This window comes from Schistocerca gregaria, chromosome 7 (assembly GCF_023897955.1).
Source record: "Schistocerca gregaria isolate iqSchGreg1 chromosome 7, iqSchGreg1.2, whole genome shotgun sequence".
NCBI lineage: Eukaryota > Metazoa > Arthropoda > Insecta > Orthoptera > Acrididae > Schistocerca > Schistocerca gregaria.
In genome coordinates, this window is record NC_064926.1 from 223,647,871 (window position 1) to 223,715,186 (window position 67,316).

General features: G+C 43.6%; 1 protein-coding gene across 1 annotated transcript; it reads left to right on the forward strand.

Annotated features, from left to right (window-relative positions):
• Nucleotides 1-716: 716 nt before the first annotated feature.
• Nucleotides 717-59,184, forward strand: LOC126281861 (uncharacterized). The gene is made up of 8 exons (XM_049981125.1): nucleotides 717-1,061; nucleotides 7,291-7,498; nucleotides 14,592-14,865; nucleotides 23,328-23,496; nucleotides 30,029-30,307; nucleotides 44,686-44,883; nucleotides 48,733-48,898; nucleotides 58,751-59,184. The coding sequence occupies exons 1-8, from the start codon at nucleotides 915-917 to the stop codon at nucleotides 58,888-58,890; spliced, it is 1,581 nt and encodes a 526-aa protein (XP_049837082.1). The 5' UTR covers nucleotides 717-914; the 3' UTR covers nucleotides 58,891-59,184.
• Nucleotides 59,185-67,316: the final 8,132 nt, after the last annotated feature.

Below are 67,316 nucleotides of genomic sequence, written 5' to 3' on the forward strand. Positions count from 1 at the left end.
AATGGACGCAGGGCGAGGAGAAGATGGACAGAGAGAGGAGGGAACAGGAGATCAACTTAGAGGGGGAGGAACAGATGTACAAAAGGGAAAGGAGCGGATGGCAGAGGGGGGAGGACCAGACGTACAGAGAAAGGAAAGAGGAAGTGATGGAGGGTATGGACAGAGAGATGGGAGAGAAGGATTTGTACAGGTAAAGAAAAGGGAAGTTGGTCTGAGAGAGCAGGAAGAGGAGACGAATAAAGAGATGGCAAGCAGGAGACGGACTAATAGAGGACTGGAATAAATACATACCCGAGCAACACCGGGCCGTCAGCTAGTTACGAATAAATAAAACGTTTTCTGTCTGTCATCAGTTTTCATTTTTGATGTGTCTTCTCATTACTTATATGTGTAGATTTTCTTAATTGACCGAGCATTATTTCTAGTTCAATAATAACTATCTCGCATCCGGGAGCTTTTGACACCTACTTCAGAGCAGTTTTTTTTTATCGTTTACTATAGATTGGGCTTATTCACTAATGTATTTTTGGGTCTTTTATCGAAACATACTTATTTAGATGAGTCTGTGGCCGACACATATCGAAACAGAGTTTTTCTACTCTTTTCCGTCCGTAATATTTTGTCATGCCTGATCTCCATGGTGACTGTGAAGACAAAGTCAAATCACACATGTACTATCAGATGAGTTCTGTGCTTTGGGCAAGGGTGAGGTCAGCAGCATACTGGGTGCTTGTGTCCAGTCTCACTGCTGGAAACGCGGCTTCAAAATGTCACAGAAGGGCACTGGTGACAGTGCGAAGCAGCAGAATGTGACCTCTGCGGCGGTCAATCTAAGGTCGCTTGCGCTATCAGCTGCTCGAGATAAGATGATGGCTGCAGGAGAAGACCGCCTCCGGCGCTGCCAGTAGTCCATCATGGCCACGGCCGGGAGCGGCGAGGACCAGAGACGGCTCGTGCTGAGAGGCCCGCCGCTGACGGAGGCGGAGGTGGCGGGGGCGGAGCAGCCCCTGGCGGCCTACCTCGTCCAGAAGCTGGCCGCCCACGGGGACCGCCTTCTGCAGGTCTGTCCACTGAACAGTATACGCGCTCACGTATCCCCAGCATTTACAGTGTACGTGTTACAGCAAACTGCTAGGTGTTATAAGAAACCTTCAGGACCATCCCAAGCCCTTTTACGGGGCGTGAGGTTAATAGCTACTACCATGGAGCGGACAAGTAGTCTCCGCAAGGGCTAAAGCACTGGATTCATTTTTAGGGGGAGACTATTTCCCATTACAGTCCATGACACCTTTAAAAGGTATTAGATGAATGCTGCGGTGTTTCCCACAAAATCGGCTTTCATATTTCCTGATGCTGGTGACCCGGTGCTCTGTTACTAGCCTCGTGTGCATAGTTTCCTTTTCTTCTTTCTTTTCTGCCTCATTACGCCACTGACGAGCCTTTCTTCTTTCTGGTTGCGTGAAGCTCAACCAGAGTAACTTTAAACCCAATGAGATTTTCTTCTTTGATATCGACATGATCAAACTGAGTTCAAAGCAAAATGCAACAAGTGTAAATCGTATACTTAGTTTCCACTGATTGAGGCACTTTATCACCATGGGTACAGTTTGAGTCAGCTATTGGTTTCCCCCGTTCCCTGCAAACTCCGTACATGCTCAGCCAATATTCGGAGAACTAGAAACTGTGGTACTGAATCTTAGGGCTCTAACTGGGAGGAAGTTTCTTTACTCCAGGTCATTAGTTTGACCGAGTATGTGGAATTTATTCGCGGCATATTAATTCATCTGAATAACTTCTCATACTGAAGACACAGTAACCTATTGATTACACCTGTTGAGAATTAGGTCCCCTGCAGTTAATCAGATGTGTACGAGCGAATGCCTCGATCTTTTGTCAGAGTAATTCAAGTACTTTTTATCACTCTAGACTTAATCAAGTCGATTTCGTGCTCCATCTATTATATCTTCACAGATAGGATACGATACCCAAAACCTACTACTTTTTATTAGTTATACTCATAACAAACAATTTAATTGTTATTATTGTATAAGGTACAAATAATTAAAGCTAAAGTACACAATATTTCAAGTTATTTTGAAACGCTGATCTGATGACGCTTCATTAATCCATTGTACATGGCATTTACACTGAAAACACGGCTACATAGATCTTGAATTTAATTTATTAAAATATTACCATTTAAAGCACGACGAGAAAGAATATTAAAACGAAAATGTTGTTGTTCATTGCGGTACAGGAAATAATTCATTTGTGGCCAATTCTACAAGTCACTTTAATGTGAATTCACAGTTTTTGAAAACAGTCACCACACCTATCTGTATCTTTTAAACAGAATATCTAGCTATCATAATTATACCCCTCACAGCTCCTTTAAGATTCACGTATGCAGGAAACCATATTTTTATTTCTAAATTCCTTTTATGTCGTTTCATATACTTTAAATACCATTTTGATAGCAGGACTGATGCTTTGTCATACCAGGTTTTCCTTCAGTTCGTTTCTTTATTCTTGTTTGGGATACTTTGCTTGGGAAACCTCCAACGTTAAGGAATAAGTGAAGATTACTCGGTATATCTTATCCTAATTTATGGAAATGCCCTATGTTTCTCTTCCATTTGCGATAAACTACATTCAAAAGCAGGTCAAAGAAAATTATCATGAAAATCCCTGTAGAAGCTGATCAGAAGCGTTTAATTAATAGTGAAAGGTGATTTAACAGCTCAGGTTGAGGTTTGTGTACAGGTTGCTATCAAGTTCTCAAATTTCGTTGTTTGAATAAGCTACAGTTGGAGCGTGCCGTAAGAACTCATCTGGTAGTATGTAATCGTAATCAGTTAAATACTGAGTGAATGAAGTAATATCAGTTAAGCAGTCAATTCTGGATTACATTACCTTCTCATAAATATCAATAAACATTGCAATCATTGAAATAGTTCAGTAGATACTGACATTCCCATATGTCTTGCTAAACAAATAGTTGATGATTCTTTTTTTAGGAAGGAGGGGTGGAGGGGTGGGTACTGCAATCATGTAGAGTTTTCGAAATGATATTACCGCCATTTGACTGTATGAAGTATGTCTATATCACGGTTCAGATATATCTGCCGTAAATCATTTTCAGGTGTCGCGCTATGTTGCTCATTTTGATGCTTTTAAAGCGAATTTGATCTTGAGGTGGGAATAACTGGGGATACCTTTGTTTGCCCTACGCGTTTTGTTGTATTTCATACATTCTGTTGCTTTGGCTATCCCCAGTTACCTTCACCTCAAGACCAAATTCACTATAAAAGCAGGAAAATAAGCAGTGCAGTGCGACACTTGAAAGTAGCTCGAGGCCGAAATCTAGATCGTCATATAAACATAATATGTGTGTGTAATATGGTTCGCAGATAAGTGAATGTATATATAAGTGTGTCTTTATGGTACAATTAACTCCCCTGTGTGCAACAAAAGCTGCTCGTAACAAATTAATAACAAAGAGTAGCCCAGATTACAATAAATTACTTATTTTTATTTCCTGAATTATTTATTTACTGGCAACAACTCTGGAATTGATTAAAACTGTGTGCCCGACCGAGACTCGAACTCGGGACGTTTGCCTTTCACGGGCAACTGCTCTACCATCGGAGCTACCGAAGCACGATTCACGCCCGGTACGTCACCAGTTTATTGTATATAAATATTTTATGTGCATATATATTTTCGAGAAAAGTAGTCTAGACGTGGAAATACCGTAAATTACGCTACTGTTGTCAACATTTTACATATTTAAGATAAATGTACATGTTCTTAGGATATTTTTGAACGTGATGCAAAATTCAAAATTCAGATAGTTTTGACATGGACCATATGGCGGCTCTGAGGCTACAGTCTGATTGGTTGTTTTGTGGTTGTTTTGTGTTAATGGCAGGCGTAATGTTAGTGTGTGACTGGGTGCCTTTTTTTCCTCTCTCTTCTGCGCCAGCCTTTTCATCACAGAGTAGCACTTGCAACGTACGTCCTTAGTTATTTGCAGGATGTGTTCTAATCTCTACCTTCGTCTACGGTTTTTTTCCTTCCACAACTCCCTCTAGTACCATGGATGTTATTTCCTGATGCCTTAACAGATTTGAGATAATTCACTGCCTTCTCCTTGTCAGTGTTTCCCACATATTTCTTTCCTCACGGATTCTGTAGAGCAGCTCATTATTCTTTATCTTATCAGTCCATCTAATTTTCAATATTCTTCTGTAGCACCACATCTCAAATGCTTCTATTCTCTTCCCTTCCGGTTTTCCCTGTCCATGTATCACTACCACACAACGCTGTGCTCCAAACGTTTCTTTTAGTGGTTGGCAAAATACGGTGTTGTGACAGGGAGATATAAATATGTGTGTTAACTTAGAACCTGTCCTATTGGTCAAGGACAGCTTCTTAGGGGAGGGGCGTGATGACATCATTGAAAGTGGTGGGTATTAGGAATGGGGCATGGAATCCTCCTGACACAGTCTGAGGACCGGATGAAGTGCATATATGGTCCAAAGTCGGGACTGCACTCCTAAACATCGAAAATAAATTTATGTGCTAAGAAGCCTTTACTGAAGGCAATTTTCAGGCGTGTAGCCTGGTGGGGAAGTGAAATAAGGACGTTGAGGTTCAGACAAGAAGAGGGAAGATTTTTAACTACGGTGCTGTAGTTGAATACTGAAGATTAGATAGTAGCTAGATCGGATTACTATTGAAGAGGTAACGAATCGGATTGTGGTGACAAGAAATTCTCAGCACCACACGAATAACAGAAATGACTGGTTGAAAGCGGACATTCTGAAGCGTCAAGGAGTAGTTAATTTGGTAAAGGAGGAAAGTGTGGTGAGCAAAAAGTTTGTAGAAGGACCAAGCCTTCGGTTCGGCAAGCAAGTTCAAATAGACGGAGTTTGCTGAAGTTGTAGCAGTTACGCAGAAACGAAGAGACTATCATGAAGCTATGTTGGACTCAGATCAACCTTTTCCGCTAGTAAACTCACAAAACTGATTGTCCCCTGCCATCTAATAACATTCAGGACATGTCTTGGTCTGACGACTCATTTCGAAACTGAGCTACCCTCATTTAGACTCTTAAAACAGAGGGTCTTCTCTCCCTCTATATCACACTAATATCTTTGAAATCAGAAATGCTAAACTATAGTCACCTGCTTCCCTTGTATCACCGGAACTGCAGCGCTACTGACTGCCTCAGCTTAGGTCCACGCCGCATTACTTTAATTCTCGAGGAGTCGCAAACGGCTTGTGGGAATTATTCATAATTCATGTTTCTCCACAACTCAGCAATGCATTTATGTATGGACTGCTTGTCGCTTGGCACAGTAACAAAGAATTCATTGGTGCTTCCCCCTCTTACTCTGATTACACTCATCTGCATAGTGTTATTTCCTTGACACGATCTTTTTGTTAGTATTATTTCCATTCTAATAGCCAGAGTAGCTTCCATTGAGTTTATTGTATACCCTGTGGTGTTCATAACAATCCAATAATTTTGCACAAACCGCTTTCCGAAGCGAAATATACTTTGGAAAATCCACCTTCCGTTACTGATGACCGACTAGGGAACTCCGTTTCTGATGAACGATTAAGGAATTGATTATCCATAAAGTGGCCCAGAAACGTTCTCGCTTTCCGACCGCCATAGCATCGAGTGGTACTAGTAATTGAGTTCCTTCTGCACAGTCGGCGTTACTTTTGCTGGACCTGACGTATGTAAAATAATCCCAGATAATTAGCCTATGAGGAAGACACTTCGCTTATGCAAGGAATTTCTGAGTTTTAATTACTATTTGTTGAAACGTCACTGACTTCATAGGATCCATTTAATTGTCTCTCAGAATTTTATGAATAATAATACTGTCACGTTAGATTATTAAAATAACAAATATAGAGGATGTGAAAATGCTGAAGATAATTAAGATCTCAAGTGCCGACATTTAATCGCATTTGAGAGGAGTAGACTATTTATCAGCACCTCGGCTCTTCCAAGTTTCTTTTCATTCTTTTTCCTTCTTCTGCTTCTTTGCAGTAAACCATATAAACTAGGCACTAAATTTTACACGAATTCATCACAAAATTAAACATTTTCTTAAATACGAAGGATACATATAACGAAATAATAAGCAAACAGCTGCATAAATGAAATTTAACTTGAATAAGTGGTATGACAATGGCCAAGGAGTGCTTGGCCAAAAGCTCGTGTAGTTTTAAGCAATTGACGCGGTTGGAAACCCGAGAACATTTTATTCAATGTTATCGCGCGAGACTCTGCATTCATACGAAATTTAACTTGATCAGTTTCGGACACTTATGCCCTTCTTCAGAAAGTTATACCTACCGCATCATTTGCGAGTGTCAACAAAGCAGTAAGATCTCATTGGTGACACTCGCAAACAATACGTCAAATATAACTTTCTGAAGAGGGGCAGTAAGTTCCCGAAACCAGTAAGGAAATGAAATTTATTTTATGCAGCGGGTTGCTTATTATTTCGTTATATACGACTACAGTTTCTGAGGATGGATAACATCCTACATACAATATACCACCCTGCAAGACAAAATAAATCATTTCACTTTAGTCAGAGGAACATACGCTCTGGTTCAACATCTTATCGCTGATGGAGAAATTGGGAACAGTCCTGGAAGGCGCAAGCATTGCTGTACAGGCACACTCTTGCCAGACTAGGAGAAACGGACGGGGCGCCTGGCACGAGAGAGTGACTGTTTATCCTTTCCTCGTTTGATTCTTCAAGAATCTTTGAGAATGACGACATTGTCCATGGGTGCACTTCAGTTTATCCTATTAGCAGAGTCCACCTTACATGGCCTGATCGATTACATGTGCACTTTCGGAGTATTTAGTTTGAAGTGATTGATAAATTTCTTATGGAAAGGAAGATTAAGGTGCAAAATGCCGTCGATGACGAGGTCATCAGAGACTGCACAAGTTGGAATTGGGTGAAGGCTACATATTTGACAAAGCCATCCCTGCATCTGTCCTAAGCGATTAAGGGAATGACGCAGGACGTATTGCGGATGGTTTTTAAGGGCCTTTTAACAGCCATATTCCTGAATGTGAGAGTCCAATGTGTTTAGTACCACCTTGCTTGGTCCTCAATAGAAACTTATCATTAACCCTGTTGGGTCTCCCAGACGATAATGCCTTGCAGCATTAGCTATGTGTGCCCTGCTGTTGGTTGGTGACTGGGTGGGGCAGCTGATGATACTGTGTGTGTTATTGTGGTGCAGGTGGTGGTGGACGAGGAGTCGCGGGCGGACTGGGTGCTGCGGCAGGCGGCGGCGGAGCTGTCGGCTCTCCAGGCGGCGGTCCCCGGCCTGCGGGAGGGCGACACCGTGGCCGTCTGCGTCGGCAGGTCGGCGCTCTTCGCCCCAGCCCTGCTGGCCACGCTCTGCTCTGGAGCCGTCTGCGCCGTCGTCAACGCGGCACTGCCTCACGGTATGGATCTCTCTAGCGCTGCCTCTCTCTTACCCCTCTCATCGACTCTGCTACACGATTCTCAGGCAAAAAATCACCCCCAAGGAAAGTCACATTCATGCCGTGAGAGCCGGCCGTTGTCGACGAGCGGTTCTGGGCGCTTCAGTCCGGAACCACGCCGCTGCTACTGGCGCAGGTTCGAATCCTGCAACGCGCATGGATATGTGTGATGTCCTTAGGTTACTTAGGTTTAAGTAGTTCTAAGTGTAGGGGACTGATGACCTCAGATGTTAAGTCCCATAGCGCTTAGAGCCATTTGAACCATGCCATGAGAAACCGCCTATAGTGTTAACAATGATTCTGGTTCTGTGAGGTATAGGGTGCACCAGTTTCTCGCGGTATGCCATATCGACATGTTGATCACAGCCCATACAGCTTCCAAAATTGATGCGATTGCTATTTACTGAGTTTCCCCGCTGTTCCCAATAGTCCCAGACGGTTCTAATGGGTCAGATTCGGGTGATTTTGTGGGCCAGTCGAAGTGCAACAGATTGCTCACCAAACACGCATCGAATTCGTGCAGCCCCATGAACACGGACGCAAAGACCTCGGTTGACATGAGTGTCCACAGCGTACTCGCCATGAAGATCTAGTAGCAAGATCAGTGACTGGTCATCGAGAATAATGAAATAGACACCCTAGTTCAGGTTAACAGTAAGCGGAGTGGTTCATGACAGGGAAAACACCCCAAAAACATCTTACACACACCCTGGCTGGGCACCCGACGCCTTGCATCGTTTGTCAAAGAGGCCAAACGGCATCTCGTCGGTCAACTACAGCCCACTTTCTGTCTACTTTGGGCCATTGAAGATGTAGCCTTATGTGGCTCTGTGAGCAACGGTCTTTTGCTGTGCCAACTCCAGATGTCCCTGCATGACTCTCGCTTCGAAATGGGTGAGATGGAACTGCATTAACTGATCTGAGAAGTTCCTGTCGGATGCGAAAGAACTTGTCTTTGACAGGATGTGACACTCGTTTCCATTCCCTGTTGATTAGGATCTTTTTATGATAATTGCTTGTAGACATGTTGGACAGCCACCGGTTATTCACCAACAATCAGGCAACTTCATTTATGGTATCGTCATGGGCACTTTCAAACAACACAACTGTATCGGCCCTTTTACCACGTCGACACATCGATCTGTCTTGCTGCACTCAAACCATACAACGAGTGACACATACACACCACGTCACTGCCATGATCTCGTACGTAGCGGTAGAATGTCAGATGAGCGTTTAGTAACACGTCCACTCCATCTGCAGCGCTCTGAAGGAACCAATGTGCTATTTTAAGGGGGTGCCTAACAACTGTTCTAGTGACCTAAACTAATTGTTTGCTTATTTTTTAATTATTTCCTTTCATGTAATTCATACAAATTACAAATATGGATGTACATACATACAGGACGAACATTAATAAAACGGACAACTGTAGGGATAGATTCCTGCCTGGTAATGGAGGAAAAAAGCTCCTATGAACATGTGTCCAGAAATACAGAGCTGCCACGGTATATCGCCCTGACGAATGAAAGTTCCTATGGGCATGTGTCATGTGTTCCTCGCCTTTTGCACGCTGTGTAATGACGGAGTGTACTGTAAGCAGTAGAATGGCCCGGTGTTCATGTCGGGAACAAGCTGAGATGGTGTTTGTGTAGGACCGAGCAGATGGAAAGGATCTAGAGGCAGCACGTCATACACCAACCACATCACACAACATTCTTGGGCATCTGTGTGATCATGGGTGCCTTCAGGCAGACGAACGTGCAGGGAGGTGGCGGACTGTGCATACACATATTTGGAGCAGAAGATGATATTGAGATGAACTATAGCACAAGCTCTTGGCACGTGACCCACCAACATGGTGCATGTAAGTACGATTATGTCTATCCTGCATGACAGGTATGTGTGAACGCATTGCATCCAATGGAGACCACTTCGAGCATATGTTGCTATGTGGATACGATGCAGCTCTGTACTGTGTTCTGGGACGATTTGTTGTCGTTGCCCGAACACCGTCCATTTACAGACACATGTTCATAGGAAATAAAGGGACGATGCAAAACTTTTGTTGAAGTTTACATATGAGCTGCACATAAAAATCAAAACTGGAACATCAAATAGACCTATTTAGTACACTATCCCTACCCCCCAATATATAGACAACAGATAACAGATCGAGTAATACAAGTTAAGCATGTACGCCAACATCGTCTTTTAAACTGGAGGGTAGGTATATTTTCAACTATAATCCTAGAGATAATTTATTTTTACACTCAGATGCATTACTTGTTCTGACGGATATCCTACATAAGTCCGAATGACAAGATTCCAGTTCTCAGACCTGTCACAGCCTTGACTTGTCCAGGGTGTCGTCCCATTGAGGTAACGTAGGCGGTCTTCCTTTTCACTTGGTACAAGATCCGTTGTTTTCTAGCCTTTGCTTAGTTTTATACATTGGCTGTTAGACAGAGACATAAATTGGATTGATATCAAGGATCAGACAGTTCAAGTTCACTGAATCCTCTTCAGACCACTAGCTTACGTTAACTATAGGAAAATTACAATTTAATGCCCCTGCCAAGTAGAAATTTGAGCTCCCATCCCCCAACAAGGATTTAGTTGGACTCTTGTCATTATCGACATCTCATAAGCTGCGTGTTAAACGTTGTACATATAACTTTCCCATTAATCTGTGCCTTTGTATGTCTGTAAATGTTACATTTTGACAGAAGTTTAAATATATTTCATAGTTGTGTTTTCACTTAGATTTAATTGTTTTTGCCGTGCTCATTTAACACAAACTTCCTGTCAATTTGTGCTATTATTCATGTTCTCTTCGTACAGTGACTCTCCCTTAATTATGTAATTTTTGTATTGTTAATTCTCATAATTTGCCAGCTTCTCTTGATATCTTCGATTTTGTGTAAAAATTCTCACAACATATTATAAGAAAATATCTGAGTACCTGGCCTATTACTCCATTTCCTCCTTCGATGTTTGTCTGCCAATCTCCACCACCCCCTTTCTGTCCATCTCCTCTTGTCCCTCTCTCGGCCACCTACTCGTCCTCTCTTTGTCAATCTGCTCCCCCCCACCCCCCTCTGTCCATCTGCTCCTTCCCCCCTCGGTCAATATCCTCCTTAACCCCCTATTTCTCTCTCCTCCTCCACCTCTCTTTGTCAGTCTCATCCCCCCCCCCCTCTCTCTGTCCGTTTACTGCTTGCCCTCTTCCTGTCTGCCTCCTCGTCTCCTGCCGCCCTCTTATCTCCTCCACTTTCGTTTGTTTTCCCGCCATCTCTATCTATTCCCTCCTCTTCCTCTCTCTCTCTCTCTCTCTATCTCGTCCTGTTTTGTCTCTGTCCAGCTCCTCCTCACCCTCGCTCGGTCCACTTCCCCTTCCCCTATCCTTGTCCATCTCGTCCTCGTCCTGTCAGACGCTATCTCCTCCTTTCCACTCTCTGTATATTCATATTCTCGTCCTCCTTCTCTCTCCTCGTTATCACACACATTGCAATACGAGGCTGATAGTTCTTACCCCTATAGTATTTCTTAAAAGATTGTAACAAATATGTGCACCAAATCTGACTGGAAGCGTTCCAGAGGTTTCCCATATGCACATGTCAGTTATATTTCACACATATTTAACATATTTTACATGTTTTTGTACACATATTTCGCCTCTATGTCTAGCGAATTTCACCCTGCAGTTTCCTAGTCGCACCACTCAAGGTTTACGACGTCGTGTCCTGATGTGTGTGGTGTACAATGATATAATTGTGCAGGTACATCTGGTGGCATTTGCGCCTGCTATCTGCGAAATGTGCTTTGAGCAAAGTTAGCAGCAAAGAAGTAATAAACCAAAACGTCATGTATGATGCGACAGTTGCTCACGCATCTCAGTGTTCATGACATCGTATCTTCACACGATTTTTTATCCATCAAGGTTAAACAGTTACCGTAATACTGGCGATACGTTCCCACTGTTCGTTGCAGAATCTCGTCCCTGTACCGTACAGGAGTGAGACTATCCTCAAGAAACACAAGAAGTGTTCTGTAGTCTCTTGTAATGCCACGCCAGAGCATCACTCCAGCACAACTTTGATACTTATGCGGCACTCTGTGTTCCAGGCGTTCGATAATACAGGGTTGTCTCCAAACACTTTGTCTGCAATTATTGTGATACGAACAGATCCGAGTTTCGTCCGTAAACAATATTCGATGCCAATTACCGAGTGTCATTTCTGCATGATTTCTTCCGCACCGGTAACACAAAACACGGTGTTTTGGTGTAAGACGTGATGCTCGTCATGAAGATTCGCATCATGCAATCGTCTTCTAGCATTTGTTACGATACATGACGTCCTGTAGACTCTTCGAACGCCTAATTCAGTTCTGGCGCACTCAGCCCACGGTTTCTTTGACTCAAAAGTGGTAGATATCGCACAGTTTTCAGCTAGGCTGTCTCTCAGCAGCCGTTTATAAGTTTCAATGGAGAAATGCCACAATAAACTGGTTGGAAATAGTTCTTAATACATTGACCTAGGTTTCGGCACCTCTGTAGATGTCTTCATCGCAATGAATTTTTAACAACCGTAATGTTACTTTGCGAGCAGGCAGTAGTCAAAATAAAGAGCAGACACGCTCAAGTTAAAAATTAATAATTAAAAATGTTCCAGCGTTTGATACGTATACCTTGTGAACAACATCAGACGGTTGTTAAAATTTCATTCTGATGTAGGCATTCTTAGAGCTATCGAAACCTAGGTCAATGTATTAAAAATTATTTGTAATCGGTTGGCAGTAAAATTTCTCCGCTCAACTCACAGATATCGATCATCCTGTGTATATGTCGAGCGTGGAGGGGTTGTGTGGTCTTAGACATCAATAGCACCTGTCAATTGGAACCATTTCCATGTCCACACCATTACCTTTGACCTTAGTGCCCACTTCGAGGAGCAGCTAGCCTGGTTGACGAGCCTCCTGCATGTAAAGCGATGGTGTGGACTGGATTGTTGGTCACGATTGTCCTTCGCGGTATGATGGATATTCACTCAACTTTTCCACAGAAGTCTGAAGTGCGTCTCTACAGCTGCTTTATTTTCAGTCGAAATGCTGCAGTCCATTCGAGTGCCTCCTTCCACCCTTAGGAGGCGCTCGTGGTAAATGCATGCTTGTATGCATAAATTGTCAGGGGTGACCCTCTGAACGACACAGGAACAATCAGAATAGTGACACACTTGCATGATACGAGGATCGTTTGAAAAGTCCGTGCAAAGTCCGAGAGATGGCACCACCAACGTGTATCGAGATCATTTTTAGTTAGTAGCATCTTTGGAAAGAACGCACACCAAGTTTCAGCCATATTAGTCTATTTCTTTATGTTTGGCATTCGTGTGAATCAAGGAAGTCGAGTGATTGTCAAAAGATGGACGAAAAAGAATTTCGTGTGGCGATTAAACATTACTTTATGAAAAGCAAAACGCCTCAGGAGGCTAAAGAGAAGCTTGATAAATATTACGGTGACTCTGCACCTTCGATTAGAACAGTTTACAAGTGATTTCAGTTTTCGGGGTGACCATATGGGTACAAGTAATGCTGAACGTTCTGGACGCCCTGTGGAGGTTACAACTCCAGAAATCATGGATAATGATATGGTGATGGATGACAAAAGAGTTAAGGTGAGTGAGATTGCTAGTGCTGTGGGCATCTCGAATGAATAGGTACATAATACTTTGTATAAACATTTGGACATGAGAAAGCTATCCGCAAGATGGGTTCCGCGACAGCTCACGCTTGACCAAAACTGGAATCGTGTGATGTGTTGCAAGGATGGTTTCCAGTTGCTCAGGAAGAATCTGCAGGACTTTAAGCATCGTTTCGTCACTGTGGATGAAACATGGATACATTACTATACTCCTGACACCACAGAACAATCTAAACAATAGGTTACCAAGGGAGCATCTGCACCAAAAAAGGCAAAGACCATTCCTTCGCCCGGAACGGTTATGGCAACTGTCATTTGGGATTCGCAAGGGATAATACTCATCGACTATCTGGAAAAGGGTAAAACTATTACAGGTGCATATTATTCAACACTATTGAACAGTGTGCAAACCGAGCTGTAAGAAAAACGCCGGCGATTAGACCGCAAAAAAGTCATTTTCCATCACGACAATGCACCAGCACACACCTCAGCAATCGTGGTCCCAAAATTAATGGCAATAGGATTCCAAGTCGTTTCACATCCCCTCCATTCTCCTGACTTGGCTCCCTCGGACTACTATTTGCTCCCCAATTTGAAGAAATTGCTGGCGGGACAAAGATTTTATTCAAATGAGGAGTTGATTGCAGCAGCTAATAGCTATTTTGCAGACCTGGATAATTCCTATTATTCGGAAAGGATCAACAAATTAGAAGAGCTTTGGACGAAGTGTATAAGTCTAAAAGGAGACTGTTGTTGTTGTGGTCTTGAGTCCTGAAACTGGTTTGATGCAGCTCTCCTTGCTACTCTATCCTGTGCAAGCTTCTTCATCTCCCAGTACCTACTGCAACCTACATCCTTCTGAATCTGCTTAGTGTAGTCATCTCTTGGTCTCCCTCTACGATTTTTACCCTCCACGCTGCCCTCCAATACTAAATTGGTGATCCCTTGATGCCTCAGAACATGTCCTACCAACCGATCCCTTCTTCTGGTCAAGTTGTGCCACAAACTTCTCTTCTCCCCAATCCGATTCAATACCATGTCGAAAAATAAGAAAGGTTTACCCCAAACACGTAAGTAGTTTTTATTTTTGCACGGACTTTTCAAACGCCCCTCGTATATCTGACTGATCCAAAACGCTCCGGAGCAATAATCAGCTGTTATAGTTTCTCCTTATTCAGCAATGAATATTTGTGACCTTTCTGACTGAAATATGTCAATTTTGATTTTTAAGAAGCTGGTTTTGGTACTGAAGATAGGGAAGGTTTTCCTCACTCTTGTAGATTCTTGAAGCCGCTTGAAATAATTACACAGGTAAATAAAAAAAGCTTTGCGGTTATCTTTTCATTGCAGAGAGCCTGCGCCAAGCGCTACAGGAGCTGAAACCAGTAGCGGTGCTATGCGAACCACAGGCCAGCAAGTCCGTTTCCGACGCCAGGCCGACTGGCTGCCCTCTCCTGGTGTTGGGGACTGCCGAGGCAGTGCCTGATGCCCAACGCCTGCTGATGAGCAGCGCCCAGGGGCTGCAGGGGACCAACACGGCCCCCGCCGTCGCACTCCTCACGTCCGGGACCACAGGACAGCCCAAGGTCATCCGCATACCTCGCCGCAACATGCTCATACTAACGTAAGGTGGACACCTGCATGTATTTAGCATTTTCATAATTGATGATATGTTAATAACCTTAGCGTAGAGAATTCTGAATATTGCAGTATTCAAATATATTAGGATTAGGCGATGTATCACATGTTATTTAAAAATAAACTTTAAATTTATTTTTGTAGCCTAATGTACATTGAGGTGACAATAGTCATGCGATACCTCCTAATATCGTGTCGAACCACCTTTCGCACGGCACAGTGCAGCAACTCACGTTGCATCGACTTAGCAAGTCATTGGAAGTGCCTCGCAGAAATATTGAGCCAAGCTGCCTCTACAGACGTTCGTAACCTCGAAAGTGTTGCCGGTGCATGATTTTATGCACAAACTGAACTGATCCCCCGTGGTACACAAAACAGGTCCAAACGCTGTTGCAGAGGCAACGGAAAAATATGCGAAGTTCAGAAGAACGCGAAATCCCGAAGATTGGCTAAAATTTACAGACGCGCGAAATTTGACACGGACTTCAATGCGAGATGACTTTAATAGGTTCTACAACGGAACATTGTCTCGAAATTTGGTAGAAAATCCGAAGAAATTCTGGTCGTATGTAAAGTACACAAGCAGCAAGACGCAGTCAATACCTTCGCTGCGCAGTGCCGATGGTACTGTTACCGACGACTGTGCCGCTAAAGCGGAGTTATTGAACGCAGTTTCCCGAAATTCCTTCACCAGGGAAGACGAATGGAATATTCCAGAATTTCAAACACGAACAGCTGCTAGCATGAGTTTCTTAGAAGTAGATCCTTAGGGGTTGCGAAACAACTCAAATTGCTTGATACGGGCAAGTCTTCAGGTCCAGATTGTATACCGATTAGGTTCCTTTCAGATTACGCTGATACAGTAGCTCCCTACTTAGCAATCATATACAACCGCTCTCTCACCGATAACTCTTTACCTACAGATTGGAAAATTGCGCAGGTCGCACCTGTGTTTAAGAAGGGTAGTAGGAGCAATCCATCGAACTACAGACCTATATCATTGACGTCGGTTTGCAGTAGGGTTTTGGAGCATATACTGTATTCAAACATTATGAATCACCTCGAAGAGAACGATCTATTGACACGTTATCAGCGTGGTTTCAGAAAACATCGTTCTTGTGCAACGCAGCTAGCTCTTTATTCGCAAGAAGTAATGGCCGCTATCGACAGGGGATCTCAAGTTGATTCCGTATTTCTAGATTTCCGGAAAGCTTTTGACACCGTTCCTCACAAGCGACTTTTAATCAAGCTGCAGGCCTATGGGGTATCGTATCAGTTGTGCGACTGGATTCGTGATTTCCTGTCAGGAAGGTCGCAGTTTGTAGTAATAGACGGCAAATCATCGAGTAAAACTGAAGTGATATCAGGTGTTCCCCAGGGAAGCGTCCTGGGACCTCTGCTATTCCTGATTTATATAAATGACCTGGGTGACAATCTGAGCAGTTCTCTTAGGTTGTTCGCAGATGATGCTGTAATTTACCGTCTACTAAGGTCATCCGAAGACCAGTATCAGTAGCAAAGCGATTTAGAAAAGATTGCTGTATGGTGTGGCAGGTGGCAGTTGACGCTAAATAACGAAAAGTGTGAGGTGATCCACATGAGTTCCAAACGAAATCCGTTGGAATTCGATTACTCGATAAATAGTACAATTCTCAAAGCTGTCAATTCAACTAAGTACCTGGATGTTAAAATTACGAACAACTTCAGTTGGAAAGACCACATAGATAATATTGTGGGGAAGGTGAGCCAAAGGTTGCGTTTCATTGGCAGGACACTTAGAAAATGCAACAAGGCCACTAAAGAGACAGTTTACACTACACTCGTTCGTCGTTAGAATATTGCTGCGCGGTGTGGGATCCTTACCAGGTGGGATTGAAGGAGGACCTCGAAAGGGTGCAAAAAAGGGCAGCTCGCTTTGTATTATCACGTAATAGGGGAGAGAGTGTGGCAGATATGATACGCGAGTTGGGATGGTTGTTATTAAAGCAAAGACGTTTTTCGTCGCGGCGAGATCTATTTACGAAATTTCAGTCACCTACTTTCTCTTCCGAATGCGAAAATATTTTGTTGATCCCAACCTACATAGGTAGGAATGATCATCAAAATAAAATAAGAGAAATCAGAGCTCGAACAGAAAGGTTTAGGTGTTCGTTTTTCCCGCTCGCTGTTCGGGAGTGGAATGGTAGAGAGATAGTATGTTTGTGGTTCGATGAACCCTCTGCCAAGCACTTAAACGTGAATTGCAGAGTAATCATGTAGACGTAGATGTAGATGAAACTGATTTCTCGATTGTGTCCCATAAATGTTCGGTGGGATTCATGTCCCGTTATCTGGGTGGCCAAGTCATTCGCTCGAATTATCTGAGGGGGAATGTCCTTCAAAGCAATTGCGAACAATCGTGGGCTGGTGACTTCGCGCATTGTCATCCATAAAAATTCCACCATTGTTTGGGAGCATGAAGTACATGAAAGGCAGCAAATGGTCTCCAAGTAGCTTAACCATTCCACATCAATGATCGGTTCAGTTGGACTAGAAGACCCAGTCCACTCCACGTAAAACACAGCCCACGCAATTGCGGAGCTACCACTAGCTTGCACTCTTGCTTGTTGAAAACTTGGGTCCACGGCTTCAGGTTATCAGCGCCACACTCGTACCATTAGCTGTTATCAACTGAAATCCAGACTCATCTGACCAGGCCACGGTTTTACAGTCGTTTAGGGTCCATCTGATATGATTACGAGCCCAGGAGAGGCGCTGCAGGCGATGTTGTGCTGTTAGAAAAAGCACGGCGTTGTTCTTCTGTTGCCATAGCCTATTAACGCCAAACTTCGCCACACTGACTAACAGACATATTTATCGTACCTTCCACACTGATTTCTGCGGTTATTTTACGAAGCGTTGGTTGTCTGTCACCACTTATAGTTTTACGCAACCGCCGCTGCACTCGGTAGTCGTCCGTGGTGAGAAGTAATGCCTGAAATTTTGTATTCTCGGCCCACTCTTGACACTATTGATCTCGGAATACTGAATTCCCTAACCACTTCCGAAATGGGATGTCCCATGCGTCTAGTTCCAACTAACGTTCCGCATTCAAGATTCCCGATGTGCGGCCGCAATCACGTCGGAAACTTTTTTCACATGAATCACCTTAGTACAAATGACAGCTCCGCAAATGCCCCGCCCTTTTTTGCCTTGTGTACACCTGTACACCTGTACATCTGTATATGTTCACATAGCTATCTCACGACTTTTGTGTGAGACTAAAGATTTCGCTAAATTGTATCATAAAACATGGAAAATAGAAGTTATAAACAAACTATCTTCATTTATCTGGGCTGCAACCTATATTTTACAATATTCCTGAAATTTCATCACATTAGACAGGAAGTCTTTTAGGGTATCTGCGACCAAGTTTGGCACTAATGAGCTACACTTTTGTTGGTCGCCAAACATTTTCCTTTATTTCTCATTCTCGTGGTTCGTAACATGAAACAAAGTAGAGAAAACTTCATAACAAAGACGCAGTGAAGCTGAGTTACACTACTTACTGTGATATCCAGTATCTTGCATCGACGAACATTATTTCATAACATCAGTGATCAAAATAGATCATGTCGTACAGCATGTTTCAATGTAACGTGATCTACAGTTTCTACGTAGCGTTTCTTTTGTAATTGAATGTACCAGAATCTTAATAGTTAGGATGTCGATAAGAACTGTATCGTGATAACTGTTACAGAAAATGTGCCATAAAGTTACTTATATTTTCTCTTTGCGCTACACACCATTTCAGATAAAGAAGCGGTACCCTACTGAGCTGTTGTAATAAACTTTCCTGCCTCTCTTCCCTATTTTATAAATGTTACGTTTCATCAATTACTGTCATGTAGGATGCTTCTTGATGGTTAGTTGAAACGTCATTTGCGTTATTTTTGAATGCATGGAGTTGGATGTTTGTTACTCGAGTTGTACAGAATTTCTCTGAATATAATTTAGTTGAAAATGTACCGCAGTTTCCAAAATTGTAATGTAGATGCAGTGACGGTTCCATACTACAAATTTTTCGACAGTCGCTCATAATCCTTCCTAACTGATGTACAGAGTTTTTAAGATTACATGTACCTCAGTTACGTGTTGATATGCTACTGGCATGTCTGTAGTAATTGGCATTTGGATACCAGCTCTAGCGCATTCTAGTGACCAAGACGTTTTCCTTGTAAAATGCTATAGCGTATGAACCATTTTGGGCAATGATGTTATGAAGAAACGACTACAAATGGCAAGATACTGTGTGACGACGTAAGACGTGTAAATTAGCTTGATTGTATCTTTCTACTGAACTTTCCTCTACTTTTTCTTAAGTTGAAATTTTGTACCACATATGTGTGGGAGATGATACCGAAACGCGTCGTGAGAAGCGAAAAATAAAGGAAACGTTTTGGCGACCGAGACAGGTGTAATGCACTATTCATGAAACTGTTGCAAGCTGTTAGTGAATGCTTCTTCTCAAACTTGTCAAAGTATTGTACTCCACATTTTTGGATATCTATTGAAATCTGACACAACGGCTGTGCAAACAGTCGATGATTGAGTGATAATTGCTTGCCTTACTCTCAAACAGTAAGAAACACTAAGATGAAACGATCCAGCGACGACGACGACAGAAGATATGGCTCATAAGCTTGCTCCAGGAAAGGATGGAGAAAAGACTCCATCGTGTGTTTTTCAAAGGACCCATCCTAGATTACGAGCAGAACCGTCCAGACATCTCGGGATTTTGTCGATCTAACGCTGCAATTGGCCAGAATTTGGCACGATATCCCTTAGGACGACATCCAAAATCTCTATAAATCGATGTCAAGTAACTGTTTACGTAAGGGACAGAGGCGGATCAACGTGTTATTGACTTGCTCAATCTGTGAAGCTCTTTCTAAGAACACCGTGAATTCATTGTCCCAGGAAGGGGAAACTTTATTGACACATTCCTGGGGTCAGATACATCACATGATCACACTGACAGAACCACAGGCACATAGACACAGGCAACAGAGCATGCACAATGTCGGCACTAGTACAGTGTATATCCACCTTTCGCAGCAATGCAGGCTGCTATTCTCCCATGGAGACGATCGTAGAGGTGCTGGATGTAGTCCTGATGAACGGCTTGCCATTACATTTCCACCTGGCGCCTCAGTTGGACCAGCGTTCATGCTGGACGTGCAGACCGCGTGAGACGACGCTTCATCCAGACCCAAACATGCTCAATGGGGGACAGATCCGGAGATCTTGCTGGCCAGGGTAGTTGACTTACACCTTCTAGAGCACGTTGGGTGGCACGGGATACATGAGGACGTGCATTGTCCTGTTGGAACAGCAAGTTCCCTTGCCGGTCTAGGAATGGTAAAATGATGGGTTCGATGACGGTTTGGATGTACCGTGCACTATTCAGTGTCCCTCGACGATCACCAGAGGTGTACGGCCAGTGTAGGAGATCGCTCCCTACACCATGATGCCGGGTGTTGGCCCTGTGTGCCTCGGTCGTATGCAGTCCTGATTGTGGCGCTCACCTGCACGGCGCCAAACACGCATACGACCATCATTGGCACCAAGGCAGAAGCGACTCTCATCGCTGAAGACGACACGTCTCCATTCGTCCCTCCATTCACGCCTGTCGCGACACCACTGGAGGCGGGCTGCACGATGTTGGGGCGTGAGCGGAAGACGGCCTAACGGTGTGCGGGACCGTAGCCCAGCTTCATGGAGACGGTTGCGAATGATCCTCGCCGATACCCCAGGAGCAACGGTGTCCCTAATTTGCTGGGAAGTGGCGGTGCGGTCCCCTACGGCACTGCGTAGGATCCTACGGTCTTGGCGTGCATCCGTGCGTCGCTGCGGTCCGGTCCCAGGTCGACGGGCACGTGCACCTTCCGCCGACCACTGGCGACAACATCGATGTACTGTGGAGACCTCACGCCCCACGTGTTGAGCAATTCGGTGGTACGTCCACCCGGCCTCCCGCATGCCCACTATACGCCCTCGCTCAAAGTCCGTCAACTGCACATACGGTTCACGTCCACGCTGTCGCGGCATGCTACTAGTGTTAAAGACTGCGATGGAGCTCCGTATGCCACGGCAAACTGGCTGACACTGAAGGCGGCGGTGCACAAATGCTGCGCAGCTAGCGCCATTCGACGGCCAACACCGCGGTTCCTGGTGTGTCCGCTGTGCCGTGCGTGCGATCATTGCTTGTACAGCCCTCTCGCAGTGTCCGGAGCAAGTATGGTGGGTCTGACACACCGGTGTCAATGTGTTCTTTTTTCCATTTCCAGGAATATATATATATATATATATATATATATATATATATATATATATATATATATATATATATATATATTCTACCGATTTCCATTCCCTTCGGATAATTTCATCGTAGTGCGTCGCTTGTTTTTTTTCTATCGTAGATTATTTTCATTTTAATCGCAGAGATAGTCACTAATTTTATCCCATTATCTGTCACGACTGCTTTACACTTATTAAGTTTGTTGATGGTTGATCTGACCGTTGCGAATCGTCATCATTTTGCTTTCCTTCGAGAATACTTTTGAAACTCCCCCTTTGAAGATTAAGAATGACAGTGCTGGAAAAACTCTTAGGTTATTTGATTTTTAAACAGCTGAGCAAAGCTCAATGTACTCCGTTTTCTCTTTACTTGTTCTGATCATCACTAAACTGACACACAATATTGTAGCACAACGCAATCTGACTTCCAATAATCCCTACAAAAGAACAGCCCTGACCACCAATAACTTATACCTTTCATGAATCACCTACCTCACAAAAATGTTCGTTACTCGAACTACTGCAATACAGCGAGCGCCAATACTGCCAGCTAAGTAAAAGATTCTAACTAGTGAAGGAATTAACTACTGATAAGCATAGTTATCAAATGAAAGCTTTTGATAAAGAACAAACAATGTATTTACCTCAATAGTGTTCAAAAAAGTTCGTGACATCAAGTTTTACGAATTTCCTTGTTCTGACGGACCTACGTCCAGGTCGTCCGCTCATAGTAGTCTCTCAAAACTCTGGCATCTCTCTCCCCAAATCCACCACTGCTGCTGGCTCACATCCAACTGTCCAACTGCCCAACTGCCCAACGCGAATATTCCAACAATGAGTCCAACGAGCCACAGACTGCACACAGCACAGTAAGCGATTTTCATACAGAGCACTACGTGGCGTTGCCAACATAAAAACCTAAACAGCCTTCTTACACTTTTAAGAATTACTTTTCAATTCTTTTGTATTATAAATTCTGTCCCATAAACATATATAACATCACTTTTGTCAGCGTCGCTGTTTTTCCCAATTTGAACAAAAAAGTTCCGAAATGTTATGAGAGAGTGGAGGGAATACATCCACCAATAAATAACAGACTGTCCCGACCTAATTCAGAATAGTGTGACTCAGACGGTCACCAACATTGTTGCAAATGTAGACCAGTACTACTTCACGATGGAGTTTGAAACCTTGAAAAGTGTCGTACAGTGTTAATAAAATCATTTGTAACTTGTTGCAGTTGTCACTCTATTTTGCATACTCTCATTTATTATAAGCAAAGATGGACTACGCTAAAAACATTTGATTTCAAATAAAATCTTTTGTGTTGCTCCATAACACAAATACAAGGAATTATTGCGCTTACTGCATGTGCTGTATTCAGCAAAGTGACTTCATGTATTTGATGGTACGCCTGGCCTCTTGCCATGACTTTCCATGTTCATATGCATCCAGATATTTAAACTCTTCATCCAGTTCAGGTATCAGGTCATTCAATGAATTTTTCAGACACACCTTGTACTAGAAAAAAATTATAATTTAACAGAATATAGTAATTCAGGTATTCTGTATTTCTTGTCTTTGTCATTCAGAACATGAGAGAACCGTATGGCGCTAGTAAAGTGGTTTAGAACCGAGCAATGATCTCTGATAGTATGATGTGGGGTACGTTAAGCTAAGCATAATGCTCTTCCTGGTGCAAGGGTCAGATAAGCGAAGGTTTGTGAGTCGTTTTATTAAAGTGCCTCTGTTCTCGGTCAGTTTAATGAAAAACGTCTCACAATTATGGTATTACCCTTAATTTTAATTTACCTTAAGACTGATCTGAACTACCATATATTTTTAAAAAATATCCGAATATGTTGAAGTGGTCTTCCAATAGAGCTAGTGGTGAAGCTGAATTTTATTTAGTGTTATTATCTGCTCTTGTGAGGTGATAAATAAAAGGCAAATGTTGAATGGAATGAAATATTTACGTTTCTTATTTTCTGTTTTACAATGTACTAGGTTTCACAGAGAGAAGAAACCCAATTTGTTTACTGCAGCACTTCCAAGCAGTTGGAGTAGAGCAGATGGTCTGATAACAGTCGCCATCTATGCTTTCAGGCGCAGCGATGCCCCTTTAGGGAGAGACGACACCCTGCTGTTCACAACCGGCTTCTTCTGGTTAAGCGGAACTCTGTTCACGTTCTGGGGCCTGGACACCGGAATGAAGTGCATCGTGACGCCGGAATTCAACCCCCAGACTGTACTGGACTACATCGAGAGATGCAAGGTTAGACATAAACAGATGACACAGTCTCAGATTTAAATACGGTTACTGGCCTTTAACAACAGCCATGGTTCCCCTACAGTCTTCCAATTAATCTAATTAGACCTTGCTCCCCTTTGTATTTTAAGTCCTACAACAGATTTAACATTGGTCTTGTTATCTTCAGACAGAAACCGTTTCTACAGGAAACGTCCATGGATTCACTGCATGTAGCAAAACGGAAATATTTGTAACATGTTATCAAGGCTTGAACAAAACACATTACCGGAAAAAAGTGAAGTATCCTGAAGAGGAGGACGAAACGAAATTAGACTTCACGGGTTAAGGTATGTGAAGTCAGTGATTACAAAACTGAAATAATAGCAGTGCCTGGAGCATGGGGCGAAAAGTGCTAGGGCACAAAATATAAAATTCATTCACAAATTGTATTTGTTTCGCGGAGGTATAACCTTTAAACAGGTTCATGAAACGTACTCGCAGTTGCGAATGTGGACAACCATCAGCTGTGTAATGGAACGACGACAATGAAGGTTTGTGCCGGACCAGGACTTGAACCGGCATTTCCCACTTATCGCTAGCGGTCATCTTGCCAATGGCTGTCCGAGCACGACTCCCGGCCAGATCCAAACTTCCATATGTTGTCAACCATGTGTTTACACCTGAGGCCCGATTCTATATAGTTCATACCGATCGGTGCAGTAGGTTAGTCTCAGTAGTGTCGTCATTTTCGCTTCTTTATCCGTATTTCCTATTCAGTAAGCTTCTGAGACCTGTTACTGAACGGTCCTCACGCCGATTTTTCGACAGCTGTACCGAGAGGTTTTGGATTTCGGTGTGGCCCTGTCGTTCAGTGAGCTGTGGTTTATTTATACTCATTATTTGTTCTATGAATGAATTTTAATATTGTAATTAGTTTAATTTTGACCACGATACTGTTCATATGTATGTTTTGCATTATTGAAAGTTTTCTAACAAGTGGTATTATACTGTAATGTGTGGTGACAAATAAACCAATTGGAAAGAAAAAAATACTTGGTAAGGCGACGAACTGCCGTGGCAAAGGGCAAATGTTATGAACTACAACGAACTTCTATAGCTACAGTCGCCACACGCTCTCGAAAAGGCGATAGTTAAAATTTTTTTTTCAACCAAATCGCTGATGTATCGTGTAGGTAAGTAGGCTACTTCATCATTTGGATCTCTAGGAGTAAGTTACAACCATATTCTATGCATCTTCTTATTCTTCGACAACCTCTTAAACAATTTTTCAGGTTTGTGGATATGTGTTTTGTCCATGCAACTAATTACAGGCAGTTTATTCCCATACGCGTTTCGATTCTTTTATTTATGAAGCATCAGCACAAATAAAGGAAGCGAAACACATATGGCAATAAAAAAACTGCCTTCAATTATTTGAATAGACGGGACGCACCTCCATGAATTTTGAAGCAACTGAGGAATGTCGGAAAACAGAAAAAATGACGGCTTTTTCGAGTGTTTCTATAGATGAATTTTTACAATGTGGTACTACATTCCATTGCTAACTCATATTCCGCAACGTAAAATACAAAATAAGACGTCGATTTAAATGAGAATAAAATGATATAATGTGACATTTATGACAGTTTCCAAAACACAGTGAATACTTTATCATTATCACGCATTCACGGAAGCCCGTGACCAGCGAAATTTGAACACTATTACGTACTCTAACCATACGTTACGGTTCTGTGAAGAATGGCATGCCTGTGACGGCTGCTAGCCGCTTCGAGTTTGTGCCGTTGTGGCGCTGCAGTGCGCATTCGCGGGTCTGACGCAGACTGCTTTCCATTGGTTGGCGCGAGGACAACTGACAGCACCGTTTCAGTTCGCTAGGACTGCTTGGCATCGCTTTCGAAATGTCTACTGAATAGTGTTGGGGCTCTGTTTCGAATATTTTTACCGATAGGTGTGGTACGCGAGCGCACCGAACCGATCGGCAAAATGGCGGCAAGATACAGAGTAGGGCCCCTGTACTCGTAGATCCATTACGTATAATCCCATTAAGGGGAGCCATTCATGCATGTCTGAAGGGACATTTCGTCATAATTCCGAGTAACATAGGCACTGAAATATCATATTTAAATAAGGTAATTAAATCTCAACAAATGAACTTCAAACAATTTAGGATCAGTATTCAATACGAGTTTAAAGAATAGCAAAAGTTTCAAGATTGGGAGCTAGCCATAAATGTAGGAAAATGTAAGTTAATTCAGATGAGTAGGAAACCAGCATGCAACACAAACTTGTTTAACAATACGGAGGTGTCCTGGCAGCAAGCATTTCGGGAGATGTATGCAGTTGGTAGTAACAGCGTGCAGTGGGTCATGCATGTGCAACAAAAATGAGTTCGTGTTTCTCGAGCGTGCAGCAAGCTGCTAGCTATATTGTTTGAAGAAATTATCACAGCCTACAATAAACGCCAGTAATTTATCACTCTAGTCACCCTCAGTATAAAAATAGGTCGACTGGAAGGAGATATTGAATGAAATAGCAATGAAACTATTGACAAGTAAATATTATTGTGTCATCCTGTTCTGACAAAATTAGTTCAGAAATATGTCTCGCAAATTTCTTGGCACCATTGAATTTAGATGCTATCGTTTGACTTGCGTAATGCTGTTTTTGATTAAAATAAAATTTTAAAAAGCCAAAAGTTGTTGAACTGACTTTTACTTACGTCAAGATAACTGCAAGTTTTTCCTCAGGTGATATATTAGAATTGAAATTGGTGCAGGATTTATCTCAAGCATGCATCGATCTTTTCCAAAACGTAATCAAATGTAGACATGGACATTCTCGTGCATTCAAGGAACTTACCATAGACTTTCACAAAATGTAGTAAATTCTCGAAACGATTCTCTCTGTTTCATTAAAATACCTGAAGCTTTCCTTACAGTGAAAAAAATCGATTTTCACAAATGATGCCCTTCCTGTACAAAATCGGACAACAATGCATTCGACTCTATTGTTTGCCTGCACGTATAAGAACTACTGCACAACCTTGTTTTTGTGATTTTAAAGAACTATTTGGTAAAAAATTATTGTGCCCTCAATGTGTAGCTTGATAATACACTATCGTTCCATTTACGCCTACAATCATTAAGTTTCTTCAATTTCTGTCTTGGTTTGGCAAAAGAAGCAAAACTTAATATGACATCTAGATAAAGACGCTCTTGGCGTTTTTAAAAAGTCGTCACTGGTGGCACTACTGAAAAAAGAAAGTTTAAAAAGTCAGATGAAAATAAATCTTCTGTTACAATTCCACGAGAGGCCTATAACCCAGTGTACCATTAACAATGAACAGCTGCGGCTGCAACTTAGCAAAGGATTTTGTTTCTAGACTTCATTATTTCTGACGTATGAAAAAGTACAGCGAACAGTGTATCATCTTTTCGTTCCTATCCCTTTACGGATTGAGAGTGTGAAACTTCTTACCAGAAATATCTTTTAATTTATCAGTGATACTGATGTTGACGTATAGTTGGCAAGATTCTGCAAGTCGTCAATGTGTTCAGCGAAAAGAGTTTTACTGTGTCAGTCCTACATGGCAGCAAAAATGCAACACTGTCTTATGAAAATCATATCTGAAGCCTATTTATTTGTGGATAAAAAGGTTACAAAAGCATGATATTCATTACTTTATGAACCGCTTGGGACTACGCACTAAGGTTAAAATAGGTTATAAATATGTGGAATCTATCTTCAACACATTAAAAGATAACTATGTAAGGTGAAGAAGTTCACCACTCCACTCTGAAGAGAGATAGAAAGAAAACTATGGTACACTATTTTCTGCGATTTATTTTCGTATTTTTCAGATGGAGAACAGGGAGACATAATTTTTGTAAATTTCTATTCCAGAGGCTCACTATTAAAAATATGATGGCTTACACGTTTCCACCAAAACTACAACAGAATTGGCGATTTAATTTGTCTGAATTTCTAACCATTTCTAGTTTTAAGAAGTTTAATCTACTCTGAGTAACAGCTGCATTTCTCTTCTTGGCTGGTTTAATTGTGCTTCGCTGGTTTAATTGTGCTTCTTTTGCCAAAACGCAGTATCAATTCACAAACTCACCTGGCAAAAGTTAGAATCTTGAAGCAGTGTGTCTTATTAAACAACCAAAACGCGACCACATAGACCAATACCTTACAGGAAACCTCATTGGGTTGGTTTGCTGTAACATAAGACAAGATATTTCACTTTTATTTTCATACTAGCATATTCTCTTTTCGCTAGCTACCAGTAACTTTTTAAAAATTACAGTACTGGATTAAAAAAAATACGCTGCAGATCCCGCTATATTGACATACATGTGATCAGAAGACATTGTGCTACATAAATTCCATTTTCTTGAGATTGGAGACAGATAGAGACCTCCTCACAAGTCTCACAGAAGATTTAATATCTTCGCTGAATTTAATTTGCAGCAACAAATGGTATACATTTGAAAACTTAATAAACCACGGAATAATGTAAATAGAGAGGTAAAAATTGACACACGTGCTTCGAATGACATGGGATTTTATTAGAACCAAAAAAACCGTTATCGGACCTTTTTTCTTCGCGGAAATGGATGATTCTAGATGTGTAATTGCTACCGTGATGGGTGAGAGGTACGCCGATAAGTTACAGAATCGCATCATCCCCAGCCTGCCTGATAAACACCTTCTGGAACGTACGATGTTTAAGCAGAATGGCGCTCCACCCCATTTTGCTAGACGCGTGAAAGATCTCTTGCCCGCGTCGTTTGGCGATGTTCGTGTGCTTAGCCACCACTTACGTCATGCTTGGCCTCCCAGGTCCCCAGACCTCAGTCCGTGCGATTATTGGCTTTGGGGTTACCTGAAGTCGCAAGTGTATCGTGATCGACCGACATCTCTAGGGATGCCGAAAGAAAACACCCGACGCCAGTGCGTCACCATAACTCCGGACATGCTTTACAGTGCTGTTCACAACATTATTCCTCGACTACAGTTATCGTTGAGGAATGCGTCACCATAACTCCGGACATGCTTTACAGTGCTGTTCACAAAATTATTCCTCGACTACAGTTATCGTTGAGGAATGATGGTGGACATATTGAGGATTTCCTGTAAAGAACATCATGTTTGCTTTGTCTTACTTTGTTATGTTAATTCTTGCTATTCTGATCAGATGAAGCGCCATCTGTCGGACGTTTTTTGAACTTTTGTATTTTTTTTTGGTTCTAATAAAACCCCATGTCATTCAAAGCACGTGTGTCAATTTGTACCTCTCTATCTACATTGTTGTTGTTGTTGTTGTGGTCTTCAGTCCTGAGACTGGTTTGATGCAGCTCTCCGTGCTAATCTATCCTGTGCAAGCTCCTTCATCTCCCAGCACCTACTGCAACCTACATCCTTCTGAATCTGCTTAGTGTATTCATCTGTTGGTCTCGCTCTACGATTTTTACCTTCCACGCTGCCCTCCAATGCTAAATTTGTGATCCCTTGATGCCTCAGGACATGTCCTACCAACCGATCCCTTCTTCTAGTCCAGTTGTGCCACAAACTTCTCTTCTCCCCAATCCTATTCAATACTTCCTCATTAGTTACGTGATCTACCCACCTAATCTTCAACATTCTTCTGTAGCACCACATTTCGAAAGCTTCTATTCTCTTCTTGTCTAAACTATTTATCGTCCATGTTTCACTTCCATACGTGGCTACACTGCGCACAACTACTTTCAGAAACGAGTTCCTGACACTTAAATCTATACTGGATGTTAACAAATTTCTTTTCTTCAGAAACGCTTTCCTTGTCATTAACAGTCTACGTTTTATATCCTCTCTACTTCGACCATCATCAGTTATTTTGCTCCCCAAATAGCAAAACTCCTTTACTACTTTAAGGGTCTCATTTCCTAATCTCATTCCCTCAGCATCAGCCGACTTAATTCGACTACATTCCATTATCCTCGTTTTGCTTTTATTGATGTTCATCTTATATCCTCCTTTCAAGATACTGTCCATTCCGTTCAACTGCTCTTCCAAGTCCTTTGCTGTCTCTGACAGAATTACAATGTCATCGGCGAACCTCTAAGTTTTTATTTCTTCTCCCTGGATTTTAATACCCACTCCAAATTTTTCTTTTGTTTCCTTTACTGCTTGCTCATTATACAGATTGAATAACATCGGGGAGAAGCTACACATTATTCCGTGATTTATTCAGTTTTCAAATTTATACTGACTTTTTGAGCACCCGGTATGTCCTATAGATTCTTTGTTGTTGTATAAGACAGCTTGCCGTTTTTAATTTTCGTTTAATGTGTATCGTTAAGTTCCATAACCTTTATAATCACATATTTTACATGCATTTTTATACCAAAAGTCTGATGATTAATCTCGTAGTTTAAAGTTTCCGATGCCCATTTGAGGAAATGTGCTCGTTTCTTAGTTTGGCTACGCTTTGGCCACTAGTGTAGCGAGACGAGTCACAGGAAGGGAAAAGGTGACGTGTGTTTTTCCGCAGCCCACCGCCATCTTCATGCCGCCGAACCAGTGGGTGTCGCTGGCTCGCCATTGCCCGGAAGCCCGACTGCGGCCGGCGATGCAGCAGGTGCGTCTGTGCTTCACCGGAGGAGCCGCTCTCAACGCGGAGACGCAGGCGTGGGTGGAGGCGCGCACGGGCCGGCCGCTGTCGCAGTGGTACGGCCAGACCGAGGCTTTACCGGTGTGCAACGTGCTCGCCAGCGCTCACCGGCCGCCGCCTGGCTCCGTGGGTCGCCTCCATGCCGGGGTGCAGGGCAAGGTACACCACGCAGCTACACGCCTGTCAGCTGCGTCAGCCCTCTGGACATTGCTAAACATTACTTAGCTACATATTCTGTAGATCATTTCTACACCTGATACTAAAACGTAGACTTTCACGGCCGGAAATGTCATGTGCTTTATGATTATCCGGGCTGTTATGCCGTGGTCGGTCGATGAATTTGGTCACAATTCCCAACGTTTCGTCTCCGTCTGCAGGAGACATCTTCAAGGAGGTCTGTAGCTCGATGGAAGGTCCAACACACCCGCTGGCCCTCTTTGAGGATGTCTTCAACAGACGGAGACGAAACGTTGGAAATTGAGACAAAATTCATCGACCGACCACGGCATAACAGCCCGGATAATCATAATGGACATGACATTTCTACAACTGCCATCGAAAGGAAGTATACTTTCTTTGCAGCCGTACACTGAGGAGACAGAAGTCACGGTGTATGTCCTTATATCGTGTCGGACCTCCTTATGACCGAAAACTCGACGTTGCTTGGGATCAACAAGTCGTTGGAAGTCCCCTGCAGAAATATTGAGCCATGCTACACCTATACCCGTCCAAAGCTACATCTACATGATTACTCTGCAATTCACATTGAAGTGCTAGGCAGAGGGCTCATCGAACCACAATCATACTATCTCTCTACCATTCCAATCCCGAACGGGACGAACGGACACCTAAACCTTTCTGATCGAGCTCTGATTTCTCTTATTTTATTTTGATGGTCATTCCTACCTATGTAGGTTGAGATCAACAAAATATTTTCGCATTCGGAAGAGAAAGTTGGTGACTGAAATTTCGTAAATAGATCTCGCCGCGACGAAAAACGTCTTTGCTTTGATGACTTCCATCCCAACTCGCGTATCATATCTGCCACACTCTCTCCCCTATTACGTGATAATACAAAACGAGCTGCCCTTTTTTGTACCCTTTCGATGTCCTCCGTCAATCCCACCTGGTAAGGATCCCACACCGCGCAGCAATATTCTAACAGAGGACGAAAGAGTGTAGTGTAAGCTGTCTCTTTAGTGGACTTGTTGCATCTTCCAAGTGTCCTGCCAATAAAACGCAACCTTTGGCTCACTTTCACCACAATATTATCTATGTGATCTTTCCAACTGAAGTTGTTCTTAATTTTAACACCCAGGTACTTAGTTGAATTGTATGCCTTGAGAATTGTAATGTTTATCGATTAATCGAATTCCAACGGATTTCTCTTGGAACGCGTGTGAATCACCTCACACTTTCCGTTATTTCGCGTCAACTGCCACCTGCCACACCATAAGCAATCTTTTCTAAATCACTGACCTTACTAGACGGTAAATTACTGCATCATCTGCGAGCAACCAAAGAGAACTGCTCAGATTGTCACCCAGGTCATTTATATACACTCCTGGAAATTGAAATAAGAACACCGTGAATTCATTGTCCCATTAAGGGGAAACTTTATTGACACATTCCTGGGGTCAGATACATCACATGATCACACTGACAGAACCACAGGCACATAGACACAGGCAACAGAGCATGCTCAATGTCGGCACTAGTACAGTGTATATCCACCTTTCGCAGCAATGCAGGCTGCTATTCTCCCATGGAGACGATCGTAGAGATGCTGGATGTAGTCCTGTGGAACGGCTTGCCATCCCATTTCCACCTGGCGCCTCAGTTGGACTAGCGTTCGTGCTGGACGTGCAGATCGCGTGAGACGACACTTCATCCAGTCCCAAACATGCTCAATGGGCGACAGATCCGGAGATCTTGCTGGCCAGGGTAGTTGACTTACACCTTCTAGAGCACGTTGGGTGGCACGGGATACATGCTGACGTGCATTGTCCTGTTGGAACAGCAAGTTCCCTTGCCGGTCTAGGAATGGTAGAACGATGGGTTCGATGACGGTTTGGATGTACCGTGCACTATTCAGTGTCCCATCGACGATCACCAGAGGTGTACGGCCAGTGTAGGAGATCGCTCCCCACACCATGATGCCGGGTGTTGGCCCTGTGTGCCTCGGTCGTATGCAGTCCTGATTGTGGCGCTCACCTGCACGGCGCCAAACACGCATACGACCATCATTGGCACCAAGGCAGAAGCGACTCTTCATCGCTGAAGACGACACCTGTCCATTCGTCCTTCCATTCACGCCTGACGCGACACCACTGGAGGCGGGCTGCACGATGTTGGGGCGTGAGCGGAAGACGGCCCAACGGTGTGCGGGACCGTAGCCCAGCTTCATGGAGACGGTTGCGAATGGTCTTCGCCGATACCCCAGGAGCAACAGTGTCCCTAATTTGCTGGGAAGTGGCGGTGCGGTCCCCTACGGCACTGCGTAGGATCCTACGGTCTTTGCCTGCATCCGTGCGTCGCTGCGGTCCGGTCCCAGGTCGACGGGCACGTGCACCTTCCGCCGACCACTGGCGACAACATCGATGTACTGTGGAGACCTCACGCTTCACGTGTTGAGCAATTCGGCGGTAAGTTCACCCGGCCTCCCGCATGCCCACTATACGCCCTCGCTCAAAGTCCGTCAACTGCACATACGGTTCACGTCCACGCTGCCGCAGCATGCTACCAGTGTTAAAGACTGCGATGGAACTCCGTATGCCACGGCAAACTGGCTGACACTGACGGCGGCGGTGCATAAATGCTGCGTAGCTAGCGCCATTCGACGGCCAACACCGCGGTTCCTGGTGTATCCGCTGTGCCGTGCGTGTGATCATTGCTTGTACAGCCCTCTCGCAGTGTCCGGAGCAAGTATGGTGGGTCTGACACACCGGTGTCAATGTGTTCTTTTTTCCATTTCCAAGAAACAGAAAACAGCAGAGGTCCCAGGACGCTTCCCTGGTGAACACCTGATATCACTTCAGTTTTGCTCGATGATTTGCCGCCTATTACTACGTACTGCGACCTTCCTGACAGGAAATCACGAATCCAGTCGCACAACTGAGACGGTACCCCATAGGCCCGCAGCTTGTTTAGAAGTCGCTTGTGAGGAGCGGTGTCAAAAGCTTTCCGGAAATCTAGAAATACGGAATCAACTTGAGAAAGTGTTGCCGGTGCAGGATCTTGTACACGAACTGGCATCTCATTTACGTCCCATAAATGTTCGATGGGATTCATGCCATGTGATCTGGGCGGCCAGATCATTCGCTCGAATTGACCAAAATGTGCTTGAAACCAATCGCGAACAAATGTGGCTCGGTGACCCGGCACGTCGTTGTCTGGGAAGATGAAACCAATGAATTGTTGCAAATGGTCTACAGGTAGCCGAACATAAGCATTTCCAGTCAATGATAGATTCAGTTGGATCACAGGAACTCAGTACATTCCATGTAAACACAACCAACACCATTGATAAGCCACCACCAGCTTGCACAGGGCCCTGTTGACAACTTGAGTCAGTGGCTTCGTGGGATCTGCGCCACACTCGAACCCTACCATCAGCTCTTGCCAGCTGCAGCTGGGACTTGTCTGACCAGGCCACGGTTTTCCAGTCGTCTAGGACCCACCCGACGTAGTCATGAGACCAGGACAGGTGCTGCAGGCGATTTGTGCTGTTAGCACGGTCGTCTGCTGACGCAGTCCTTTAACGCCAAATTTCGGCTCACTGCCCTAACGCATACGTTCGTTGTACGTCCCAAATGAATTCCTGCAGTTATTTCACGCACTGATGCTTGTCTGTTAGCACTGTCAGCTCTACGCAAACGCCGCTACTCTTGTCGTTAAGTGTAGGCCGTGGTGAGAGGTAATGCCTGAAATCTGGTATTCTCGTAGCACTCTTGATGCTGCGGATCTCGAAATACGGAATGCCTTACAATTTCCAAAATGGAATATTCCATGAGTCTAACTGCAATTACCATCCCGCTTTCAATGTCTATTAATTCCCAACGGATGCCTTTTCACACGAACCACTTAAGTACAAATGTCAGCTCCGCCAAAGCCCTGCCCCCTTATACCTTGTGTACGCGATACAAAAATGGCTCAAATGGCTCTGAGCACTATGAGACTTAACATCTGTGGTCATCAGTCCCCTAGAACTTAGAACTACTTAAACCTAACTAACCTAAGGACAGCACACACATCCATGCCCGAGGCAGGATTCTAACCTGCGACCGTAGCGTACGCGATACTATCGCCTTCTATATATGTGTGTATCACTATCGCATGACTTTTGTCACCTCCATGTATGTGTCTGCATATTGGCCACTTTTCAAGCTATTAAGTAGCACAGTGGCTTAAACGAAATAAACATGGAATGGAAAACGTATTAATTAAACCAACTTTACCATCGCTACAACTGGAAGAGTGTCAACAAAATCTTAAGCTAAACTGGTCAGAACTGTATCTGTTGTATGTCAGTGGCCAGTTACTCTTGTGCATAGGTGGAACACTATTAATTATCCAGGATAGGCAGCGTGCCAAAGACGATATGTCTTTTGTAAAATGCTGAAAAGCCACAAACATCCACAATTTCCTGTCTCCTTCATCTAGCACTCAAGGATGGTCCTGCTTTTCTGATCTAATATGTGAACACTGTAATTACTCACTATTTATTTTAATAAATTGAGAAGTAGGAGTGATTAGCCATAAATAGTGGTGGATTGACAATTGCAGATGTGTCAGGCATCTACTGTCTCAGATGTGTGCACGCGGAAGACAGCGGTATCAGGCGAACGTCTTGTCTTCCATGCCTTTAACGATGCTTCTGAAAATCATGTTAATAGTAATCTTTAGCACGGTATTCATTTGTAGAACGAGATTTGACGTGCGTTAGACGTTTGTAGAACGAAGAAGGATACTTCGATCGCTTTGAAATTTAGAGCAGATACGAGTTCGAGAAACAATATGTAATTTACATAGTCTGAAATTTGATGAACTGGTTGCAGAGGAAGGATCTGCAATGCCATGAACACTAGAAACCAGTTATCCCCCGTTTATCAGATCTTTTTTACGCGTTTCGAGCAATCATCAGAAGCCTGGTTCAAGCGAAAACTAGAGGATTATATAGTCACATAGTTGACTTGCAACGAAGAGGAGTATCAATTTGAACGCGGAGCCGATTTTACTATGCTTTCCGTTGAGGTGGCAGTCCGGCGTTCCGGGGACTATTTGACGTGTGTCGACTTGGTATATAAACGAGCATGTACTGCTGCGCCTGCTGGGTCGGCAACCCATCCGACGGTCAGGCCGAGTTTGCCACCTACCGCACAGGCGTTACCTCAGTGAAATTTTGTTCGGAGCTGCCACAGAGTGAACCAAATGTACGTACACTACATGATGGTTGTTAAGTTTGTGTATAAATGGTTGTTATATGGTAAGAAATAGAGCTGCGCTCTACCGAAACCACACTTCAGTGGTTTTGGTACGGTACATAAATGACGTACTAAATTTTAGTGATTGGTAGCATCGGTACGGAAACGAAGAGAAATGAATGTATGAGAAAGAAAGTGGGTGTCAACAGCTTCTGTTAGTTTTGCACATAATCAGAACGGCACATCGTTCAGTATTATTCCAATGTGTATTTTATATCCTTACAAAATATAAAATGAATTTTATAAGTAATAAAAATTAATTGATCGCGTAACCAAAACAATCTGATGCAAGTAGAGTTTGTATTGTATGTTAACCGGGGACCTAGTAAGGCTCCGTCCCCGCCGCAGCCGCAGTGCTCCACAACCCCACGACGACTACCGCAGTCCACTTCACCCCTCGGCCGCCCCACACCTAACCACTTTCAGGGTTATTGTGCGGTTCGGTCCCTAGTGGACCTCCCCACCCCCCCCACCCCCCTCCAGGGAACGTCTCACACCAGACGAGTGTAACCCTTATGTATGCGGGGTAGAGTACTGTTGGTGTACGCGTACGTGGAAAGCAATCGCCAACATAGTATAACTGAGGCGAAATAAGAGGAACCAGCCCGCATTCGCCGAGGCAGATGGAAAACCGCCTAAAAACCATCCACAGACTGGCCGGCTCACCGGAATTCGACACAAGTCCTCCGGGTGGATTCGTGTCGGGGACCAGGCACTCCTTCCCGCCCGCAAAAGTAGAGTTTACATGCACAGACATAAAAAATCAGAACACTGTTGTTATTTTGTGCTCAATAGAACGTCCTTAATAATTATCGCATGCAATCGTTTCCTGTTATTACTGACAAGTGCGAAGTTGTTTATGAATAACAAAAATTTATTTTATAAAGGTCGACGAAGTACTGAAATGATATTTGGTAGGTTTTGCTTTTGGGTTTTTTCTTTTTTTTTCTTTCCTCTTTAGATAATAGCGTTTTCTAGCCCTAAATGATAAATATATATTTTTTTATTTTTGCTACAACATCCCTCTGTTTCGAGTTATAAATCATCAGTTTTCCAGTAAAGCCAGAATTAAAAATTGTCAGTTTCAATTTAGCTATAAATACTATTTATTTTCAAATAATGCACACAAGAGGATAAATGCTCAGAACAATAATGTTACGTAGGTTACGCGGCCCTCAGTTTCTAGACCGTTCGCCGCTTCCAGTTTCTGCGGGAAACTAGTAAGACATTGATCTCATACGCAAACAGAGCGATCGAAATGAGGTAACGTCCGACAATTATGTAACACACCTAATATACAGGTAACGCGGTTGCGATCCTAACTAACCAAGGCTCCTAGTAAAATTACTGTAGTATACGCTTACGATAGTCTACGGTAGCTTACTATAGTTTTACTGCTTTAGTAAGAAGACAAGCTTCAAGAGACGATCAGTTAGAGAAAGGCACAGTTGTGCAAAGAGAGGTTAGCTTCACAAAGCTTTGTTGCACATTGTAGCAAAAATGTCACGAGGAGAAGACAGTGATTCATCGAGTGCGTCATTTATGCTACATGAATGTCGCCTATTAGTGCGACTGCTATCACACGACGATGATAATTCGTCTGACTCTTCAATAAGGATTTGACCCTCCAGGAAGCCAGCCAAACACTGTCCGGTTTACGAGTGCCCGCGATGCCAAGTTAAATACTTCCACACGTCAGTGAACGCACGCTTATTTATGCTACACAAACGACAAATATTTCCAAGTGTTTGAATCAATGGGTTGCAAAAAACAGGGATGAAGTAAAGTGGTTTGTTGGAATTGATTTTGTGGACGGGATCGGTGAAACTTCCATCCGTACATCTATGTTGCTTCATTCAAACATTGTCACGAGAGGTAACGAGAAGATATCGTTACTGTTGAGAATGCTGCATCTCGCAGGCAATACAAAAGTTGATCCTTCAGATCGCCTCTCAAAGTTCATCATCATCGACAAAAATTTTAAAAAAATACTATGAATCTAAGGGTCTCTAATACTGTTCCGAGGACGAATTATATTCAGGCAATATTTGAGACAAAAGAGCCGCAAGAACGACATTAATAAGTTTAAACTGTGCTACGATAAAGGATACTGCTACAGTTTTCGTATTCACACTGACAAATTATTTGAAAATACTACAACGTTTTCTGGTACCCTTCGAATAAATCGCAAAGCAATTCCCAAATAAAATTGTAATGATGAAACTGAAGCGAGGGGAGTGGATCGCAAAACAAAATATTCAAGCAATTACGGTTCTAAGATGGAAGGAAAAAAGACACATTTCGGTTTTTTCCACCAAACATTCTAGTGAAATAGAAATCTTGTCTACAAAAAGAGTTCTCGTCGAAAACCAAAAATCGTTGCTGAATATAATAAAGGAAAAACTGCTATTGATCTGTCTGGTCACATGAGTCCATACAGCAAGCAGTCAATTGAGGATGATAAAATGGCGTCAAAAGTTAGCAATCGACCTTTTCCGAATGCCGCTGTTGTGAACACGTTACATGTACGGAAAATGTCAGTCACAATCTTTCGGAAACAATTGGCAGTCACATGAAGCAACTGCAGTCAGTATCGATACAAGAAGAAGTGAACACCAGTTGGTAACAAACGAAGTTAAGGCACATAAAAGTGCGGAATATTGTTCTGAATGTTGCGAGACAAATACTAAAACATTCGGCCCCAATGCACCTAGAAAATTAATTGTAAAGTTTTTTCCCTTGTGCAATGCGTCGAAATCTAAGCCCCACATTTGTACTGAATATTTTAATAAACTTCAATAAAATTACAACATTTGTTTGTAACCTTGACACTGCCGTCCCTATGCACTGATATCTTCCAAACGAAGAGTCCATTGACAGTTCCACGGGACTGACGGCGTGCTTAACATCTAGAAATCACGAATTGTCTCAAGCCCAAATCCATGCACCGAAATAACTTACCCATCCTCTTTAACCAGCATAATGACTCGAGGATGCTGCCCCACCGTCGTTCTATAGACCTTTATTGTTAGAAATGATGCACACACAAAGTCACTTCCTAGTCTTACCCAATACTTGCATGTAATAATTCTGGAAAACCTGTCGTTACTCTCATGCTTTTTCGAATCATAGTATGGAAACCGTCAGTACTCCGAAAGTACTAAATTAAATCCGGAATACCATGTGGCCAAGCGGTTCTAGGCGCTTCAGTCTGGAACCGCGCGACCGCTACGGTCGCAGGTTCGAATCCTGCCTCGGGCATGGATTTGTGTGATGTCCTTAGGTTAGTTAGGTTTAAGTAGTTCTAAGTTCTAGGGGACTGATGACCTCAGATGTTAAGTCCTATAGCGCTCAGAGCCATTTGAACCATTTTTGTTAAGTCCCATAGTGCTCAGAGCCATTTGAACCAAATCCGGAATGAACATTTTCTGCTGTGCGCTCATTTACGTGTGCTGCCCATAAAGCGGTCCACTAGCGACTCACACTTTTAAACACGCCAATACATTAGCTCGCACACTATCCACTGAACATGTGCTTCCGTGCTCGTTAGTCGCATTACGTGCACTCTGTTTTGCAAATGAATGAAGATCTACGAAACGTAACAGAAGGAAACTAACTCATTAAGTGCTGTCCTCCATTACCATACATACCCATAGGCAGATGTGGACTCTGACCATAATTTACTATTTCCTCATTCCAGATTAAAAGAGAATAGATTGTAGAAAAGCAGGAATTTAAAGAGATAGGATATGGATAATCTAAATGAGCAGATATTATTTAGAGCTTCAAAGGAAGCATTAGGCTGCAATAAGACTATGAAAAGTAACAGAAGAAGAATGGATAGCTTTGAGAGATGAAACGTCAGATGATCAAACTGGAATAAAGACAATCCTTGGATAACGCACGAAATATTGACTCTAACTGACGGACGGAGAAAATACCAAAATGCTGCAAATGAAGCAGTCATAAGAGAATACAGGCGTCTAAAAATCCTCTCCTGTTCCTTGATTTTCTCACTTTGTTCCTACTAACATAAGCTCAACGTAGCTGTCACAATAGTTACAGGGCTGCCGGAAGAGAAAATACTTCAGGCAACCTCTAGTTGTACATGTTGCAGTGTACTGGATGTCCAAGTGATTTCCTAACCACGGACTAGCCCCTGCTGGCAATAAGATTGTAAAAGAGAATCTGGTTAACAGAATAACTTTAAAATTAACGTACTTGACTAGATTCTCTTTGTAAAGAAAGTTTATTACTTTCGAAAGTCAGTAATTATCAAAAATATTATTGGCTTTTAACAATATTGACTAGATTCTCTTTGTAAAGAAAGTTTATTACTTTCGAAAGTCAGTAATTATCAAAAATATTATTGGCTTTTAACAATATTGGCAACTGAAGTTTACAGTTCATTGATTATGTGGCTCTTAAGCAATTCAAGGCGACGAATTCAAGAAGAATTTTTTTAATTTTAAAATCAGAAATACGGAATTTTGTTCCAAAAACTATGTGAAAGTTTAACACCGACCGCCGTGAGTGCTGTTTTCCAGTCAGTACAACCAAAATTGAAACTCAGTAAGGGGTTTTCACACTTAAGAAAACACGAAATATTAGTAAAAATTGTTTGTGCACATCGTACGCCTCTGTTCAGAGTTTTTGCCTGTTATTAGTTCTAATTACAGTGGCAAATTAGCTTGAAATCAATGTTTTAAAATTTTCAATATGCAATCGGCACAAGTTCTACTTATGTTGAGTACTAGCCCTCCTGTCGAGTAAACTAATCCAGTTTAGATGTATTTAAACAGTAAAGAACATTCCTTATGTTTAACAGCTATAATAATAATAAAGAGCCCACTGATGCTGCAACTGCAGTGAAACATGTCTGGGACAAAAAACAAAATAGTGTTTTCCTAAGGGCAGACCTCACTCAAAAACTTTTGTTATTATTAAAGCAAACACAGACAAAATAGCTTCAACATCAAGAAGATAATCCAGTTGGTGTATAGTAAATCACTAACTTTGCAGTGATGCAACGCCCAAAGACCACGTCGGCTCTCTGGACCTGTATAAAAAAAAAAAAAAAAGAAATTAAATCGCTAAATTTGGGCTCATAGACTGGACACTGCACAATGTTTAGTAACAGTTTCCTGTAGACAACCAGGACAATAGTGGAATGTTGTACTGTATGGTCTATATTTTCAACCAAGCTGTTTGATTAAAACCCGAAATTTTCCATATTATAAGTAGTCTTCATTTTTATGTTTTGCTGGAGTAGTCCTCATAGAACTTTTTTTTTATGGCCATTAGTATTCTGACTGATTTGATGCGGCCTGCCACGAATTTCTCTGCTGTGCTAACCTCTTCATCTCAGAGTAGCAGCCGGCCGCGGTGGTCTCGCGGTTCTAGGCGCGCAGTCCGGAACCGTGCGATGCTACGGTCGCAGGTTCGAATCCTGCCTCGGGCATGGATGTGTGTGATGTCCTTAGGTTAGTTAGGTTTAAGTAGTTCTAAGTTCTAGGGGACTGATGACCACAGCAGTTGAGTCCCATAGTGCTCAGAGCCATTTGAACCATTTGAACCATCAGAGTAGCACTTTCAACCTGCGTCCTCAATTATTTGCTGGAAGTATTCCAATCTCTGTCTTCCTCTACATCTTTTGCCCTCTACAGCTTCCTCTAGTATCTTGGAAGTCATTACCTCATGTCTTCACGATGTCCTATCATCCTGTCCCTTCTCCTTATCAGTGTTTTCCACATATGCCTTTCCTCTCCGATTCTGCGTAAAACCTCCTCATTCCTTACCTTATCAGTCCACCTAATTTTCAACATTCGCCTGTAGCACCACATCTCAAATCCTTCGATTCTCCTCTGTTCCGGTTTCCCCACAATCCATGTCTCAGTACCGCACAATGTTGTACTCCAGACGTACATTCTCAGAAATTTCTTCCTCAAATTAAGGCCGATATTTGATATTAGTAGACTTCTCCCGGACAGGAATGCCCTTTTTTTCCATTGGTAGTCTGCTTTAGATGTCCTCCTTGCTCCATCCGTCACTGGTTATTTTACTGTCTAGGTAGTAGAATTCCTTAACTTCATCTGCTTCATGACCTTTAATCCTGATGGTAAGTTTCTCGCTGTTCTCATTTCTACTACTTATCGTTAACTTCATGTTTCTTCGATTTACTCTCAGTCCATATTCTTTACTCATTAGACTGTCCAATCCATTCAGCAGATAGTGTAATTCTTCTTCACTTCCACTCAGGACAGCAATGTCATCAGCGAATCGTATCACTGATATCCTTTCACATTCAGTTTTAATTCCACTCCTGAACCTTTCTTTTATTTCAATCATTGCTTCCTCGATGTACAGATTGAACAGTGGGGGCGAAAGGCTACATCCTTGTCCTACACCATTTTTAATGCGAGCACTTCGTTCTTGGTGGTCCACTCTTATTATTCCCTCTTGGCTGCTGTACGTATTGTATATGACCCGTCTCTCTGTATAGCTTACCCCTACTTTTCTCAGAATTTCGAACATCTTGAATCATTTTACATAGTCGAACGCTTTTTCCAGATCGACAAATCCTAAGACCGTGTCTTGATTTTTCTTTAGTCTTGCTTCCATTATTAACCGCAACGTCAGAATTGCCTCTCTCGTGTCTTCACCTTTCCTAAAGCCAAACTGATCGTCATCTAGCACATCCTCAATTTTCTTTTCCATTCTTCTGTATATTATTCTTGTACACAACTTGGATGCGGGAGCTGTTAAGCTGATTCTGCGGTAATTCTCGCACTTGTCAGCTCTTGCCGTCTTCGGAACTATGTGGATGATTTTTTTTTCCGAAAGTCTGATGGTATGTCGCCAGACTCATACATTCTACACACCAACGTGAAAAGTCATTTTGTGCCACTTACCCTAATGATTTTAGAAAATCTGATGCAATGTTATCTATCCCTTCTGCCTTATTTGATCTTACGTCCTCCAAAACTCTTTTAAATTCTCATTCTAATACTGACTCCCCTATCTCTTCTAAATCGACTCCTGTTTCTTCTTCTATCTCATCAGACAAATCTTCCCCCTCATAGAGGCTTTCAATGTATTCCCCTCACCTATCCACTCTCTCCTCTGAATTTAACAATGGAATTCCCGTTACACTGTTAATGTTATCACCCTTGTTTTAATGTCACCGAAGGTTGTTTTGACTTTCCTGTATGCTGAGTCTATTCTTCCAACAGTCATTTCATTATCGACGTCTTCAAATTTTTCCTGCAGCCATTTCGTCTTAGCTTCCCTGCACTTCCTATTTATTTCATTCCTCAGCGACTTTTATTACTGTGTTCCTGAGTTTCCCGGAACATTTTTGTACTTCCACCTTTCATGGATCAACTGAAGCATTTTTTCTGTTACCAGTGGTTTCTTCGTAGTTATCTTCTTTGTACCTATGTTTTCCTCCCCAGCTTCTGTTATCGCCCTTTTTAGGGATATCCATTCCTCTTCAACTGTACTGTCTACTGAGCTATTCCTTATTGCTGTATCTATAGCCTTAGAGAACTTCAAGCATATCTCGTCATTCATTAGTACTTCCGTATCCATCCCACTTCTTTGAGTATTGGTTTTCCCTGATTATTATCTTAAACTTCAGCCTAGTCTTCATCACTACTATGTTGTGGTTTGAGTGTATGTCTGCTGCTGGGTACGCCTTACAATCCAGTATCTGATTTCGGAGTCTCTGTCTGACCATTGATGTAATCTAACTGAAATCTTCCCGTATAACCCGGCCTTTTCCAAGTATACCTCCTCCTCTTGTGATTCCTGAACAGAGTATTTGATATTACTAGCTGAAGTTTCATCAGGTTACCTTCCATTCAGAAGGCTATTGCACTCAGAGACGGTTATGTTGACTTGTAAAAATAGATTTCAGCTATCAGTCGTCCTTTCTAACTTTTTTCTATTGGCAGATCTAGATTCAAGTTAGAAACTAGCCATTCTCAATGCACTATCATTTCTGATCAGTGCATGTACTTCCGGTTGTTCGTGCTTCATCCACCCCGACCCCGATGAAGCCCGACCAACAGGCATCACTGAACTATCCTATCACTGAACTGTTCACAGTAAGATACTCTCTGCCCTACCTATCTATTCATAACGAATCCTACTCCCGTTACACCATTTTCTGCTGCTGTTGATATTACCCTAACCAGAAATCCTTATCTTCTTTCCACTTCACTTCACTGACCCTACCATATCTACATTGAGCCTTTGCATTTCCATTTTCAGATTTTCTAGTTTCCCTACCACGTTCAAGCTTCTGACATTCCACGCCCCGACTCCTAGAGCGTTATCCTTGCGTTGATTATTCAAACTTTTCTCATGGTCACCTTCCCCTTGGTAGTCCTCTCCCGGAGATCCGAATAGGGATCTATTCCGGAATCATTTGCTTATGGAGAGATCATCATGACACTTCTTCAATTATAGCGGCACTGTGCGATTCTAACCTGGGACCGAAAACGTTTTGATTATGAATGGAAGACACTACCCCTAGACCACGGTTTCAAATCGGTACAGAAGATACTGAAGATATAACAAGTCAAATGTGTCAATGAATGATCGATACACCAAGATGCTATCTTGCTGTATGCTTCCTGAATTACTAATAATTTCACACATTTTGAAGTCTTAGAATGTAGGTACACACATAATTAAGAAGTAAAAGGTAATAGCAATTACCGGACTTCAGGGTGTTTCGTACACGTCATAAAGCATTATTCTCTCGAAAATGGTAAGTGTATTCCTTTCTCCGATCAGTGAATTAATGCACTCAGCCAGTTTTGGGAAGATCTTGCAGCTTGTTCAGTCAAGCATGGCAAGGTGAAAGTATCCATTTCGCAACTGGCAGAGAGCTGGCGGTATAACCGTGGTGAGTGCCACAATAAACAGCCTGCTGCGTGGTACCAGGATATCTCTAACAAATTTTTCTATGTCTTGGACTTAGAGTATTAATTTTTAAGGTAGATTCTGTGCGTGCGTAAGATTTGTAACTGACTGCTCTGTCTGCAGGTATTGGACTTGCAGACTGGAAAGTGTCTCGGCCCAGGAGTCGATGGAGAGCTGTGCTTCAAAGGACCGACTATTATAGACGATTTCGTGGACGAGGATGGCTGGATCCACACTGGAGACGTGGGTCACTACGACACCGATGGAAACTTCTACGTCGTTGACAGAATAAAGGAACTCGTCAAATACCGTGGTGTCCATGTGAGTTATCGGAGTTACGTCAATGTTCATGGAAATAAAACTCTTCCCTATCCACTGCTATGCATATTAAATTTAGTCATTATGAGTTATTACTGCACCATTTTACTATTACTATTGATAAAATTGGACCCCACTGCTAGTCTTTATTTCGGCGTAAGATCTATTTTATAAGAGACAAATGAACTTCATTCAAATACATCGAAACTTGTAAAAGTTTAATGATTTTGAGACTTATTCTAGAATGCTTCTAAGATAATTTGTATGAATAAATATCTATATGCATTGGTTCAAATGTCAGTGCTTGCTACATTCTTAATGCCAACGTGATACTCTTTATTGGTTCTCTTCTACTGTCAGTCTGTTTCTATGATCAAAGACGCAAGCAGGTCAGGTGCTCCTTCCATGTGACGTCTGACGTCGCCGAGTGATGCTGCAGTCTGGTTCTGCTGTCCCTTCTGTATCCAATATGGCCGCTACAACTTCCCAAATCCAACAAAAATCACTGTTAAGATTGTAAATGGCTGATAAATGACTGATGATCGCAGAAATTTTCTGATACACTCCTGGATAAGAACACATTGACACCGGTGTGTCAGACCCATCATACTTGCTCCGGACACTGCGAGAGGGCTGTACAAGCAATGATCACACACACGGCACAGCGGACACACCAGGAACCGCGGTGTTGGCCGTCGAATGGCGCTAGCTGCGCAGCATTTTTGCACCGCCGCCGTCAGTGTCAGCCAGTTTGCCGTGGCATACGGAGCTCCATCGCAGTCTTTAACTCTGGTAGCATGCCGCGACAGCGTGGACGTGAACCGTATGTGCAGTTGACGGACTTTGAGCGAGGGCGTATAGTGGGCATGCGGGAGGCCGGGTGGACGTACCGCCGAATTGCTCAACACGTGGGGCGTGAGGTCTCCACAGTACATCGATGTTGTTGCCAGTGGTCGGCGGAAGGTGCACGTGCCCGTCGACCTGGGACCGGACCGCAGCGACGCACGGATGCACGCCAAGACCGTGGGATCCTACGCAGTGCCGTAGGGGACCGCACCGCCACTTCCCAGCAGATTAGGGACACTGTTGCTCCTGGGGTATCGGCGAGGACCATTCGCAACCGTCTCCATGAAGCTGGGCTACGGTCCCGCACACCGTTAGGCCGTCTTCCGCTCACGCCCCAACATCGTGCAGCCCGCCTCCAGTGGTGTCGCGACAGGCGTGAATGCAGGGACGAATGGAGACGTGTCGTCTTCAGCGATGAGAGTCGCTTCTGCCTTGGTGCCAATGATGGTCGTATGCGTGTTTGGCGCCGTGCAGGTGAGCGCCACAATCAGGACTGCATACGACCGAGGCACACAGGGCCAACACCCGGCATCATGGTGTGGGGAGCGATCTCCTACACTGGCCGTACACCTCTGGTGATCGTCGATGGGACACTGAATAGTGCACGGTACATCCAAACCGTCATCGAACCCATCGTTCTACCATTCCTAGACCGGCAAGGGAACTTGCTGTTCCAACAGGACAATGCACGTCAGCATGTATCCCGTGCCACCCAACGTGCTCTAGAAGGTGTAAGTCAACTACCCTGGCCAGCAAGATCTCCGGATCTGTCGCCCATTGAGCATGTTTGGGACTGGATGAAGTGTCGTCTCACGCGATCTGCACGTCCAGCACGAACGCTAGTCCAACTGAGGCGCCAGGTGGAAATGGGATGGCAAGCCGTTCCACAGGACTACATCCAGCATCTCTACGATCGTCTCCATGGGAGAATAGCAGCCTGCATTGCTGCGAAAGGTGGATATACACTGTACTAGTGCCGACATTGAGCATGCTCTGTTGCCTGTGTCTATGTGCCTGTGGTTCTGTCAGTGTGATCATGTGATGTATCTGACCCCAGGAATGTGTCAATAAAGTTTCCCCTTAATGGGACAATGAATTCACGGTGTTCTTATTTCAATTTCCAGGAGTGTATATTCAATATGTAGTATGACTGGAGTCATTTAGGGAAATTACGAAAATCTATATCTGAATGGCAGCACGGGGTTTTGAACCATAGTCCTCGCTAATGCGAGTGACACGTTTCACTCAGCTTGTATTTGTACTAATGGATGTTGTATACTCATTACGAATCAAAAGGAAGGAAGATTGGGTTTAGCGTCCCGTCGACATCGAGGTCGTTAAATGGTGCAAATGGCTCTCAGCACTACGGAACATAACTTCTGTGGTCATCAGTCCCCTAGAACTTAGAGCTACTTACACCTAGCTAACCTAAGGACATCACACACATCCATGCCCGAGGCAGGATTCGAACCTGCGACCGTAGCGGTCGTGCGGTTCCAGACTATAGTGCCTAGGACCGCTCGGCCACCTCAGCCGACCGAGGTCGTTAAAGACGGAGCACAAGCTCGGATTTTGCCCTTTCACTGGAAACTTCTGAGCATTTACCTAGGGCGATTTTAGGAAATTACGGTAAATAAAAATCTGGATAGCCCGACGCTGGTTTGAACCACCCTCCTTCGAATGCTAGTGCGCTGTGCTAACCACTTTCAATATGAATGACACTAAAATCGACGTGTTACGCCCTTACAGTTTATCTTCTACCAGATGTATTTTCTTCTACAACACTGTATGTATAAATGCTCTTTTAAAAAACATTATCATTGTTTAATATCAACACACCAGATAATAACGCTCTTTGACAATTCATTTTAATTGTTACCTTACAAACAAAGGAGACTGACTTTCCACACAAGCGATAAATTTTTAACGTCGTCCTTAATATCTTTGCGTATGTCTAGCTCAACATATCATCAACACATCTAAGAAGCACCATTAATCCTCTATCAGGCGACACCGTCCTTCAACTGTCTGCGTCCACTTCAAACCAACGTTTCTCATATAAATAATTATTAGTGTACCTTACTCTAACATTTTGTGTCTCTCTCGTGAGCTGAACCACTAATCAGTCCAATAAACACCATTACATGTTCCTCTACGCACTACTGTCTTTCAGCTGTCTCACTGCCTGCTTTCTTTAAAAAAAAATACTTACATTTATATTAATTTCTCTAGGCTTAAAACTCAAATTTTAAAAACATGTATATGAAAATATTTACACATACAAATAAAATTATCATATTTCAGATAACGTAAAAGTTTTTGAAATGAGGTTCTTCAGCTTCGCCTGGTCTGATTGCAGAGTTCACGGGTTCATAGTTGCACTGTGGATAACTTACTATGCAAATGACTTGGCGTTTAATATCTTGTTTACTTGGGTAACTTTCATTGTCATGACTAGAACTGTGTGACAGCTTCCTGGGAAGTTGTCCGCTAACGGCTGTTCCGACACAACTGCCATCTGTCTCATCGGAGTGCAGCACACCTTAAGACGGAGAGGCTTCAGTTTTATATATATAGAAGTTTCCAGCGTACTCGCTATCCAGCAGTTTAGCCATGATTCCCATTACCTGTGCCACACGACACTCTACTGTGGCAGTGCTTGGTGGTCGTCGAAGCACAACCAGAGGGTGGAAGCTATCACCAGACCCCAGCTCAAAAAAACCAGCTTTGCCAAAACTATACCCAGCCAACGTAGGCTGCGCTGCCTGAGCTGCTCGCCTTTTGGCACAACATAGGAGGCATGTGCTGCTCATCCAGTGCCACGGGAGGGGCGAGCATTTTGCGACTTCCACCCCCCCCCCCCCCTCCACCGCTAACAACCTTCTCCCCTCCTGCCCGTACTGTTTCCTCGTTCTCAAACTGAATTTCGCAGAGCTTTTTTTGAACTGTACACTGTGCGTATTTTGGGGCGGCATGCAGAGGAGTGACTGCTGACTGCTCCGGCAGGTGTCGCCGTCTGAGATTGAGGCATGGCTGCTGGGACACCCGCAGGTGTCGGAGGCAGTGGTGTTGGGCATACCGCACGATGAAGACCAGGAGCATCCCGCTGCCTTTGTCGTCCTGACCCCAGGCGCCACCGTCACTCCTGACGAGCTCAAGCAACTGGTCAAAGGTGAGGACACATATAGCACTAAGCACTATAATAATGGTATCACTGAATACATATAGAAGAAGAAAGTCTTAAACATGGCTGCGAAACAGCAACTGTGTAACTCAGAACAAACTGAAAAATCTGCCAACCAGTTGCGAATAAAGGTTTATTATCCCTTGATCATAGTTTAGATATTTGTAAAAATATCTTCTTCAGGAGTATTGGCCCTAAGGTGATCTTTTGTAAATAGCTAAATTTATGTTACTTATTAATAGCCTTATAGAGGACCGGCCAGGATACCCGAGAGCGCTAATGCTCTGCTTTCTTGACTCGAGTAGGCGCGCCAGCCTTGGATCGAATCCGCCTGGCGTATTATCGACGAGGGCCGGTATGCCGGCCAGCCTAGATGTGGTTTTTAGGTGGTTCTCCACATCCCGCTAGACGAATACCGGGCTGGTCCCCACATTCCGCCTCAGTTACACGACTCACAGACATTTGAACACGATCGCACTATTTCATGGCTTCCACTAGACACACACAGCTGGGGTACACTTCTTACATCCCGGAGGGTTCAGGATGGCTGCAGGAAGAGCATCCGGCCACACTCTGCAACTAACACTACCAAATCCGTAATAACAAGGCCGACCCCGCGTTGGCAAGGGATGAGCTCAAAAGAAAGAGATAAAAAAACCTTTGTAAAGGAATTTTCATACTTACTTTACTATAAAATGCTGGTGTTCAGCACAACCAAGGGGCGGTTCAAAGTGCATATATTTACCATCCTCTGTAGTCCAATTTTTCCTAGTCGCCTGAGTCTGTATATTTGTAGCAGTTGACCTTAGTCTCTGACATAAGATACACGTAACTTACGCAAATATTTTATCTTGTGATGTTGACAAGCTCCTCTACCTGCAGGCATTTACTAATGGGTAGTCTTTCTGAAGTACAATATATGTAATTTGGCGCTATCTAAAGCCAGGACTTGCAATAACTCCTGTTTCGCCAATTTCGTTTAAGACAAGAGAACTCAGCTTCATGTAATCTATCGTGGCATCGTGTGGTCTAATAAGTGAGTACGCTTACTTCACAAATCTTTTTCTATTAGTATATTATTACGTTTGCAAAAAATTTTTTTTGGAACTGGTGTATACATTTTTAGGGCTAATATTTCTAAAGAAGATATTTTTACAAATATCGATCCATGGTCAATGGATAATAAACCTTTATTTGCAACTGGTAGGCTGATTTTTCAGTCTATTCAGAAGAAGAAGGTATTGCACCCCTGCGTATAAGCAATTGTGTGTGTGTGTGTGTGTGTGTGTGTGTGTGTGTGTGTGTGTGTGTGTGGTGGTAGGCTGACTTAAACTCAAGGATTGTGTGTAAGAATAAGCTTTATGAAACACAAAAATAAATAATTTTGCTGTGAAATAAACACCAAACAATAAACAAAATATAGGCAACCCAAAAGTGCCCATCTTTGCACGCCTGTCGATCGATGACATAAAATACCCTGCTGCTATATGCATACATTGTGTCCACAAGATGGGTAAAATACTCAAGCCTGGCCATCCTATGGTCATCCTGTCTTCCCGGGTGGATTTCTGCGAAGAGTTATTGCAACTTTCTATTGGTTCCAAGCGTTTTCAGTCGGTTCCCTGTCCGTATGGGTTGCAGCTGGTGTCACTGTCCTGGGTGAAGGTATTCAGGAGGTTGGGTGCGGTACTCTTGTAGTAATTTATAGTGGGATGGAAGTTCTGAACCGATACCACACAGTCCGATAAGCTCTCTCGACGTTGAAGCTAGGCGTCGGATGTTAATACCAGTCCCAAAACTGACATACCTCCGTGGTGACTCTGTGTGACTGCATACCTGAGACGTGCATTGATACCTGCCCCCTCCTCCCCTCAACACTCTTTTATGATGATCACCTGACGCTACGCACATCATGTATTTTTTGATGAAGACCACCCGATGCCACTGATACAGATTTCATTCCAATCGTTCCCACTCCCTCACCTTTTGTGCACTACGGGACTGGAAAGTTTGCACTGTTTTTCGTAACGGACGCACAGGGGCCAAACTGAACGTGTGCAGACGCTTCTGAATTGTGTGGGCCGACAACAGCCTTCCCATTTGCGCAACTATGTTGTATTCTTCTCAGGATCCTTAAGAGCCAGTTGGTGCTCTTGGCAGAGAACGACAGGTCTTGACATGACTGACGATCGCGGTGGAGTGATGGAGTGACTCCTATGTGGAGAACTCCAGCTCACTGGGCAACTTCCAGTGCTGACAGCTCTTCTTGCAGCAAAGAAGCAACGGGTCTAAGCTTCAAAACGCCGTTAGACGCATGAGCGAAGACTGTAGAACGTACTCCAGACGGATTGTCCAGTAAACGATAAAGAAGATCATGCGATCTACTAAACCATACTGAGAATGGAGGTCTACTTTCACCTCCAACGCGCATGTGGATGTATTGGATTTCCTACTGTCGAAACAGTATTGTGAATGACGTTGCCGATCAACAAAACACAGACTATGATTAGCAATGGGCCTGTTAATTGTTGTATAAAATCCAAATATAGCAGCAAGAACTGTTTATGACTACACGCTGATAAAATGGTTCAGATGGCTCTAAGCACTATGGGACTCAATATCTGAGGTCATCAGTGCCCTAGAACTTAGAACTACTTAAACATAACTAACCTAAGGACATCACACACATCCATGCCCGAGGCAAGATTCGAACCTGCGACCGTGGCAGTCACGCGGTTCCAGACTGAAGTGCCTAGAACCGCACGGCCACCGCGGCCGGCCACGCTGATAAGGTCACACTGTTTCACTACAGGAGATTGTATCAAGGGATAGGAGAAAGCACTTTCACATCTTCATACAAACTCCGAACGCCAAATTGCAGTGCGTGTCAGATGTTACAGCATATCAATATTAGTGAATTTCTGTCTTATTCCATTCGCGTCTTCAGCTAGGGAAAAATTTCTGTCAGTATGCCACGTACGCACTCGGTGTCAGCTCATATTTCCAAATCACCAGATACGAAAAGCTGTTGGAGATGAAAACACTTTTAGCTGAGAAACACTCTATGTCAGTGGCATGTGTTTCTGGTGCGTGGTAAAAAAAATCCGCTCCCCGTTCCCCTCAGTCAGGTCGAAATGGTTTTCATCGCTCCAGTGGATGGAAGCAATGTGTAGAGATGAAGTAGCGGAGACAATAGTTTTGGAGAAGAATAGATCTTAACTTCTGTATTATTAGTACATATTCTCTGTTGATATACTGAATTTTGGGACTTGCCGCTACAGCTATTTCAACAGTGGAGAGCCAATTACGACGATACGAACGTAAGGACAACACAACACCCATTCCGTAAGTGGCAAAATCTCCAACCCATCCAGCAATCAAACCTGGGCTCCTTCACTTAGCAATCCACCGCTCTGACTGCAAACCCGTTGCGGGCGTTCCCTGTTACATCCTTGCTGGGCCAGTGACAGGACAACCGAGAAGTAGTGGGATCCAATCTCGGTCGAATTGGATCGATATTCAGTCTCCATTTACTGTATACTTCACTTTTCAACTATGTGAAGACTCGCTAGGAACGACACATGGTTCGGATTCCATGCTAAATACGGGGGGTCCTCTTTTCCTGGTAGGCTTACTAGGGTAGTAACGACCAAATATACTTGCACCAGGGCTTGGGAACCATACTGTGATAAGGGATTATAAAGTGAGCCATACGGTGTTGTTGTTGTCTAATGCAACTCTCCCCGAAAGCCTCCTCATATTCGAAAAACCATTGCAACTTCCATCCTTCTGAATCTGCTTGTCTCCCTCTAAGATTTTTATTCCCCCTCCTCCCCTCCCCCTCCCCCTACAATATTCATCCAGTACTAAACTGGTGATCCCTTGATGTCTCAGAATACGTCCTATCAAATAATCCCTTCTTCAAGTCAGGTTGTGCCATGAATTTCTTTGCTCCCCAAATATATTTAATACTTCCTCATTAATTATATGATCTTTAGCTTTCTTCTGTTGCGCCATAGTTCAAAAACTTCTATTCTTTTATTGTCTGAACTGCTTATCGTTGATTTTCAGTGTCAAAAACTGATGTGCTAGCAGACCGCATTTTCCGATGTAAGATAGAAATACCTCTTCCTTACTGTAGCCTTCTCCCGTCCGCTTTCTATTTCCTCCATTAAAAATTTAGACAACAACATCTCCAGCCAATAGCAGAAGAATCTGCAGCTAACGCGATCAACTCATAGTAGACAACAGTACTATAACTGTCTCTCTGTCTCACAGAAAAATGGTGCGAGGTCATTTATGAATCTTTAACCCCAGCCGTTGAAGACGTGTGAGTTGTTTCGTTCAGTATAACACCCCGATATGTCCCAGAGATAAAACCCAAAATCTCTAGTAGCTACAAACTTATGGAATTTAACGTTTCCAATTTTACTTAAAATCATTAGCGTAAACTGCAAGTGTAAAACGAGACGTAAAATTTAACAGCTCCTGATCTTTTTCAAAAATTTTTATAACAAAAATATAAAATAAACATCAATATTAAGAGAAGATTCTTTATGGAACAAAGGATTTTCATTACCTCGTACATACACTTAACATTAGCATTACATTAAGATCTTCCACATATGATTGACTTCCTTGTAACACAAACACATACTTCGTGAAATCTATAGGTATAACTAAAACGGAATCCCTTGAGTGTAACGTCGCGAATTCAGTCTTTAGTAAGGCTCATCTGAAGGAAAAATATTAGCTGCTAATGACGCACCATGTTCATCAGGTAGCCGACAGAAAATGTGTATCTGGGAGGTGCAGAGATCGACTCATTACGGGATGTATGCATTGCACTTCACAAAATGGGTATCGTCGACATATAAGAAATGTTCATAACATACCATTAATTTGCGCCATGAACACCGAATGAAAAATGGCGAATTACGATGATCGCAAAGGTTCGCACCGTTAAGATCGAGGGAGAACTCCTTGGGAGTTACAAACCGTGCATGACGTTCAGGTAGATATCCACTCTTAAAGAATGCATACAGAATCATATTCGTGTGACAATGCATGTTCTCAAGGTGATGAGAACATGCACTGTAACGGCTTGCAGCCGATTGTGCAACACTCTGTCGTGGAGCTTATCGTGAAACAGGCTATCCTTTAAAGTGTAGCTGCAGATAGTGTGATAATATGTTTTATAGGCATGGAAAAAAACAAATATCCACAGGCTGAATTTTCCAGTGGTTCCAGATGGTATGAATTGCAACGTCACACACTTCTCAGGAGGAATAGTAAGTTCTAAAGGAGTGTGATTTTTATACGCAGACCAGGAATCAAGCAAATGAAACTTACTGTGATCAGCTATTGGCCAAAAGCAGTGCTCATACCATAGTTGCAGCTCTCTAACGCCCATTTTCCTTTCTTTCTTGCTGTGACATAAATATTCCCTACTACCCTCGCAAGATCACGCACACATGTAAGAATCGCACTGGATAGAGCACCTCCAGCTTCTCGTAGCACAATAAATAACATTCCAGCCAACTTAACATCGAGATTACCAGTCTGCACAATTGTATACGTGTGTGTGTGTGTGTGTGTGTGTGTGTGTGTGTGTGTGTGTGTGTGTGTGTGTGTGTGTGTGTGTGGAGAAATCACTATAAAAATTCCATACGAGCTGCAAAACAAATGGACCGAGTGGCTGCCGCTTCTGAAGGCAGTACACATGTGTAATGGACTCTCGGAATTTCATCTAACCGGGTATATGACGAAATTCATAACATGATCCAAAGCACACGTCCTGGCTGAAGGTGTCTGGTTATCTTCAAAATACGGTGTCTGAAATTACCGCTATATACTCAGGATAGAGACTCCCGAAGGCATTTCTAAAGTGGTACGAAGATCATCTAGTGTGTATATGTACTGCTAGAAAAATGATACTTGCAGACATCAAGAACATCCCTTCCTTTGCCGCTCGCCTCTTTGTAATACATAGTAATGAGTCTAAAAACTAAACTCCTCCGGAACAGGCCATGAAGGCCGCCATGTCATCTTCAGCTCGTAGGCGTCACTGGATGTGGATGCGGAGGGGCATGTGGTAGCACACCGCTCTCCTGGACGCATGCCAGTTTCCGAGACCGGAGCCGCTACTTCTCAATCAAGTAGCTCTTCAGTGTGTCTCACAAGGGCTGAGTGCATCGCGCTTGCCAACGGCGCTCGACAAACCGGACGGTCACCCATCCAAGTGCTAGCCCAGCCCGATAGCGCTTAGCTTCGGTGATCTGACGGGAACCGGTGATACCAGTGCGGCAAGGCCGTTGGTTTCAGTAAGCCCAAAGAAGTGTTTTTACATGCTCAATCTGCTGCTTCACTGCCAGCCGGTGTGGCCAAGGGGTTCTAGGCGCTTCAGTCCGGAACCGCGCGACCGCTACGGTCGCAGGTTCGAATCCTGCCTCGGACATGGATGTGTGTCATGTTCTTAGGTTAGTTAGGTTTAAGTAGTTCTAAGTTCTAGGGGTCTGATGACCTCAGATGTTAAGTCCCATAGTGCTCAGAGCCATTTGAACCATTTACTTTTCTTTATTATATGGCTGCTTCACTCGTAAGGAACAATGTAGTTTTAGAAGTGCTTCTAAAACTACATTGTTCCTTACAAAAATTTTCTAGTTCATTACCTCAACACTTGTAAGCGTAATTCTTAGAAGATTGGTTGAAAACGATGATTTTCGTTGTTTGAGACGTTTCGTTTTTCACATGTCAGCTAGGTCCCGAAAACAGTGTAATAATTATTTTATGAAGTTTTAGAGCTGTAGAAATTTCACTATTACCTTGTCTATAAGCAAATACGTTTCGGAAAGTACAAAGTAAGGGCTGCATACGCTACAGGCGTGCCCCTGGAATAATGCTTCTAATATCATGCCCATTGGAACAATGCTTCTAATATCATGTCAACTTTCAACACATGTCGCCACTCTCTAGGCGACCTGCGTAGAGAAATTACGTGTGAGATCGGTTTTGCCGCAAGTACAGGGTGTTTCAAAAATGACCGGTATATCTGAAACGGCAATACAAACTAAACGAGCAGCGATAGAAATACACCGTTTGTTGCAATATGCTTGGGACAACAGTACATTTTCAGGCAGACAAACTTTCGAAATTACAGTAGTTACAATTGTCAACAACAGATGGCGCTGCGGTCTGGGAAACTCTATCGTACGATATTTTCCACATATCCACCATGCGTAGCAATAATATGGCGTAGTCTCTGAATGAAATTACCCGAAACCTTTGACAACGTGTCTGGCGGAATGGCTTCACATGCAGATGAGATGTACTGCTTCAGCTATTCAATTGTTTCTGGATTCGGGCGGTACACCTGGTCTTTCAAGTGTCCCCACAGAAAGAAGTCACAGGGGTTCATGTCTGGCGAATTGGGAGGCCAATCCACGCCGCCTCCTGTATGTTTCGGATAGCCCAAAGCAATCACACGATCATCGAAATATTCATTCAGGAAATTAAAGACGTCGGCCGTGCGTATGACCGGGCACCATCTTGCATAAACCACGAGGTGTTCGCAGTGTCGTCTAAGGCAGTTTGTACCGCCACAAATTCACGAAGAATGTCCAGATAGCGTGATGCAGTAATCGTTTCGGATCTGAAAAATGGGCCAATGATTCCTTTGGAAGAAATGGCGGCCCAGACCAGTACTTTTTGAGGATGCAGGGACGATGGGACTGCAACATGGGGCTTTTCGGTTCCCCATAAGCGCCAGTTCTGTTTATTGAAATAGCCGTCCAGGTAAAAATAAGCTTCGTCATTAAACCAAATGCTGCCCATATGCACATCGCCGTCATCCATCCTGTGCACTATATCGTTAGCGAATGTCTCTCGTGCAGCAATGGTAGCGGCGCTGAGGGGTTGCCGCGTTAGAATTTTGTATGCATAGAGGTGTAAACTCTGGCGCATGAGACGATACGTGGACGTTGGCGTCATTTGGACCGCAGCTGCAACACGGCGAACGGAAACCCGAGGCCGCTGTTGGATCACCTGCTGCACTACCTGCGCGTTGCCCTCTGTGGTTGCCGTACGCGGTCGGCCTACCTTTCCAGCACGTTCATCCGTCACGTTCCCAGACCGTTGAAATTTTTCAAACAGATCCTTTATTGTATCGCTTTTCGGTCCTTTGCTTACATTAAACCTCCGTTGAAAACTTCGTCTTGTTGCAACAACACTGTGTTCTAGGCGGTGGAATTCCAACACCAGAAAAATCCTCTGTTCTAAGGAATAAACCATGTTGTCCACAGCACACTTGCACGTTGTGAACAGCACACGCTTACAGCAGAAAGACGACGTACAGAATGGCGCACCCACAGACTGCGTTGTCTTCTATCTCTTTCACATCACTTGCAGCGCCATCTGTTGTTGAAAATTGTAACTACCGTAATTTCGAAAGTTTGTCCGCCTGAAAATGTACTGTTGTCCCAAGCATATTGCAACAAACGGTGTATTTCTATCGCTGCTTGTTTCAAATATACCGGTCATTTTTGAAACACCCTGTAAAAAAACAAACAACTAAGGAAAGCAGAAGCCCATGATATTGGAGAAGTCCAACTGGTACGAAACTGAAGGAAATAAAATGTTGCATGTATGAAATACGTAGCCACGAGGGATTAGCCGAGCGGTCTCAGGCGCTGCAGTCATGGACTGTGCGGCTGGTCCCGGCGGAGGTTCGAGTCCTCCCTCGGGCACGGGTGTGTGTGTTAGCCCTTAGGATAACTTAGGTTAAGTAGTGTGTAAGCCTAGGGACTGATGAACTTAGCAGTTAAGTCCCATAAAATTCCACACACATTTGAACATTTGAAATACGTAACACCCAGAGACATCACTTGTTAACACGTCGCATGTTTCACTGAGTACGAATGGCAACGCACAATACAATTTTGGTTAAAATTTTTCGAAATTGTCAGTTAAGGCTTGTTTTGGAAAGGATCGGAGCACTGATGACAAATTTGTTTGGATACCCATTGGTACGCTATGCAGACAACACTGCCTTTTGTATATAAAGCTTTCGTGCGCTATCTTACATCATACTTTTAGCACTGAGTCACATCCCATGTGAAGATGGAAGTTGTGATAGAACAAATTTCATGAGTTTTTTCCTTCACCGTGTGTGTGTGTGTCACAAATTACGAATAAAATTCCGCCCATCCGAAGCTTAATTAATGTTGATGATAACGCTGGCCCCAGTAGTTCGTACGATATCACCGACGGACAGAGTCGCCGACTGTGTCAGCAGATGTCACACTCGCAGTGTAATACCTATCATTATCATTATCATTATCACGCTCCTCACCAGAGTGTTTCAACTAACTGTGGATACATTCATCACTGGCGACAACTTCCGTAGAGTACATGTACATCAACTTCTAATCTACCTCCATCACTTTCTTTGGTAAAATGTAAAAAAGCGCGGTGTTCCTGTAATGCCCTGTTGCCTATAACCAGATTGTTTCCGCTCACTAGGACTGACTGTCGCAACGTATTATCTGCATCAGCTTAGCGTGTGTAAAGCCACTGCTTGGCGTCATCTTAAACAGCATGCATGAAATTTTAAGACACGTTGTGATTTGGATATTAGTCCAGCCACTCAAAATTACTTATACTTTTTACTGCAATTTCTGTGTGTGATACTGTGAGTATAGTACTGTGAATGTAGTAGTACAGCTAATTATCCCCATATAATGAGGAGTGAACATCTTGTGTGCTACAACACTGCAGTCTACCTAATCTAGGCTAATCCACAGCACTCATCGAAGTAAAGACAAGGCTTATGTTCCGTTTCAGAGAGGGCGTGCGGCAGCGAGGAGAAGCTTCTACATGGTGGAGTCTTCATGCTGGAGTCCATCCCTCGTGTGGCCACGGGGAAGGTTAGCAAGGGACAGTTACGGCGAGCTCTCCAGGAGAGAACAATGGCAAAGGTGTAGCTGCCCTCCCAGAAACAGCAGCTGCCGGCTCTCCGGATTCGCAACGGTCTGACGTCAGCAGCCTACACAGTAACTCACTTGGCATCCCATGAACATCCACGCCGCCTGGTGTAACATAACCCCCGTAATAAAGTGAACTAACCTTCCTCAATAAAAACTGTGTGCCAAAATTAATTAAAAATAATCACGAGACAAGCAGTCAAGAAGAATTTCTCCAGTAGGATAAATCGGTACAAAATGTTTAATAGTAATGTATGCTGCTCATAACGATCAGGGAATCCATCGAAATATCCTGATACGTCGTAGAAGAATCATTTGTCATTGCCTGTAAAAGGTCTTGGTATTGCTTCATCTGTTAAAATCAATTTTAGATGTTCAGCATTTTAATATCGCCGAGAAGAACCACGACTGCATATTAACTTATTTTCTTTTACGTCAATGATCTTTTGACAGGGTTGATGCTGTCGCCATCGTTTGTGTTAATCTTTTTAATCTCCACCTGCATGCTACATCTTCTACAATCTGATATGCATATTCTCATCTTTGATTGCTCCCATTATTTCGACCTGTGATGCATTCCAGCGATGAGACAACTTTTCATGGGGGCTGAAGATGATGTCGCGCAATTCAGCCCCTTCTTAAAGTTATTTTTTAAAATTATTCAAATTGTGACGTAAAGCGAAACAAGGCAAAAATGAATTTCTCATTTTGCGCCTACCACTTACCTAGCCTGTTTCAAATGCTTTTGGAGGATTCATGGCAAGAATGCTAGTGCTGCCTGGATCTCACACTGCGGAGGGCTCATTGTATGAATAAGGTTGCTTCTCAGACGACAAAACGTGGGGCTGTGATACAGAAGCCCGCTGATATGTGTTAGTGCCGGCAGAAGGCAAAGTATTCCAGCTCATGGAGAACCATGAGACTTGAGAGGTAAACGGGTGTCGTTCAAGTTTTTGATTTGCTGGTGATCGATAAGAGACAAATTTGTGGTATGGCCTAGCATCGCCATTTACCGTAATCTTCGTTTATACTACCATGGTTTGTCCGACATTGATTCCAATAACAGCTCAATTTATCAAGAAATTACTACCTCCAGAGACGAACGTTACCTACAACTTGCAGCCCGGTCGAAGAGGTGTCCATACACTTCGGCCAGTGCAATATGTTCCGTAGACAGCTCGATGCTGTACTGTCTGCACGTCACTAAAAGTCCGATGTCAGGAATCCATGGATTTTCCGGCCGTGGCGTTTCCGACCCTTCTGTAGGTTCTGCAGGTGCCATGGCACTTCCGACCAAACAGTTTTGCAACGCAGTATTTCCGACCGAAGCCTCTCTGTCTTGTGGCTTCCTTTGACGTGGAAAAAGAGATGGGTATCTCTCTTTTTTTCTTTTTTTTTTTTTTGAAAAACATCATGTTCACTATTTCCAGTATTGCAATTTCGGCCTTAGTCCACTATCAATTGCAGATGTTTTGGCTTTAAGCCATGTCAACTTTATACAGGCTGACACATTTATATGTCGTTGTCATTTGCTGTTATATACATTCGTAACGCTGCTAGCTAGTGCGAGGACACGTGTCCATATTCTCCCACTACTTAGCAGCGTTACGAATGTATATAACAGCAAATGACAACGACATATAAATGAGTCAGCCTGTATAAAATTGACATGGCTTAAAGCCAAAACATCTGCATTTGATAATGGCCAAAGGCCGAAACTGCAATGGTAACAGTCACTGGCGTAAACATGTCTTTCAAAAAATTCCACATGACTGCGAGTCCCAGTTATGAAAAGTTAAGAGATGTTTATTGTTAGTTATAAAGTTGACATGGCTTAAAGCTAAAACATCTGCATTTGATAATGGCCGAAGGCCGAAACTGCAATAGTAACAGTCACTGGCGTAAACATGTCTTTCAAAAAATTCCACATGACTGCGAGTCCTAGTTATGAAAAGTTAAGAGATGTTTATTGTTAGTTATAAAGTTGACATGGCTTGAAGCTAAAACATCTTCATTTGATAATGGCCAAAGGCCGAAACTGCAATAGTAACAGTCACTGGCGTAAACATGTCTTTCAAAAAATTTCACATGACTGCGAGTCCCAGTTATGAAAAGTTAAGAGATGTTTATTGTTAGTTATAAAGTTGACATGGCTTAAAGGTAAAACATCTGCATTTGATAATGGCCAAAGGTCGAAACTGCAATAGTAACAGTCACTGGCGTAAACATGTCTTTCAAAAAATTTCACATGACTGCGAGTCCCAGTTATGAAAAGTTAAGAGATGTGTATTGTTAGTTTCCAGCCTAACGAAACTCTCGGAAATTACGACACACACGGAAATAAACAACCAAATATTTGTGGCCATCAAGAATATAAAGCTCATTGTTACTTATTTCACTCGTAGCATATTTAAGCTGTACTCCTAGGTTACTGCCTAAACACAGTCTCGGAAACAGCTACATATTCGAACAAAAGAACTCCTCTCGCACAGGCCATGAAGGCCCAAAGGTACCGACTGGCCGTCGTGTCATCCTCAGACCACAGGCGTCACTGGATGCGGATATGGAGGGGCATGTGATCAACACACCGCTCTCTCGGCCGGCCGTGCGGGATTAGCCGAGCGGTCTTAGGTGCTGCAGTCATGGCCTGTGCGGCTGTACCCGGCGGTAGTTCGAGTCCTCCCTCGGGCATGGGTGTGTGTGTTTGTCCGTAGGATAATTTTTGGATAAGTAGTGTGTAAGATTAGGGACTGATGACCTTAGCAGTTAAGTCCCATAAGATTTAACACACATTTGAACTTTTTTTTTTCTCCCGGCCGTATGTCAGTTTCCGAGACCCAGGAGCCGGTGTTACCACTGCGGCAAGGTCGTTGGCTGAACAAAAGAGCCAAAATACAAATGTAAACCTTTAAACATGTCTACCTGCTATGTGCACAGCAAGTCCAAACCTTGTATAAAATGTTAAGGTATTTTCTTATTACAAAAAGGTCGGAAAAGCCACAGCTAACACCAAATAGTTTCGTACCGTGGTATTTCCAATCAGGCCTTTCCCCAGCGTTGGAGATACCTTTGACGGTCGGAAAAGTCACGACTAAAACGTTTGATGTGGGAAACACCAATTCTACGCCACTATAGTACCGTTCTAGTGATGCGAGACGACGCTCCATAGCGATGAAAGATATTTAATTGCACAAATTACCAGTTGCTACGATGAGAATGCTAGAAAACAAAATATTTTCCCTAAAACGGAACCATCTGGTAGGGCTACAAGTATTGTGACATTTTGCAGGAATCAGTACAACAGATGAGAAACGAAGTTCGAAAAAAAGAAGAAAAAAAAACAGCTTCTTGTCAACTTCCTGAGGGAAATTGAATCATGTGGAAGAAGGTACATGTGGCATATTTTGAGCCTCCTCCTACGTGAAGGACATTATTTAATATTTTTATTTGACGTAGGAGGTCGATTCCACGTATACCAAACTTCTAAAAGAGCAAATTACCTTCCAGTAGAAAGACAGGACTTCAACACATATTCTGAATGTAATTGGATGTGCGTGAAAAAAAAGAAAAAAGTGTCAGGAAGAAAGTTATTAGTAAAAACAAAAAATATTGTGAACTGTTCTTTGAAAACGGGAAGAAAATTAAAAGACGATAGGCAATTAATTTATATCGTTGAGACTTCGGTTAACTTAAACTTGATTTTCAAAAAATACTCACAATGTAGTGACGCAGTAGGAGTCAAAAGCAACGTAAGTGCATCGAACGAGATAATCGTTGTATGACTTGGAGGTGACTCAGGCTCTGCTGAATGTGAATTAATGTGTAAGGCGGGAACAGCTACTAGCGATTACCATCGGTAGACGAACTCTGCAAATTTTGAGGAGTGGTAGGGGAGGACGTTTTTTCCAAGCTAGCCGAACCCCAAGATCAGTGTGCTGTTGTACTTAGCCGACCCATGTGGTCAAGCGGTTCTAGGCGCTTCACTCCGGAATCGCGCAGCTGCTACGGTCGCAGGTTCGAATCCTGCCTCTGGCATGGATGTGTGTGATGTCCTTAGGTTAGTTAGGTTTAAGTAGTTCTAAGTTCTAGGGTACTGATGACGTCAGATGTTCAGTCCCATAGTGCTTAGAGCCATTTGAACCATTTGTTGTAGGTACGGCCACACTTCATATAGCATAAAACAAATGGAGAAATCACCAACAAAAATATCACTAATTGTAGAAATGTTTGGTTATTTGAGAAGATAGAACATGACAATATGGAGAGAGAAAATGCATACCCTTTGCACAAATAGAACAGATCCAAGAAGGAGATGTGTTACATTGTTATGCTAATGGTTAGTTACGGCCATTCAGTTGTCATACTGTTGCCGTACATGTGTCGTCTTAATGTGGTCGAGTTATCGTGGAGACAAGTGAAAGATTGTGTACCATGTGAGGTCGGTGCTTGACGTCACGGCGGTGGGGGGAATCGGTCATTCGTAGTTCAGCAAACGTCACTTCCTCTCGTGAGACGTGGGTTTGGTGTTGATGGTGACCGGAATTCCACAACGAAACACCTCTAATTACAACTCATTTATTCATTTTGGTGCGAGGCAGAATTGCAGCAGGTCGGAGGCTATAGCTCCAATGATTTAGATGGCAGTAGATGCGTTGCTTGCCAGTGTCAGCAACTGCCACCTCGGAAGACAGCATGTGTTAACAGCAGTGAGCACTGGCGTCAGCGATGCCGTCGGAGGCTGATACTACAGCGTCCGGTCATCTATGTGTGACAGGTGCAGATTCTGGAGGCCTTATGTCTCGTGGTTGCAGCGTACCACATCAGGAAGGACAGTGTTTAAACTGTAGTAACAGCATGGCTGAAGCTGAAGGCATACACCGGAACCAGGCGGTGATCAGCAGTGATGAGGGTCCAAAGGACCTGCTGAATAGCGTTTCGGGTTGACACTAGCTCAAAATCTAACAGTTGCTCCACTGGGAGGCGATGGTCAGCAGCAGATAATCACCCAGCAAGTGACACGATGGTGTGAAGGCGCTAAGTTATCTGCATACGGTCACCAGCTCAAGTGGGTACTTGTAGATATTGGAGATTTCTTGGAAGGGCACTGAATATCCTTCTGGCACTTCACTAGTCTTCGTCTCAAATTTAACAGCTGATGAAGACGATGCCGTTCGAAAGCACGTATACATCCCTATACTGTCGTGTACAGAGAGCGTCAGCGATCATCTGAGAACGTCTGAAAGCATCTGACAGTGAGGGTCTAATCTGGACGAAAGAAGGGGTATTAATGAAAGCCTGACGGCCATAACTTCTTCAATAGCAGCACCCCCACATGGGGAGAGACGAAGATTGGAGCGGCCGAAGGTCGTCACTGAGTGGTGAATTCATTCGTTCTGATGTTTATACTTGTTCACTCAGATCCAGCAGTAGTTTAGACAGAGCTGTAATATTTCTCGTCTTTATCGTGCAGATAAGCTGGATTGCACCTTACGTTTCACACGCTCAGTCGGCGTCGTGAAGGGCTCCTTCAGTCTAAATACACTCCTGGAAATTGAAATAAGAACACCGTGAATTCATTGTCCCAGGAAGGGGAAACTTTATTGACACATTCCTGGTGTCAGATACATCACATGATCACACTGACAGAACCACAGGCACATAGACACAGGCAACAGAGCATGCACAATGTCGGCACTAGTACAGTGTATATCCACCTTTCGCAGCAATGAAGGCTGCTATTCTCCCATGGAGACGATCGTAGAGATGCTGGATGTAGTCCTGTGGAACGGCTTGCCATGACATTTCCTCCTGGCGCCTCAGTTGGACCAGCGTTCGTGCTGGACGTGCAGACCGCGTGAGACGACCCTTCATCCAGTCCCAAACATGCTCAATGGGGGACAGATCCGGAGATCTGGCTGGCCAGGGTAGTTGACTTACACCTTCTAGAACACGTTGGGTCGCATGGGATACATGCGGACGTGCATTGTCCTGTTGGAACAGCAAGTTGCCTTGCCGGTCTAGGAATGGTACAACGATGGGTTCGATGACGGTTTGGATGTACCGTGCACTATTCAGTGTCCCCTCGACGATCACCAGAGGTGTACGGCCAGTGTAGGAGATCGCTCCCCACACCATGATGCCGGGTGTTGGCCCTGTGTGCCTCGGTCGTATGCAGTCCTGATTGTGGCGCTCACCTGCACGGCGCCAAACACGCATACGACCATCATTGGCACCAAGGCAGAAGCGACTCTCATCGCTGAAGACGACAGCTATCCATTCGTCCCTCCATTCACGCCTGTCGCGACACCACTGGAGGCGGGCTGCACGATGTTGGGGCGTGAGCGGAAGACGGCCTAACGGTGTGCGGGACCGTAGCCCAGCTTCATGGAGACGGTTGCGAATGGTCCTCGCCGATACCCCAGGAGCAACAGTGTCCCTAATTTGATGGGAAGTGGCGGTGCGGTCCCCTACGGCACTGCGTAGGATCCTACGGTGTTGGCGTGCATCCCTGCGTCGCTGCGGTCCGGTCCCATGTCGACGGGCACGTGCACCTTCCGCCGACCACTGGCGACAACATCGATGTACTGTGGAGACCTCACGCCCCACGTGTTGACCAATTCGGCGGTACGTCCACCCGGCCTCCCGCATGCCCACTATACGCCCTCGCTCAAAGTCCGTCAGCTGCACATACGGTTCACGTCCACGCTGTCGCGGCATGCTACCAGTGTTAAAGACTGCGATGGAGCTCCGTATGCCACGGCAAACTGGCTGACACTGACGGCGGCGGTGCACAAATGCTGCGCAGCTAGCGCCATTCGACGGCCAACACCGCGGTTCCTGGTGTGTCCGCTGTGCCGTGCGTGTGATCATTGCTTGTACAGCCCTCTCGCAGTGTCCGGAGCAAGTATGGTGGGTCTGACACACTGGTGTCAATGTGTTCTTTTTTCCATTTCCAGGAGTGTATGTCCTCTTGTGAAACAGGGTCTGGACTTCAGGCTGATGCTCTCTTGTCTCTGTCTGGGGTCTTTTTATTGAGCGTCACAGGAACAGTTCATTGCTAGACGAAGTCATAGTGCAACATTCCTGCCCTCTCGAATGAATCCAAGCACTGTGTTGTGACCTATACAAATTTCTGGACACGAAATGACAAATTTACTGTGTTAATAGAAAGATACAAGCTCTTCTTCCTGTGGTTTACCTAGTGAATTTCTCTCGTATGCACACACAGACATCACGCCGTAGAATCATTACAATAGTTCTTTCTGAGGAGACGGCAGCATCACAGGCGGCGACGAACCTGCGTCCTTCCTAAATAAAAGAGTCTGTAGTATTTCATTATCCACAACTGTCGCAACATAACGAACGTCATCAGTAGCTTCCTGTGCAGCCTTCACAGTGCCTACAGTAAAATTAACATCTGCAGTTACACTCTTCACGACACAAGAATCAATGTCACATGTACTCTCCTGTAAATCTGGCTAAGGCTCCACGGCCTATAAACAGCGCTCATTATCACCTGATGTGATAGATACTGCTGATTCTAATACAGTGTCACCCATGTTGCTGTTCCCACACTCGTTTACGTCAGCACAGCACACACTCACTTCATCTGCCACTATAGCTAATTCACACTCCGTGTTATCGCAAGGTATTGGCACTGATAATTCTACATTAACTTACACAAGTATTGTGTGCATCAATTAAACTTACACTATCAACTTCATTCTCCCTATTTCCTGATTCTGTGCAAGGACTACTCCTATTTAATCTCTCAGTCCCTACGTAATGCCTAAAGTTCTCTGTCGCCGGAGAAACATAATCGTCGTTTTTAATCCATTATTCGTCCCACTCTCGTTGCAGTTTCTCTTCTTGCTCTGAAGTAACTCTACTGCGCAAAGCTAAGATTTTTCCCTCGTCAGCCTTTATTCATTTAGCTTTCGCACACTCGTAAGTAATTGAACTGTGCAAAGCTGTTTTCCCTCTCAACTTTCACTTTTTCTGCTGTATTTGCAATATTTGATCACAACGCAGCTACTTGGGCTGCTGAAATTCGCAACGTTTCCTCCAGGGTAGTCCTTTGTGGTATCGAAAACGTCATGGTTGACGTGTATCAATTACACAAAATCTGACAAACGACAAAAGAAGAAAATGGAATGATGACGATGTCACATACACTAGTGTGACATAATCTTTCCTCCTGAACGGCTAGTCATGAATGTCACTTAAAAACAATAAGCCATACTCCTTGCCCATCACGAAACACATTGCCCATACGAAATGGCACGATCTAACACACATTCTTTTACATTTACCAGCACGCTGTCTGAGTTTACTTTCCTCGTTCTGTGCGTAAAAATACAATTAAAAACCTACCAAAAATCTCATAGACTTGCCATGACCCTTGCAGTCAAACGAACTCACAAAAT

Excerpts from the sequence above, each read along its gene's own strand:
- LOC126281861 (XM_049981125.1), top strand. The coding sequence starts at position 915 with ATGGCCACGGCCGGGAGCGGCGAGGACCAGAGACGGCTCGTGCTGAGA. Across the intron at positions 30,308-44,685 it reads ATGCCGGGGTGCAGGGCAAG|GTATTGGACTTGCAGACTGG; the intron begins GTACACCACGCA and ends CTCTGTCTGCAG. Across the intron at positions 48,899-58,750 it reads GCTCAAGCAACTGGTCAAAG|AGAGGGCGTGCGGCAGCGAG; the intron begins GTGAGGACACAT and ends GTTCCGTTTCAG.